The sequence below is a fragment of the Patella vulgata genome, chromosome 2 (assembly GCF_932274485.2).
Source record: "Patella vulgata chromosome 2, xgPatVulg1.2, whole genome shotgun sequence".
In the NCBI taxonomy this organism is placed as follows: domain Eukaryota; kingdom Metazoa; phylum Mollusca; class Gastropoda; family Patellidae; genus Patella; species Patella vulgata.
Genome location: NC_065880.2, coordinates 35,622,792 through 35,682,881, shown reverse-complemented (window position 1 = coordinate 35,682,881; position 60,090 = coordinate 35,622,792). Strand labels below are relative to the sequence as shown.

General features: G+C 36.0%; 1 protein-coding gene and 1 long non-coding RNA gene across 2 annotated transcripts in view; both read right to left on the bottom strand.

Annotated features, from left to right (window-relative positions):
• The window catches only part of LOC126809559 (organic cation transporter protein-like), a 13,935-nt gene extending 13,450 nt beyond the window's left edge, over positions 1 to 485 (bottom strand). Inside the window, exon 1 of the mRNA XM_050534187.1 lies at positions 335 to 485. Coding sequence (XP_050390144.1) covers positions 335 to 477 — 143 coding nt within the window. The 5' untranslated portion in view covers positions 478 to 485. The remainder of the gene's footprint in view (positions 1 to 334) is intronic.
• A 21,076-nt stretch (positions 486 to 21,561) lies between these two features.
• On the bottom strand, positions 21,562 to 59,825 carry LOC126811435 (uncharacterized). The gene is made up of 4 exons (XR_007675597.2): positions 59,416 to 59,825; positions 36,450 to 36,491; positions 27,561 to 27,766; positions 21,562 to 23,144 (listed from the first exon to the last, which is right to left on the bottom strand). It is a non-coding gene; the product is annotated as an uncharacterized LOC126811435 (long non-coding RNA).
• Positions 59,826 to 60,090: the final 265 nt, after the last annotated feature.

Below are 60,090 nucleotides of genomic sequence, written 5' to 3'. Positions count from 1 at the left end.
TAAGAAAATGGTAAAGAATTGGAAAACATACAAAATAACCTTTTCCTAACCAATTACATGTACAAAAGCACCCTTTCCTGAATATGTACAGGAAGGTTACCAAGATAACAAAATACGCAAAATAAAGATTAAGATCTGTTTTGGTCTTTAAAAAATCATCATATTGATAAGGTAAAATATAAATATATTATACATTGTTTAATAGTATTTTAATAAACAATACACTTAAATGCCCCAAGATCAATAATACTGATACGAATAATATATCCAATGATAAATTCACACAATATGCCCACGATGATAACATAAAAAGAAAGTAATAATATATGTATACCTATGTTCGGGAACAAATTGCATGAAAGCTGTTATCATCATTCGAATTCCATGGGTAATTCCAGGAAGACAGACCAAGAAATAGATTCTTTTCTGGTACGGCCCAAATTCGCCGATATGACGTAAAATACTATCAAAACGCATCTTGGCTATTAAAGTGTCTGTCAACGACTGAGTGATATGACTGAAGTATGAAGCTTGTAATTCACTATCTAGGTCATTTTGAGTCAAGCTTATGGTGAAGGCGTCTTTACAATTCCACCACGTTTACCAAGGCCGTATAAGGTCGTATAAAATATGTTAAGTTCATAAAATTTTGATGCACTTTATTTAAGCTAATTTGAGTGACATAATAATGACAAGTGTATAAAATGATGACCAGAGAACATCTCTTAAAGAAGCACTCCAATTGGTCGCGCTTTAAAATATTCATACCTTATCTTGTAAATACATGTAGTTCTCACCATGTACAACTTGCAGTACGAATTATTACGCGTTTAGGTAACGGGGTGTTGGATGGCCGAATGGTTAGCACGGGCGCGCTGTACCATAAGGACTGTCATTGAGTCAGCTGGCGTGGTTTCGATTCCCCGGTTGTACGTGACAAGTAATAGGGTCGCCTGTCCAACCTCGTGGGTTTTCTCCGGGTCTTCCAGTCCCCCCCCCACTGCTAAAGACCCCTACGCGTAAACGAATTATTGAAATAAAATTGAATCATATGTAAGTCCCGAAATGACCTAGTTTGTGTAGAGTTGACGTTAAACCCCATTTTTTTTTCTCTCTCTCTCTCTCTCTCGCGTTTAGGTAACAGGATTGATACTTGACGCCATCATTTAATGCTCAGTTCTATAAGAATACTTTTACGTGTACGCGAACGTGTCCAAAGTTGGGCCGCAGACATTAGTGAGATCTAAACGACCGGACAGCACTTTCCTTTGTTAGTTCCGCAGCACCATTCCTGATAAATCGTAAAGAATAACAAACAGTTATTCACTGATTAGACAGTAAAACACACAATTTCGAGGGGGCGAACAGTTTTTTTTAATTGGACACCAGCTAGTTTTGGACAGAACGGAGGTTTAACGACTACTCAGTACGACTAGCCCAAATTGGAATAACACTTCATTCGTGCGTAGGAGAAATTAAGTAAAGTCCACGGGTTGAGCTCTGTTGTTTTGAATAAAAAAATCTTAAAGGGTTTTTAAGGCAAATTTAATGTCTGTTTCGGGGGACTGAACTAGAATAAAAATTCAATATTGGTCCATTTAAATTAATATTGATGTTTTTAACTTGACGTGAAAATATGGGCTCTTGATATCCAATATAAGACGTAATGAACATTTAGAATCAGTTCCCAACATCGGGTTCTGTATGGTCATTTGTAATAAGAAGACTTGATGAACAAAATCAAAACATATCCCGCAAGTCAATGCGCACGCTATTACATGTAGAAGGCTAAATCTCTTGATATCCAATATAAGACGTAATGAACATTTAGAATCAGTTCCCAACATCGGGTTCTGTATGGTCATTTGTAATAAGAAGACTTGATGAACAAAATCAAAACATATCCCGCAAGTCAATGCGCACGCTATTACATGTAGAAGGCTAAATCTGTTTGTTAAGGCCAACTCAATTTTCGCCAAGGTCGCTGAAATATAAATAAGATTAGGACACATGATTGTTGGCGAGATTGTAGGTTAGGGTTAGAGTAAGCATTGGGGCTAGGTCCAGGGTTAGGGTTGAGATTAGCGCTAACCGGCCTGTTCATATCTCGTGACCATTGACCAAACTTGAAGTTGGCATTATCAAATAGATCTAACCCTATTAGAAACGACAGATCCACAAAGGACAAAAAGAAAAGTAGATACAATAACCCCTGGATTGATCATTCACTTTGGATTGCTAGCGTAATTCTTTGAATATAACTGATTAGAAATTACATTACGATTTTTAAAAATGTAAAAAAAAGTTATATACATTCATGTTACAATAACTATAAGCTTTTCGGCCCATTTTTGTCTATTTTAAGATCCAAAGAATAGAGTTATACGCCCTTTAAGGGTTAATTCGGTTAACGCAAGTAATAAAATTATTTACATATATGTCCTCACTTGTCATCAATGATTCGCCGTGGCTCAGTGAGTAAGACGTTTGCTCACTAACCTGGGAGTCCTTGTCCGATCCTGATGTTGGCCGAGAAAGATCATCTTAATTTTCCGGCATGGTTCCCCTATTTCAGTGGTGAAGGGTGGGCGGTATGGCAAGGGACAACGTATAGTCGTTCGGATGGTTAAAAAAACCGAGGCCCCGTGTACACATTGGCGTGCGCGTAAAAGAACCCGTAACAGTTGAAATTCGAAATAAGAGTAGGCTGAAGTGCCACTGTCCGGGCCAAATTTTTCTCATAGCACACCAGACGGCGTATATCCGTCTTCATTAGGCCACTCGGTGCAGAACGGTAGGACGTCTTATCACTGAGTAGAAGGAAATGTGACAATCTTTGAGGTGTACTGCTTTCACATGTCACATCTTTTATTTGTAGTGGATATGTTTCGTTACCTTATTATATGGGTGTAATTTATGTTTCATTGTCTTACTGACAATATGGTCCCCTTTAATTTATATTTCTTATATATTAGAAACAATTATATATCGGGTGACCCAGAAAATATAAATACCCTATTTAAAGTGGAATAATTCTATAAATATGGTACCTACATCATTAACAATATGGATGCTGGACAAAAATGAAATGAAACTATGTTTAACGTCTTACTTTTCTACACCGACTGTACTAATCTAGGAATTGAATGTTGGACAACTGCACTATTAAGTTATTCATTTTCCTTAAGTTGATTTGTGCATCCTTCATTAATCCTTTCGGAGATTCAGGTCCGGGGAGTGGGGCGGCAACTGTTCTTTATTTTGCACTATTTCCATTCGTTTTAGAAACATGTATCCTGCTCTTAATGGAGGTATTGATAGAGTAAAATAGTATCTTATCTTAAGCAGAAGTGTCCAAATTGTTACACGAGAGTAGGCCTAGTCTTTTTAAAACTTAATTAATTGCAGCGCTCAAACAAAGTTTAAATATCGGTCTAGCTTTTGAAAAGTGGGACAGTGGTGGAAGCCGCCCAGATGCATTCGTCCTGAAACGCTTTTGTATGCACGACTCGTATGTCAATCGTCTTTAACAATATCAATTTCATTTACTTTTAATAATGAAGAATAAGAACATATGCTCTCGTAAAGATTCAAGACGAATAAAGATTAGTTTTCTTTAATGAAATGAAATGGGGTCTAACGTCCTACTGTTCCCCTCCGAACTAGGCTAATGACCTCGGTTTTTCGTCCCATCCGAGCGACTAGACAGCTGACCTTGTCAGGTCTTTCCTCCTGCATCATTGACAAGGGGGGGGGGAGACGACGCCGGAAAATCTGGATGAACTTTATCGGCCAATGCAGGGATCGAACACCCGACCGCCAGGCTAGCGAACTAGCGTCTTACCTACTTAGCCACCGTGATCCCTAGTTTTCTTTAAACTTTTTGTGTTAGTAGAATTTGGGTGTTCGATCCCTGCATTGGCCGAGAAAGTTCATCCAGATTTTCCGGCGTGGTTCTCCCTTGTCAGTGATGCAGGACGTAGGGGCTGACAAGGAAAGCTGTCTAGTCGTTCGGATGGGACGAAAAACCGAGGTCCCGTGTACACATTGGCGTGCACGTAAAAGATCCCTTGGCAGTTGGAATTCGATATAAGAGTAGGCCGTAGTGCCGCTGTCCGGGCAAAATTTCCCTCATAGTACACTGTATGGCGTATGTCCGTCTTCATTAGCCCAGGTTAGGAGCAGAACAGTAGGACGTTAAACTCCATTTCATTTCATTTCGTTAGTAGAATTTGTGGTGAAGGTCGTTGAAGTGCTGCATGTAAAGCTCGGCTTCTTAATATATTCATTGAAAGACAGAACAAACATATTTGTGTGAACAATGTTTATTTTAATATGTTCATTGAAAGACAGAACAAACATTTGTGTGAACAATGTTTATTTTAATATGTTCATTGAAAGACAGAACAAACATATTTGTGTGAACAATGTTTATTTTAATATGTTCATTGAAAGAAAAAAAATCAACATATTTTTATGAATAATGTTTATTTAATACTTGATATCCTACGTGCTCTACATTATTTTTTCCAAAATTCATGACATATATTTCATTTAAAGGGCAAACTCAAACATCTTGGAAGAACAGTCGCTGGACTGAAACAGCTGATAAAGATAGCTTGTCCGTGTCTTCTAACACGTCACAGTTATCGTAACACTAGTTTTTCTGGCCTACTTTACCTAACCTCTGCTTAATTTTAGTGTTTCCTCCTTTTTACAGTAGAGTCGCCAAAAGGTGGCCGGGGGAGGGGGGGCCCATCCTCTGTCAAACAGACTTAAAGTAGCCTGCGTGATATTCCTGTGCACGATGACCGGTTTATGGCCACAAAATCCAGGCGAATGGCCACCCAAGCCCCCAAAGGAACATTATGAAAGCTGTTTTCAAAAGCACTCTTACTTCGAAGATTAAAAAATTGTGATTTAAATGCAATTGAAGTTCATATTTTATTGAATAGTGACAATCACAATTCGCAAAATCCGTTTGTTTACTTCGTTTTTATTTCTCAGAATGATCCAACACTTTTTCACCCCCGCTATGAGTGCCCACACTTTATGTATTCCATGTATAATACATGTAAGTTATTATTAATAATCGAACAATCGCGTAAACAGGTGGTCGCACTACGATGTACACAATGTACATATTATTATTTACATGATAATATACCAAACACGATCATATCAAGTAGTCAAACTGGTCTACTTTTCCATACTAGAGTTCGATTACGGAGAACACTCCTAGACAATAGTTGCAATACTGTAAAAAGAAATGTAACGCAAGCTCTATTATTACTTTTTATATTATAGTTCGATAATCCGGAATTTAAAGGAGCTATATAACTCGTTAATATTTGGGACCTTATTTGGGACCTAAAAATTGACTCAAATGGGTCGCAACGCATATATTAATGTAATATAAATGTATATAAACTGATTTACATTCAATCGTTTCTGTTTTTACTATAATTTCTAATCAGTTATGTTCGCCGAAATACGCCAGAGGTGTCAATCGAATGGCAATCTCTAGCATCTGGTTATTCCAGTCTATATCGATAGTATTTATTGGAAATGCTACCAGGAAAGAATATGGCCTCACCGTTTGACATGATGTCTGGAATATGTCTAGCCTCGTTCTTCGAGTTCCGTGTTACAATTGGCGTTGAAATGCATCATAGTACACGATTCGTGTACCAATGGTTAAATGTTTATTTTGTCTTAAATATTGGATACCAGAAGCCCACCTTTTCCCGGTAAGATCACAACATCAATGTTGATTTAAATTGACAGATAATTCGTGTTTTCAATGATATTGAGTTAGAGACTTAGCTACTTTAAGTGCAATTTCTACTGCCGCGCTGGAAGGAATTATATCGTTCCCACGAGTCATGGTTAAATGATTATTATTGTTATGATATTAGGTACGTGTAATTAGACAAATTCTTATAGGTGTGGTGTGTTCTCAATCTGATTAAAACACAGATCCTATTTCGTTTCGTTTTTATACGTCAAAATTTCGTTTTACTTGACTTAACTACACTAGGATCTGGAAGAGTTCTTATCATTGACGTGTTCTGAATAGTGTTACGTATTAGCCATTGAAACGGTCTGTTACGGCGAGCTTTAGGCGTGTTTTGCACGGAACTCTAGGTAATCCACTAGTAACATCAATGATGATTGGTTGATCAAATGTCTGACGTCATAGGGTTAAAAGCCGCTCGTATGACCTCTGACGTGACCTATCGCAACAACCGGCCAGGTCTTCATGTAGTGTAGGCCATTGAAAATATAAAAAAACGAAACGAAATATAAATCTGTATATTAATCAGATTCTGTGTGTTCTGTTTTTAGAAATGTGAACATTTTCTATGGTTGAGTGCCTTCGAACCATATTAAACACGTCTGAGGTGTTGAGAATACCTATATTTAATATATTCAGCCACGGAAAATTATATGCGAAACTATTAATACCGAGTCACGAACCTCTTGATATTGACAGTCAAGGGGGTATTAAATTGATCGCTACATCAATCGAGAACTGGGTCGTGTATATTGTCCACCTGGCCTACTTACGTATTAGATTATTGAAATTTAACTTCTGTAAACCAACAATATAAACAAAAATGGTTAGAGTAAGGTTTTATACGTCACACCATCGAAATTAACAGCCGAGCATCACTTTTGATTTCTTGTCTCGACACTTTGTAATAAGTTTGTTTTTTAAAACACAAGTAAAACAACATTTTGGAATTATTTGGCTGTGCATAAAGGAGGTCGGGTGTTCGATGCCTGCATTGGCCGAGAAAGTTCATCCAGATTTTCCGGCGTGGTTGCCTCTTGTCAGAGATGCAGGACGGAAAGCTTGACAAGGACCAGATGTCTAGTCGTTCGGATGGGACTAAACACCGAGGTCCCGTGTACACATTGGCGTGCACGTAAAAGATCCCTTGACAATTGGAATTCGATATTAGAGTAGGCCGTACTGTATGGCGTATGCCCGTCTTCATTAGCCCAGGTAGGAGCAGAACAGCGGGACATTAAACTCAACTTCAATTCATTTCATTTCATTTCTGTTCATAAAGTGTGGCGAATTCAAACTCAAGTGTTATAAGATTACCACTGTCCCGATCACTGGAGTCTTGTAAATGATCAGCGATTCCTTAAGATTGTTTCAAAATTGCAGAGATCGCTGGGCCTGTCATCGATTCTTTGTGAAATTATAGTATTGGTATTTCACTTCAGCTGCCTCTTTCGTCTTCCTTATCCAATATTGAAACGTAACATTGTTTACATTGACAACATGCCAGAACGTTATTTACAGCAATTTCAATCTATTAAGGCATTTTTTTTTGTGCTACTTGCAGTCAGAATTTGATTCGAAATTTCACTCTCAGTAAAAACTGCTAAATGTGAAGCCCCCCCCCCCCCAAAAAAAAAAAAAAAAAAAAATACAAACAAAAAAACAGCGGCTGCCAGGCAGGATACGCCCACATTTTGCAAGAGATGGATAGAGAACAAGCTGAAAAGATATACGAGATGCTATACACTATTTGCGTACGAGGGGCGGCCATTTTGTCCGGCAGTTTTGGCCCGATTTTCACAAAATTCAAACTCAATAAACATTACGGTGTAACAGTGATATATTCGAACTTTTTTAAATCGGATAATAATTGTGACCTCTAGAGGGACAACAAGCTAAAAACATGATTTTTGATACAATCAGGGGCCATAATTCAGTAAGTTACAATCCGATATGCCCGAATATTGACAGGAACCAAGATCTTTGGGTTATAAACATGCATTTCAAGTTTTATCAAAATCAGATCAAAATTCTGACCTCTAGAGGGGGCACAACTTTGATATAGAAGATGTTTACACTAATTGTGTACGAGGGGCGGTCATTTTGTCATTCAGTTTGGGTCCGATTTTCACGAAATTCGAACTCAACCCAAATTACGTTGTAACAGTGATATATTCGAACGTTTATTTTTTAAATATATAATTGTGACATCTAGAGGGACCGAACTTAAGCTAAAAACGCGATTTTTCGTACAATCAGGGGCCATAATTCAGGAAATTACTATCCGATATGCGCGAATATCGGAAGGAGCCAAGATCTTTGGGTTATAAACTTACATTTCAAGTTTCATCAAAATCAGAAGAAAATTGTGACCTCTAGAGGTTCCACAGTACTGATATACCATATTTTTACGCTATTTGAGTACGAGGGGCGGCCATTTTGTCTGTCAGTTTTGGTCCGATTTTTACGAAATTCGAACTCAACCTCTCTTAGGGTGTCACGGTGATATATTCAAACGATTTTTTAAATCGCATAAAAATTATGACCGCTATAGGGTCCACATCCTAAAACCGCCATTTTCCGTACAATCACGGGCCATAATTCAGGAAATTACGGTCCGATATGCGCGAATATTGAAAGGAACCGAGATTTTTGGGTTATAAACTTACATTTCAAGTTTCATCAAAATCAGAAGAAAATTGTGACCTCTAGAGGGCCCACAACCTTGATATATAAATAAGAATAAGATGCTTGTAAGCTATAATATTAATGAATGCAGGTCACGGATGGCAACACGTTATAATTATAAGCGGAACTGTTGTACATTAAACAAGTACTGAACTTGTATTACTATTACTATCAATAATTATATAGGCCTATCACTAACAGTGAGTTGTCGATGGAACACACGTCTAGACAATAAATAGTTAAAGTAGTAAAACTATAGTAAACTTATTATAATTATATTAATATGCTAGTTAAATTAATAACAGTAGCAAGTGTCTGAAAATCCAATCCTTGTTAAATTACAACAGGTTTGTTATGGATGCAACAAGTTTGTTATGAATGCAACATGAACATGTTCCGATTACAACATGTTCGCTTTTAAACATTTAGTTATGTTTGCAACATGCACTTTGTAATTGAATAGAACAAGGTTGCTTATGTTGCAGCACGAACTTGTTTAATCACGGTCATAACCGTAAGCAATCCTTACCATATTGAAATGAAAATTGGTTGACAGAGATCCGCAGTGAAAGGCGATCTGTCAAAATAGCCGTCTGATCCCTATTTATAATACCCGCGGAAAACGACTAGCCAATCAGAAGACGGCATGTAGCCGCGCATGCCAAGTGACGTCTCGCGCTTCAGTTCCGCCATGCCGGTTGACAAGCGAACGGAAATAGCTGTGCTGTAGGAAAAATACGAATTACAAAGTTATACAAGCTCGACAACAGCCTATTATGTCGTAGTTTACAAATAAGGTATTCGGGAGTAAATCACATTCAGGACGATCCAAGACAATGCATAGTTTATTGGTTATTTAATGGCGAAGTGTGATTTACGCGAGTGTGAAAATTTGACAAGCGACATGACTATTGCGCACGATAACTGCGCATAGCCCATAATAATAACAAATAGTAAACAATGGAAGCGGAGAAAATACAACTGGATATAATAACGAAATAACATGACAATAATATAGAATGGAGGATGACATAGTGGGCAAATGGTATAATCATTACACTATATTTCAAGTTTCGTCAAAATCGGATAAGAATTGTGACCCGTAGAGTGTCCATAAACAAATTGTGGACGGACGGACAGGGGCGACGACAATATACGTCCACCTGAAAATGTGGACGTATAAAAAATGTTAAAATGGTTTGACCTAGTCATACTTGGCATTGGGCATCAAATGGTGAAAAAAACCTTGAAAATCGAATAATAATTGAAACTTTTACAGTCAAAAGAAACATGAAAATAAAAATGTGAGCGCGAGATTTTGAGCGTCTTTACAGGACACAACCTTTTAGTTATATCGGATTTAAAATAATAATAATAATATTCGCTTTTTAAAAGTGATACCGAACTGTCAAAATTGTAGTTTTTGGTAAAATTTCGCCACTTCCGGTGTTGGCAGGAAACTTTATTGGTAACAAAGAAAAAACCAAAAAGAAAAATGACACTTGGGACCACGGAGCATATGAACTTTGTTTTATACGAATCGAACAATAGATAGTTAATCTAGTACCAAAAAAAACTAAATTAGCCAATGGCGGCTAACACAAATTACTGAGCGAAAATTGTTCACATTTTTGCTCAAGTCGGATGACCCTTTAATCCTGTGTACAATACCATCAAAAAATGTTCATAAATAAAGATGTTTTTTGTAAAAATTTTAATTTTCTAAATTTGGCGCCTAATATCTACGAAGATGTCGCGAAAATCAAAAATCAAAATTAGCGTGGGTATGTGCCTTGTCCCCGGCTATGTCAAATTGTATCGAAAGTTAAAATCCGACGCTTATTGTTAAAATTACGGCAATATTTTTATAATCAACAACTCCGGTGATTTCGGACCTATCGCAGATCTTTCGAAATAGCTTTATTATCTAAGTCACATCCACTTTCCCAGTAAAACCCAAGACATCGTAACGATGCGACATCCAGTTGCTGAGATATAAGCAAAATGGAAAAAGAAAAAATAATAATAAGAAGAAGAATAATCCGAACAAAAACAATAGTGTTTCACACAAGCTATGCAGTGTGAAACCCTAATAATAGTAATGAATATTTATATATTGCGAGCATTCCATCAAAACAGTTTGCTCATGGCGCAGGTTTGTTTAGCTCTTAAGTTTTATAGTTCACTCTATATAATGTTATCCAAACAGATGATATTTTAGTTTTGATTTGAAAGTTCCCAACATTGCAAAGTTTTGAGATTCACAGGTAAAGAGTTCCATAGTTTTGGCACAATGTGGGATAAATCGTCGAAACCAATGGATTTATGTCTATACCTTGGTACTATTAGAAGGTCATGATTTTGTGACCTTAGGGTGCGTTTGGGGAGCATTGAAAAAACAATATATTCTGAGGATGTTCCATTTAAACATTTATGGGCCATACACAGGAGTTTGAAATGGATTCTGTGGGGGATTGGTAGCCAATGCAATTCCTTTAAAATATGTGTAATGTGGCAGTTTTATGTCAGATCTGCAGACGATCCTGGCTTCAGTGTTTTGCACACTTTGAAATTAATTTATCGGGTTCTGGTTTATACTACAGAGTAGACAGACTATTACAGTAGTCGAGTAGTGAAGAAACTAATGATCTTACTATGGTATGAGCGAGCATCCTTTGTAATAAGATGTCGAATTTGTCAGGTAGACCGGAGATGGAAGTAGCAGACTAATTGCCATGGCTCTCCATACTAAGCTCAGAATCAAGATGATCACCAAGATCCTTATCCGAGTTAACAATTTTTATTTGAGAGTCAGCGATTTGGATAGCAGATGGTGATTTATTATAATAACTATGACCTCTGTTTTGTCATCACTGAGTTTCAGCATATTATTGGCCATACATGATTTGATATCGTTTGTAAATAATGTGATTCTAGTAAATGAATCCTGATGATCTGTAGAATTCCAGCTGTCAACAATTTGCATATCATCAGCGTAAGAGTGGTACAGAAGGTGTTGCTTTTAAAGTATATTGGCGACACTGACTGTGCAAAGTACAAATAGCACTTGTCCCAGCATAGAACCTTGGGGTACGCCGTCCGAAATATTAACAGAATCTGAGTTGGTTTTTGTAATCTCAACCGATTGACTACGAGAAAGTAAGATTCAAACCACGCCAGGACACCCTCTGTAAAGTCAAATTCAATACAGTTTTTTTTCTTTACTTTAGAAGCACCAATGGATCGATCGTGTCGAGAGCGTCTGAAAGACCCAACCTTACTGAGGAACAACAGTTACCTCTGTCGACAATATGTCTGATATCATCCACAATCTTAAGAAGAGCTGTCCCGGTTGAATAGCCTTTTCTGTAAGCTGACTGATACTAATGTAACAGCAAGTGCCGAGTCAAATGATTGTTCAATCGCATGTTTGCAGCCTTTTCCAATGTCCTTGAAATGAATGGTAAATTGGATACCGGATGATAGTTCTTAAATATTTCCTTATCCATCTAAGGCTTCTTAAGTAGGCTTTATTTAACCAATGCATATAATTTAAAATTTTCGGGAAAGACAAAGCCTCCCTCCCCCGATTGCAGGATTATCAAAGTTATTGTAGGAAGATGTACGTCTGCAAGTTCAATCTCAAGGTTGATCTGGGATCTGATGAACAAGTGTTTGGCTTAGATGAACGGATAATCATCAAGACATGGTACGATCTTATCAATAGTTCAAATATAGAAGCATCGTGTGTTCAATTTCGAGCTCATTGATCAATATAGCAAAAACAAATATACCTTGCAAAATAGTGACATTTAGGCAACATGATAACCATGGATAAATGGCGCAAAAAGACGCATGAAAAAGAAAAAAATAGATTACACAAAAAAGCGGTAAATAGAAATTTAGACTCTGATTGGCATAACTTCCGGAATATTAGAAATGACTACATAGACCTAATTAGAAAAAGCAAAAACGAATACTTTGACAAAATAGAGAAAAAAATTAGTGACATAGAAAATTTTGGAACAAAAACCAGGTGGAAACTTATTAATTCATATACTAAAACACATGCTGCTTCTACAATTAACAGTTAACGGTAACACTTTGCTTACTCAATCCGAAAAAGCATTAAACTCATTCTTTGTCAAATAATCAAAACTAGATGACACTAATAAATCTCTACCACTGTTTGTTATGAACCCTAACAGCATCGATAAGATTGTACCACATCCAGAGGAAGTTAAAGACACAATAGATAGCCTAGATACCTCAAAAGCCTCAGGGTCGGACAAAATTAATACGCGAATTTTAAAATACATCTCCATAGAAATCTGTCTTCCGCTTTGTCATCTTTTTAAACTACCATTAGATCTACATACGGTACCAAAAATTTGGAATTTTGCTAACGTGGTCGCTATATTCCAAAAAAGGGTCTCCAAACAATTGTAGTAATTATAGATCAATCTCCCTCTTAAGTATAATAGTCAAAATTTTTGAAATAAATCATTCACAAAAATGTCTTTAACTTCCTTAGAGATAACTCCATACTAACACCTGCCCAGAGTGGCTTTCTTCCTGGTGATTCTACCATATACCAACTAATCTACCTAACACACTTTTTCTGTCGAGCCATTGACCAACATCGATACACTAGAATAGTCTTCTGTGATATCAGCAAGGCTTTTGACAGGGTTTGGCATGCCGGACTCTGTCATAAGCTGGATGCTGCGGGGATTCGAGGAGAACTACTAATCTGGTTTGTAGATTATTTAACAAATAGACAACAATGTGTAACCATTAATTACACCTCCTCGGACCCCAGAAGCATTCCTGCTGGTGAATCTCAGGGATCTGTACTAGGGCCTCTTTTATATATTAATGACATTGTAAACAATATAAATTCAAACATCAGATTATTTGCTGACGATACCTCTTTATACTTAACAACTGAAGACCCCGGGGCAGGAGTTGCTACCATCAATGATGACTTAAATCGAATCAAAAATTAGGCCGAGACATGGCTAGCTACTTTTAACCCCCTAAAAACAGAGACACTGATTATTACCACTAAACCCCACATAGTTAAACCACCGTTATTTATGAACCAGGTACAAATCAAAGAAGTAAACGAACATAAACATCTAGGTCTAATCTTTCAAACTAACTTTAAATGGAATAATCATATAGATAGCATTGTAAGGAAAGTATCAAAACTAGTAAATTGCCTTCGTTCTCTAAAATATCGATTAAATAGAAAATCTTTAAAGATAATATACTCTTCTTTTATCCTTCCACACTTTGATTATGTCGATATTATCTGGGATGGGTGCAGCGATTACTTAGCTAACAAACTAGAATCCCTTCAGTTAGATGCCCTACGCACCATCTGTGGGGCAGTTAGAGGTACTACCCATGCCTTACTCTACAAAGAGACTGGTTTTGTTCCACTGTCGGAAAGACGACGACGTCATAAATTAAAATTAATGTATAAAATTATTAACAACCTTGCGCCATCATATCTCTCTGACTTATTAGAACTTTCCTTTAATCCTAGTAATTATTCTCTTAGAAACAAAGATAGATTAAAGAAAATCAGAAACAGAACCGAAATTTTCTCCGAGTCCTTCATCCCTTCAAGTATACGAGAATGGAACAAACTCAACCTTGAAATTAGAAACTCTCGATCCCTTGCTATCTTTGGAAATTCATTAAACAAATTTGATACCACCGTGCCACCATATTACTATCTAGGGAAAAGAAAATTACAAATAATCCACTGTAAACTTAGATTATGTTGCCATAAATTCCTCAGACACGTCGATGATAGCCCTGCTTGCCTCTGTGGTCACATCTTCGAAGATCCCGAACACCATTTCCTCGTATGCCCTTTACATTCAGATGCAAGAAAACAGACAAACGACAACCTTCAACACAACCATAAAACAATCAGTTGTCTGTTGTATGGGTCAACAAAACTTAGTCTAGAGATAAACACACTTATTTTCCAAGAAGTTCAACAATTTATTCTTTTATGAAAAAGATTTAAATCTCCATAAAACAACTCTTAAGTTATTTCCAGCCCTCCACATCGTACACTCGTCTAATATCCTCGCCTCTCTCAACTGGTTTTTGAGATTTGGAGATATTGGAGGATTGTACGATGTACAGGCCTTACCATACCCAACATTACCAAGCAGTACTTTTAAAATAGATTTTCATCAATATTTTCACTAAAATATTTATTATAAAACGAAATAAAAAACAACAAATAAGAGTCTCTATATTATCCATTATCTATCCTATATGTTCTATATTTATGTATGTATGTATATATTTATGTAATTATGTATGTATGTATATATTTTTATAATGTGTACATGTATCTAAATCAGAGAGAGGGGTTACACATAGGCATAGCCTGTTCCCCAATCCAAATTCAGATTTAATGAATAGAAATATTGTTTGGAAAAAAAAAAAAAAAAAAAAATCAAGACATCATCTTCAGAAAGTAACTGAAATTCCCCGAGTGCCCCACCACAAAATTCAACTGGGCTGACAATGTAGTGATAATCAACAAATAACTACCCTAAACACTGAACTGTCTACTCGAGAATGGTAACGGTTAAACTGGGATGCAACGTCTCAATATTAAGGAATTGAAAGGCGACGCGACCCTATCGCTTATTAGCGCTTTACCCTTTACTATGTTCGTATATAGTAGCCACAATGACTTCGTTCGTAATGCCCTGTTCAGCTGGTTAAAATAAAGTTTAGTGCCCTGAATGACAAATTTGAACCGTTTCCGAAAATCACACCATTTTCTCTATCATTAAAGTTTATATTTTACATTTCATAATGAGAAACTTTTGTGCGCGTTCGCTTGAAATAGAGCCACTCAGTGTTAGGATTTTATTTCAAAATAAAGATTAGGTTTTTGTTTGAAGGGTATCATTTTATATTGACATTTATGAAGGCCGTTGAAGCAATATATGTAATACGGGTGTACCGATTAATACCAAAAGTACAAAGACTTTTACGAACTGTTTATTTAGACACTGACACGATGCCCTATATGGGTTGTAGATGGCCGTGACATTTTATGACAAATCATCATTATGACACATATACGCCAGAGACTCAAAATTGTGTGAAATTAAAATGCGGCAGATTGTGGCCATACGTGGTGCCGAGTGGATGCAATGATACAATAAAATCTTATCTTATTTTATCTTATCTTATCATTGAGTACCACCTTTTCAAAAATGTAAATTATATTCCGGCACATGTAAATTTGATAGCTTGAAAAGTGTATTAAAGCTGGGTGACGCTAAATACTATTAAGTTAGTGTGTGTGTGCGTGAAGGGGGGGGGGGGTGTATTTAAAAGTTAAAATACGGGTAATCGTGTAATTAATGCATGACCGGAAGATAGTACTTATTTCCTGGCACATTCATGATTACATGATTTAGAACAGATAAAACACTCTTTCGTCTGAGCAAAAAATATGTCGGTATCAGACAATTACCTAATTTATGAAAATTGACTATTTTCAATTTTTTTTTTTTCGAAGGCCAGGCCCGATTAGCCATGCTACGCATGTAGTTTCACTACAGTTGCGGTCATTGAGCGATTTTTCTTATTGTATATATGCCTGCTCGATTACCCATTATTGTATGGTGACTAAATGTATGCCAGGTTGATTTCCGCTGATGTCGTAATAATGTTCCGGTTCGAAGAATTTCGAGAAATGATTTTGGAGAAATGTTTTTCAAGATTTGTTTTTGGACATTTGTTGTTCGAGATTTGTTTTCGTTGTATGTCCCTGATGAAATGTAAATGGAGGATAATTTTTTTGATTTTCTAGAATATTATCTTTATATAAATAAAATTAAATTAAACCAAAATACAATTTACAATTCGTTTATGACAAATGTCTGATTTGTAAAACAAATATTGATTTTAAGATACAAATGTTAATTTTAGTGTACAAATATTGGAATAGACAACAAATGAAGAAATAAGAATTAAGGACTATGAATTAAGAACTAAGAATTAAAACCCCCGAATAAAGAGCTGTTTGGCCTTCCTTAGGGTTCAACGACTAATTAAAGCCGTTCGCATGCATAACATTTACTCCGGTGCAGGAAGGGGCCGACCTAAGCAATCTTCATCCTTACCACCTCCACGCCCACCCTGGTCCCCATCTTCATAGCTCACCACCATTCTGACAATGATAGCCAATATCGCCATTGTGCAAGATCCAACGCGTCCTCAGTAGTATCTGCGGCGGCATCTGAGGCCATGGCGTCCTCTCAAGCCCTTAACGATAAGCAGGCCTCGACTTCGTCTCAAGCTCCACTTTTCAAACTATCAGTAAGTTCTAAGGACGTCAGAAGTACGTTAGTCGTACGCTGCTCAATTGCCCCGCTGGTAGCCGACGTATATGTCAACTTATGAGTAACTTACATGTAAAGTGCGTGAACGCGTGTATAACTTAAGCCAGGCTGACACTTGCACGACTTTTGGCCACGATTTTGTCGTGGCAAGTCGTGCCATTTTGGGACACGAACTGGGAGGCTCCCGAACTGTTCACGACGAGTTCACGACGAGTTCACGAATGCGTGCCCATCAGTGTCCACGTTGACACGACGAGTTCACGCATAGTTTGCGCATTGTTTACGCACTTCCCGCATTGGTACGACGAGTTTGCGCAATTCGGACGATGTCGTGCCGCAGTAGTCGTGAACTGTTCGTGAACTAGTCGTGAACTATTCGTGGCAGTTCGTGACAGTCGTGGCATGGCGCGCACTGTCACGCATCCTCCCGCATCGTCCCAACGAGTTCACGAACAGTTTGCGCATAGTTCACGACCCGGTCGCTAAATTTTGTCGTGACCAAAATTTTGAACATTTCAAAATTATCGTCCCGACATGGCACGCAGTCATGACGGGTTTACGCACACTTCACGCCAATGCGTGCCACGAAATCGTGCAAGTGTCAGCATTGCTTTACCTGTAGCCTTCGGCCCACCTGTCAGGTTATTGACCAAGGCCCACACAAGTAGTCACGAGCGCGCCAAAGGCGCGAGCGTCCGAGGGAGGTCTGGGGGTTGGGGGTCTCCCCACAGGAAAATTTTGAAAATTTCAGACGAAAGCAGTCTTGTAGCACACTTCTTTTTTTGTGTTGTTTGTCAGTCATGTTTTTTTTCCTATCTTTTCTTTCTCATGTCCTGTGTCCTGTCCTCTCCCTCCTTCTTTCTTTCCCTTTCTTTTTTCTTTTTTTCTTTTTTCTTTTTTTCTTTTTTCTTTCTCTTTTTTCTTTATAGGCTAAGGCCCACTTTTTTTTAATGAGGTTAGGCCCACCTGTCACGGACAGGTGGACAGGTGGGCCCAGTCCGGCACTGCCTGTAGCGTACTTCTAACTTACGCCTAACGTGTAAGCAATACGTCGGCATACGCTGAATATTTTATGCTTGGACAAAATTTTTGGCCGCGTTCGGCGTACAACAACTTATATCATCGTATTTCAGCGTGCTCGTAACTTGCTAAACACGTCGGCATACGCTGATGCTATACGACAATGTGTGACAGCCCCATTAGTATCAAAAGAGAGTTTTTGGTATATTTTGGATTTTTTTCGGTATTTTTTTGATTTTTCCGGTATATAGTACAGTCGGGTGGTAAACATTTACGAAACTACATATTATTTTTGATATTTCCAATGAGAAGATCCCATTCAGAAAACTGCTTCAAGGCAAATGTAATAATCAAAATTTTAAAGGATTTTTGACCCGAATTCTCAGCAAACGCCGATGGAACACAAATGTTACAGTTCCCAGTTCTCTGCCAATAATATGAATCAAATTAAACTGCACCTGCCTTTTTTCCATTATTTTTTTTTATTATGGATTAATCTCCCTTTCATAAGATTTCATATGTCAGTCGACATCCGGTGTAAATGGTTGAACTTAGTTATTTGATTTTATTAAGGAAAGAAAGAGAAATGTCAGCTCTATTTAGTTAAACTGGTAACTTTGTTATTCCAATATCTGTTTTATTGTCGTAATTTGATCACAGTTGCCGCAAGTCATTATTTCCCAGTTGTTTCATTTGTTTTGTAGGTCCCATGCACGATTGCTTTACCGATGAAAAACGACAATTGCATTACGTTGTTTGAAAGCAGATTATTTAGCTAATAAGCACTGTTGTTGAAACAGCCCGATGTCCTTCCAGTTGTTCTATCTGAAATAAAGCCCGATCCTATTGTATTGTATCTTCTGGCTAATCAAGAAATATTTGACAGGTATATCAGAAAATAGACCTATAATTACCTTTGTTACTACAGAAAATATAATATCCCTTGTCAAGCTAGTAACTAATTGCCGTATTATCAATAGACAGTTATAATTATATATTTTTCTCATGCTAATATATAAACCTATGAACATGTAGAACACAACCAACGGTTTCTATTTTGATTTGTGAACATGTTTAAACATGGAGAAAGCATTTAGTATCGATAAAATGATCTATATAATATTTTGAACATAGGAGCAATTTAAATTATTGATACCTTTAGTTTATTTTAAACAATATAATTGAAGTAGAGAAATGCACAATGTTTCACGGTTTAGAAAAAAACCTAATTAAAGTGTCATTTAGATATTTTTATTTTTCACTCTATAATGAACCTACGTAGCTTTCTGTCACCCCTGTGTTCTGTCAGGAAATCTTATTTCAAATATTTATAACACTAATCAGAATCACTCTCATATACACTTGAGTTTTAAATTGATAATTTGTACACCAAAGGAAAGAACTGGCCAGTAAGTTCACCAGCTTCAAAAGATATATTTTCATGGACTTCGACGTAAATTTTGTGAACCTGATAATCGTCTTCTTCTTGGAGTGAATCTCTTCAAAATAAGCCAAACGCACTCGCCATGCATACGATCGACATGAACATTGAATAAGCCCAATGCCCAGCCATACGATCGACATGAACATTGAATAAGCCCAATGCCTGGCTATGTACGATCGACATGAAACTCTAAATAAACCCAATGCCCGCCATATACGACCGCCATGAAACTCTGAATGTCCATGTTCTGTGGACAATTGCGCTTCGATATATGGAGTGTTGATATAAAGATGGTTGCTAATACTCGTGCTTGATCTAGAGTTACCGAATGTAAATTGTGTCAGACAGAGATGCATGATCCAGTAAACTATATACCAAATACACACAAGGAATACATGATTCCTATTTAAAACAACTTGAAACGGGTGTGCTAACGACATTTTCCATTGGCTTAATTTGACTTTATAGCCGCAAACCATATTCTACCGTTTTATGCCTGCCTTTGTTAAGTAGAGTTTCTAAGATACGGTGTAAGATAACTTGGTCTGAATTATACATCAATTATTTGTGTCCTAATGTGATTGGGAAGATATGGTTACTGGTGTGAGCAATATTAGATTTTCATTAGGATGACGTGAAAGGCCCCTGTTAACTGAATTTGTGTTAGTTTGATAGTTCATGCGAGACTGTTTCGAACTGAAAAACAAAATTTGATCTCCCAATAATTTGTCCTTGGACCAAAACTGGTACAGTGTGATACAAGAGTCCAAAATAATAGACCTGGTCAAGAATTTAGATATACTACACCGGATAAATTAGAATATTATTGTATAAACACTACATATTTGGTAGATATGTCAGCCCGTTGTAGAGAAAGGCAAGTGTGGAAACTCCCTTGGTAAATCTTCAATAAAGTACAACACTTTATTCGCTGGAGTGTGCTTAGGGGAAAACGGCGATAACGCACTAGAGTGCGAAAATATTTCTCGTCGTATTGTCGAATAGTGCAATATGAGACGAAACAGACAACAAAATAACAAATTACTAATGTATCTGGTGTTCTCTTGTGGCATTGTCCATATCATATTACGGAAGTTGCCAACAAAACAAGTGGGCTAGTAATTCTTAAACGGCCCACACAATTCTCTGTAATCAAGATATTTCACTTTCTCTATTCGTCTTCTAACTCCAGCTACGTCACGAATTTTCCATCGGCCTATATTAAAGCTCTTGTCTTGTATGTGATTGTGTACTTGATAGGAATACAAAATTGACATTTTTTTTAGTAAATATACATGTATGTCTTCATAATGGCTCCCCAACCCGGATGTGACGCTACGACCGTGCTTATAAATTCTTCTACGTCAGTCTCCCGTTGTTTCAAGATGACCGAATCCCAAACTTCTGCCCATAAGTGACAGTCGAAACGGGAGATATCTTGAAACATATTGCTAGGAACTGAAATGAAATGAAATGGGGTTTAACGTCCTACTGTTCTGCTCCTATACTGGGCTATTGAAGACGGGCATACGCCATACAGTGTGCTATGAGGGAAATTTTGCCCGGGTAGCGGCACTATTGCCTACTCTTATATCGAATTCCCACTGCCAAGGGATCTTTTACATGCATTCCAATGTATACACGGGACCTCGGTTTTTCGTCTCATCGGTTGACTAGACAGCTGTCCTTGTCAGGCCCTCAGTTCTGCACCACTGACAAGGGGAAACCACGTCGGAAAATCCAGATGAACTTTCTCGGCCAATGCAGGGATCGAACACCCGACCTTCAGGCTAGCGAGCCAGCGTCTTAACCACCTAGCCACCGTGGCTCCTGGTAGGAACAGTTATAGTAAATCAGTTGTTGGATTTTCGCTCATTTTACTTAAAAGTAAGGTTAAGGTTAAATTTTAAAATTAAGAACAAATCGCGGCGGCGTAGTACGCCATTTGGAGTATATCCGAGATCAAGGAACACAATTAATCGAGACAACTGCACTTTAGTACTGACACACAAGCTTAGATTTTGCTGTCTTAGGATGAAAACTATATGCATTAGTTTGAATCTTGTCAGTCCGACCGATTTCAGTGAGGGTGAGGGGGCGGGCGCACCACTGTTTATATGCCTGTAGGCTCTTGTGTAAACCCATCAGTAATCGTCCTATGAATGGTTTAACAGCATAGTCCATGGTTCAGAATTTATGAAGTAATAAAATGCAACTATAGTTGATTCATTTTATTGTCCGTATTAAGATTTATTACAATAATCAGAATATAAAAATAATTTGGAAATGGTCTGCAATCTTTTAATATCATTTACTTACAAATTAACCAAAATACATATTGTGCAATTACGCAGATTTTCTGTGAGGGAAGGGTTAACAGTGAACATGTGTTTAAGAACCAACAGATACTTGTAAATGGTAATATATAATAGTTTGAAATACGCCACCATCTTTGTTTCAGTTCAATTTATAGGTCAACTACAAGATCCAACTAAATTTAATTATAATTCAATGATAATGGTTGCGTTCAAATAGACGCTTATGAAAAATGACCAGGACTGCAAATTATCCGTTGATACTAGGTCGCGTACAGCAACCACAAAATCCCTTGCTATTCAGATGAAATGAGACTTGATGATACCAGACTAACATTTGCGCTGGATCACGCAGCCCCTAGCATGATGGTTAAATAGCGGACAGAGGGCAGTTTTCCTTTACACTTTTTCTTTCTGATTTTCAGTTATTGTTGGAAGTTAGCTCCAAAAAAAAAATCTTTACAAACGTAAATTTATTAGAATAAAAAGAGTAAAAGCGTTTCCAGGATTTGATTCGTGGCCCCACTTTCTGTGTGCAGTGTCTTGTATAAGACGTCCCTGACCTGAATAGACCAGTACCATTGAACATGCTTATGGATTCTTTAAGAACAATGTACACACATATATTTTACAAAAATGAGATTAAAAGACAAAAAACAGACGATAAAGCTTTTATCGTGTAAGAACTTAAATCCCAATTTCAATCGACCATTTCTGTAAATTGTGTGGTGCCTTCATGGTGTTAATCATAGTTTCACTAATTGACAACGTTTGTCAGGTCAAGGGGTTCAATAGCTGTTCACTACTAGTCTAATTTGATTTAAGTGCCTTAAGTGTGTCTGTTTGCCCACCTTCTAGCAAGTTAATACAATCTTGATTGAAATTAAATTACATACATGATAAATTAATCTCACCCACAATAATTCCACGAAATCATATACTAATAACACTATTAGCAAACATAGTAACTAACTCTAGTATTTTTCGACAGACACATAAACCCGTTTAAAACAAAATGAGTGTTTCGTATGTGGAAAAATTGATTACACGTCTAATAGCGGTCTCAAATTCAGAAGTTATTGGGTCAACGGTCTTCTCGGTGTAACACGAAAACCCTCTCCGAGCGCATGGTAGAAGTATGAAAGATTCGGAGTAGGTAGTAAGCAACAGGATCATATTTATTTGAACGTCATTATTTATTGATGGCAACATTTTTCGAATGATCCGCGAACCTTTGAGTTGAGTAAAAGCAACACAGAATGTACTTTAAATATGAAAGCTCAACTCTTTAATTATACAATTATGAATTGATGGTAACAATAATTTCTATGTTAGATGTAATAATTTTGGATATAGGCTAGACCTCATATTTGGACTTTTAAAATATTGGAATCAACCATTGCAACTTGTAGGTTTGGCCCTCACTGGCCTGATGTATTTCAGGCCAACATTGATCCTTCTTTTCGTATCTTTTGTTCCATCATCTGAAAATAGAACAGAATAATAATTATGATTGTGTATGGTAGAAGCAGAGCATGGTGTCAGACAAAAATGTGGCCGTAGTGGTTGTGTGGACATAGCAGTGTATGCACAACGGATACATACATGGTTCGTGAAGAAGCCTCCGACTTTTTCAAGGCCCCTTCCAAATAGTCAGAAGTTAAAAACAAGAATACAATTTATTATATCTTTCTCTGAATGAGAATGGTATTGTTCCAATTATTATGTCTGTATTGTGCAATCAACCAACAAAAAAAGTGTACCCACAGGTGAAGTGTAATAAGTAGTTTCAGGAAAAGGACGAATAAATGTCCGAACCCCATTATCTTCACAACATACCAAGATTGAAAATTTCCGTAGAGAAAGTTGAAAATACGGCGAAACATTATTTCTAGATCTATCCTTATTTTGTTGTTACAATTTATGTGATGGGTTAAGTAACAGGAATGAAATGGCATCTGGGTCAGTTTTCTTGATTTGAACGTTCTTGCCGCTTAGTGTTCTAATAGTTCCTGCGGCTTAGTATTCTCATAGTTCTTACTCCTACTATTCTAATGAATCTTACACCACACCATTCTAATATTTCCTGCCGCTTACTATTGCTCATATAGTTCTTCTTACCCCTTACTATTGCTCATAGTCCCTGTCGCTTCCTAATCTAATAGTTCTTAGACCTTACTATTCTAATATTTTTTGCCGCTTACTATTCTAATAGTTGTTCATGTTGCGTACGTTTCTGATAGTTCTTACAGCTTACTACTCTATTAGTATTTAGGCCGGGGGGTTGGATGGCCGAATGGTTAGCACGTGCGTGCTGTATCATAAAGCCTGTCATTGAGTTAACTGGCGTGGTTTCGAATCCCCGGTTGTACGTGACAAGGAGTAGGGTCGCCTGTCCAATCTCGTGGGTTTTCTCCGGGTCCTCCGGTTTCCTCCCACTGCTAAAGATCCCTACGCGCAAGCGAATTATTGAAATAAAATTAAAAACCATATGTTAGTCCCGAAATGACCTAGTTTGTGTCGAGTGGACGTTAAACCCCATTTCTCTCTCTCTCAGTATTTAGGCCTTACTATTCCAATAGTCCATGTCGTGTACGTTTCTAAGAGTTCTTAACCGCTTACTATTCTCATAGTATACATAATTGCCGCTTAGTGGTACTTGCTGCTTACTATTGTTCATGTAGTTCTAACTACGTTCAGAATTTCGTACATTACAGTATGTGCTGATTCCGAAATAACTATAAACTGGGACTTTTTGTTTTGTCGAAGTTTGCTCTGCAGATCTTGACAAAATTGGATTGAGCGTCTCTTTTTTTTTGAATACCCAAGCACAGTACACTCATGGCTCAGATAAATTGCGTCTCATAACGGATGGTTGAAACTACAGGAGTGTTTAACCAAATAAAGGCCACATAGATTTCTTTTTAAAGATTTCTTTTAATTAAATTAAACACTTATGAAAGATTTATATTCATTCAAGTAGAAGGATACATTTTCAATCTGTCTCAATGAAACTCTATCTGGAAATAAATGTTCTTCAGTGTCATTATTTTTAATCTTGGGAACAGTACAATGCAATATAGCCTCGAATTAAATGGAACTTTATTTTAAAACACATTTTTCTCTCTCTGCAGTTTGTCAATGGGGAAAAATCTAAAGGACTTATTAACACATTTTTCTACTTGTCCGGTTCTACTATCCGATAAGTGTTAGTTCTCTGCAGTTTGTAAATGGGAGGAAATTCGTAAGACTTAAACACATTTTTCTAATTGTCTCATTTTACTATCAGATAAGTGTCAGTACTCCCGTCAGTCAAGGAAGGTGAGTAATTTGCACCAAATTACGTAATGCTTTAACCGTAAGATCTTAATCAGTGTGATCTCTTACAAGTCTCACTCTTAATCTAAAACGGCTGTGAGGCGATAAACTGCGCTTTAGAATAGGTTACAATATTGTATTGTTAATGCAATTTATAAGCTTCTTTAATTAATGATTAATTTCATGTTTCAGTGAAAAGGGACAAGGAGGGTTTGATCAACGTTAGATGTGGATCAACTGTTAATATTATTCAGTGACTTAACATCCACAGGTCATTTGATATACAATGGGTTCCATATTTCTACAATTCTTTCATCAACCCCGCCTTTTATTGAAAATCCTAACAACAAGTTTTGTATCTTTCTAATGAATTCAAATCTTTAGTATGAGCAAGTTTCTTGTACCAAATAAACTGGAAATGTGCGTTTGACTTATAACGGTATCTGTTTTAATCTGCTAATACAAGCGTTACTGTAAATTTGTGTCATGCTCAGTGGCTTTATTCTGTGTAATGCATTTAAAACGGGAAAATATAGGCTTACAACGTTTATGTTCGTCTTTTTATAGTAAATAAACAATGATGCCAATGATTAGTGTTTTAATTTAACATTTTATGCATTCTCAATATCAAACTAGATATCAGTTTCCTAAAACAAAAACTATTTACTTAGCAACATAGATCTGTTTGTTTAAAATGAAGATGTATTAAACGATAATTGGCAGTAATTAAGCAATTCAGTGGTTTTAATCACTGCGTCCTAAAAATATCTATAAGTAGTATGTATTTATATCTAAAGAATTCTAAAATCGCTATAATGACTATGAGTCTATTAGGGGTGGTTTTGGTGTTATGTTACGACTAAGTTTCGCTGTATTTCTTTTCTAGTGGCGGGGAGGGGGGCGAATGGTTAGCAGGTGCGCGTTGTATCATAAGGCTTGTCATTTATTCAACTGACGTGGTTTCGAACCTGGTCTGACGGGGTAAAGAACTAGACTTTGTTCAAGTTTGTAATTTATTTGGGACAATTTCTCGCGTTGTGTTTAAGTTTGCCGGCGACCTTGTGCATTTTCTAGTCGCAGCAGCGCAGTAAGGCCGCCACCCGGTCTGACGGGGGCATGATCGAAGCACTTAAACGTTTAATTCGCAAAGATTCGTGATAAACCGTGATAAAGTGTTGAGGCATCATGAACAATCGTGAATGAATTCGAGTATTCGTACCAACGTTGTAAACTCGTAGCGAAACTCTGGCTAAACCGTAGTTATTATAACCATGGACCGTATATAGATGAACAAGCAACGTTCCCGTTGGTTTGATTATCTGCCGCTCGCGCGAGACACGACGAGATCTCAATGTCAACGGCAAATCAAGCGATGTGATTTTTGACATTGCGGGATTTTATACAGATTAATTTCTCGAACTTCTCCTTAGAATTTATGGTATTCTTATACAATGTAGTTACATGCTAAGTTTTCAACCCGATAAGTATTCCTATCCGGTAGTGACGAATTTCTCCAGTTTAGAACTTTGAAATTTCCAAATGCAGCTGTTGAAAATTGTGAAATAATCGATATCAATATTTTCGTAGTTTTTGTAAGCATTTTGGTTTTGCTTAATACTCCAAATTCCCGCATGTATAAAAGATTTTAAAATTATGAAAATAAAGTTCAGGTATAATACTGTCCGGATTGATGATTAATTGTGCAGAAGTAATAATTAAAAGAGTGTTTTAGTAGGCTTGTTTTTAACGAAAACTCGCCTTTTTTTTTTCGGATTCACATGGACGCGTCCGAAGTAAACAAAGACGACGTGTTGATACATTTACACCCCAATCATCAGTTAGTAGTCTATCTATGTGTGGGATGCAAAAAAAAGAGTAGCAAGATTAATAAAAATATTATTAATTGATTTCTGTTTCTTTTCTTTTAAACTTAATACTGGTAATTGCGCGACGGGAGGTAATTTTAGTTTAGTCACTGTTGTCTGGTCTTTTTTTTTGCCGCGGCACAGAATTCTAAAGGCTTCGTGGACGTTGCCTGTCCATCTATACACGGTCCATGTTATAACTCGACAAAAAGGTATCAAGAATAAACAGGTAAAGTACCGGATGACAAGGAATGTCCCACGGCGGCCGTACCAATATGCACGTTTGAGCTACAGATATTCAAGATTTTCCACGGTTTGGGCCAGGAAAGTTTTGGCACTTGACGATTTCACAAGAATACCAAAGGTTGGTCACTGTTTTCTACGGTTCTTTCTAAGAATATTCAAATTTATACCGCGGTGACTCGTACAAAACGTGCCTTCGTTCGGGTTGTGAAACCTTCTTGCGGTTCATCTTAACTCCAATTCGTTTAATATATTGTTGGCATATTGCTTATTAAACTAACAATTTTGGCCGTTAAATACTTTCTGGCTTACTTCTACAGGATGAAACGGGAAGTAAAACTTTAAGAATTATACCACTGATTTGATGTTCGAACATCTACTGCGATTAGTATAATAATGAGCGAAAGGGGAAACATAAGATACAATGATACATATACAAGGACATTACGCCTTCCCTTAAGGAAAGCAACTTACCAATGTTTTCAGTAAAAGTTCCAGTCTGTTAATATCCTGCCTCTGTTCTTCGTTTCTTAATGGTTCATCAAAATTTAATTCTGTGTCCTGATTTAATTCATTTTTATCAAGTAGAAAAGACTGGGGTAAAAGTATCTGTCTCAGGGAATTTTGTCTTCTGCTGTCTAAGTTATCTGCTACACTTGGATCTGATCTTTTACCATTACCTTTAAAAAGATCATCATCATCATTAGAATCATATAAAATTTCAAAACAGACAAAATAATTGAATCTAAATTTAAGAAACAATCAAATATAGATTGTATAATGTCGTGAAGAACGCCACAGATCCAAAATATCTTCCGAATTATATCTTAATAAACATTATTAGTGTAACACAGGCATAAAACTGTAATCTACACTAAATGAATTAAAGGTGACTACAGGGTCAATGGCATAGGTTATATATGTATCTATTCTTATAAGTTGGATTCCACGTAATATTTTGTTAGAGAGAGAGAGAGAGGGAGGGGGAGAGAGAGAGGGAGATGCGGTTTAACGTCCACTCGACACAAACTAGGTCATTTCAGGACTAACACATGGTTCAATTTTCACGTACAAGCGGGTAATCGCATCCACACCACTTGTCTCAATGGCAGATCCTCCCCGCTGACGTAAGAAACAACCAATGTGTACATATGTAAGATTATATAGAATGTAAATATAAGGTATCTAGAAGACGAACATAAGATTCAGTGATTATTCTGATTTTATATAATTAGAAATTAAATATACCACTGATTATCCGTTTTGGATTTGCAAGCTTCTAAATATTGACGTGAATATTGACAAAAGCGCGTTCGATAAATATTGACAAAAGTATTGTAAAAAGTGACCTTCAAGAAAAGATATTTCAATTATCCATAAATTTGTCATCTTTTGTCATATTATTGAAATATTCCGAACACCATGCCGGGCTTATTGGAAGAAATGAAATGGGGTTTAACGTCCTACTCATTTACTGGGCTAATGCAGACGGCATACGCTATGTAGTGATATGAGGGATATTTTGCCCAGACAGTGGCGCTACGGTCTACTCTTATTTCGAATTCCAATTATCAAAGGTGCTTATACGTACACGACAATTTGTACACGGGACCACGATTTTTCGTACCATTAAAAGAAAACAATCTTTATTGTCAGTTAGACAAAATGAAAGACCATGAAAGAACATTGGTGGTTAATACGAGGCAATGGGGTAGCGTTGTTGGTGTATCTAAACATTCGAGATTACAATTTGATTAAATCCTCGTTTATAGTTAAATTATAAATGAGAAAACGATGGGTTGCCAGGCAACGAAACATACGCTAAGTCGTCCGGGAAGTCAACAAGAGTTGTCGCATATTTTTTCTGTTGTCGGTAATGAAAAATTTATAATACACTAAAAGCTGATTAAGAGTAACAACTCATTAAGTAATTATCCGAAAATCTTTAGAAATTGTTTGGCTTTTAGTTCTGCCCCATGCTAACGTTTAGTATACGAAACATTTAATATCATGGATTTAGCTGTTCAATGTGGGCGTATAAAAAGTATTCAAAAAATAATTCACTTACAAATGTAATAAATAGCATTATTTCTAAATCAGTAGAGATCATATAAATATGTTTTCTGTCAAATTCAATATAAAAGGGCACACGAACTCGCCATTTAAAACCAATTATGGGAATACTTATCTTTAAAAGCGTAGGTATATCGGGAATTGCATATATTTATGTCCTTTTTGGCAAACAAAAACATACATTGCCACATAGCGTGATGTATGCTCACTGATAGCTTATCGACAAGGATGATCATGAAACGAATGAGGTTATATATACTACACCCCAGTGTACTCAGAAAGTGCCTGTTAGACTAAAGTCATTTCGTTAAAACCTAGAAGCCCCCCCCCCCCCAATCTGCAGTTTACATTCTTGAGACTGGAGATTCACTAGAAAGTTTGATTTTATTGTTAGTTAGTTAGTTAGAGTAATTGACAAACAAAAACAGAAGTAGAAATACCATCCGAAGTTTAATAGCTCACATGACAGTTTTCAATGGGGACGTGACAATGAAAATATGTCCGAAAAGGCAAAAAATGTGGCCGGGCAAATTCAGATGTCCAAACCTTTGTTGATAATTTCCTTATAATTTATTATGTACGCATGGATAAAAATTACCTCATCCCCACCCCACCCCCATCCCTCTGCCCAGAATCTTACATGCACTTTTCTTTTTATGTTAACTATAGTCTGTGTATAAAATATTGATATTTTAAATATTTAAAACACATAAAGTAGAAACGTCTGAGGATAAAAACATTTGTTAATTACCTTGGTGTGACCAAAGTCGATACTAAAAGCACCTTTCATGCGTTTAACTTTAAACCATTAAATTATATCGAAAGTGAGAAACAATCAATCGAAAATGTTAGGTGAAATTACGCGCATCGCATTTGTAAAGCAAACACCAAACTTTTTCTAAAGACTCTAATGGAACTATGATTTTTTTTCCCTGATGTTATATTTAACCAAAACTTCCAATATGTGGACATTTATATGATGAACAAAAGCCTTTGACTAAGTAATCATTAAATCGATATAGATCAAATCCGTGTTGACATAATGGTCTGGGGGTCGCCGAATACAATTTCTCCTTGTAAGCCCTGGCCTTTAGCAGTGTGGGAGTCACAACTTAAGGTTGATAATAAGGAAAAGGAAATCAAATTCTTTAATGAGTGTTAATCATCAGTTAATTTCACCCTTTAGCTCTTACGAAACTGTAAATTGGTTACAAAATTTCGTGGAACCTTTCTAAGATGTAGAATTGGGCTACTGTTGCTCAATCTAGATAAATGGATTTTTATTTTATTTCTGAAAATTAAATGACATTAGATTATAAGAGAAAAACTAATATAAAATATAAAATCAAATCTGGAAGATATGGCGCCAAACATATGGTGACCATCACGAGCTAAACTTCATAATAATACAAGTATTACAGATTTGTATGTACATTGTAAATAAATCAAACGAGAATAATTAAAAACCTGTTTTGTCAAAAATATACACATTTAAATAATACTTGAAAAACATTTCTTTGTAACAAGTTAAATGCTTCGTCAGATAGTTGAGAAGTGATAAAGGGTAATACAAAATGTTAGCAATGTAATCCCCCAAAGTTCTAGAACTTATCTGGTCTCGTGCACACTTATTGGGAAATGATTTGGCCGAAGTTTTAAATAGACATACCCAACATTCGGATCATCCTAAATTTCATTTTGATCAGTTTGGGTCAAAACTTCATTAAATTGCGGGATGAAATCCACCCCTTTACTCATTTTTTCTTCATATTTAGAACTACATTCATGGGATTGAATCTTAATAATAAATTGCTAGAACGATCTCAAATCTTGCGCACAAATGCACAATTTAAGAGTAATATTCTCTCAAATAAGTCATCTGATAACATATTTTGAGCGTACCTTTCGGTAAAGGTACAGTGTTGTGCAAGGAATCACTGTGCGTGTTATAGATTGTAATACGTATGCACTTTCTACCGAAATGTAAACATGTTTAGAGCGGAGTGTTGCCCGCAACAGTAGGCAGATCCAAAAAAGGATTTATACAGTTGTTTTCGAACAACTGACCTGTCTGAAAGTTAACGGGTTTTTCATTTACGTGCTACAGAATTTCATTGCTCACAATGTCGCGGAAAACCCGCCATCCCACCCCGCGAACATCACTAACTTACTTACATCTATATATCCACTTCTACGTCAGATATCGATACTAGTGTAGAGTTGTGTTATTACTGTGTGATATTTCAGATTATTCGCATTTCATACATAAATAATTGAGTTATGGGAACTACACTGCTGTACGGGGATTCTGTAAAGACAATTCATAATACATCCAACTGTTCAGAACATCGGTTTATTGTGCAATACACCCTATTCTCCCCCTTAATTATACCTGAAGTTGCATGGAAGGATCTATTGAAATATCTCACGAAACACATTATCAATAATCTCAATGGGAAACGGAAATTCTTTCTCGTAACAGGTGATATTTGAGGACCCTCGTATTTTTTGTTAAAGTTTAAACGCTCTATTCATTGGAAAGTTAAATAGACAAAAATTGACGAAGGCACATATTAATGTAATATGATTGTATATAAACCGATTTACATTCAATTCTTTACATTTGTTTTATTGTAATTTCTAATAAGTTATGTTCGGCTAACTACGTGAGCAGTCCAAATTGAATAACAGTCGTTTGCGTCTGGATAGTACACGCTTTAAATTTATCTCATTTTCTTTTTCCTGTTTGTTAATCAGCCATTTGTAATTACTTCCGCAGTAACTTATCAGATGTGTTTTGCGCTGATCACGCCTTTTCATTACAAATGGTACTCGAGGCCACAGCGGACCTGACGTCGCTGATTGATTTTAAAATGTTCATCGTGTCTCAAATTTTGGATATCAGGAGCCCGTTTTTTACTTTAAAATAACAATATCAATATGATTAAATTGGCCAATATTAAACTCTTATTTGTGTGTTTAAATCTACCTTTTGTTCCATGTACATCATTCAAACTGCCATTTAAATGTGCATTTGTTTACAATGTTTCTGTAGAAAGTATTTGTTCTATAAAGATATATTATTTTGACAAAGGTATGTCAATATTTATTCAAGACTATGTCAAAACTAATTGTTATTGTCCCAACTTTATTGTTCAGATATAGTTTAATGCAAGGCCTAACAAGGAGAGCTGTCTAGTCGTTCGGATGGGACAAAAAAAACGAGGTCCCGTGTACACATTGGCGTGCACGTAAAAGATCCCTTGACAGTTGGAAGTCGATATAAGAGTAGGCCGTAGTGCCGCTGTCCGGGCAAAATTTCCCCCATAGCAGACGGTATGGCACACTTCATTAGCCCAGTTTGGAGCAGAACGGTAAGACGTTAAACCCCATTTCATTTCAATTTATTTAATGCAAGGATTAATAAATCGATAGAGCAGTGATAATGTTCCCCCACTTGCTGCTACACATTAAAGCATTTTGTTTTCGGTATCGTTGAATAGATGTTAACACAAAGCTAAATAACGTCTTCGATGAATGATTTTATTTGGGGAGTGGGGGTGGGGGCATTAGAAAATAAAATCATTTTTTCAGTATTTGGGGGGGGGGGGGGACATATGACTTAATTAACCCACATGCAATCTGTTTTCATAATAAATTACAGTTTGTGTTTCGAGATTTGAATACAACAATTTATAACCCATTTAAAATGGCAAAACCCTTTGAAAGCAACATAACAAAATCTTGGTTGATTTCATTTCATTTCACATCAGTGTACTATATTCTTTTCCATTTCTAACTTTAGCCTTGGGCAGGCTAGTCTCCGCTGTTTATTCACGATAAAACAAGATACCATTACTGCATGAATCGGATTTGAAGGACGTTAAACCCCCACTTCATTTCATTTAGAGCCGAATTTAAAGCGAGTTTGACCTTTTAAATACATAAATATTTTTGCTATAGATTAAAACCCCATATATATACCAAATAGATGCCACGACATTTCAGAATTTAGATACTTTTGTATGTTACAAGCCGGATGAAGGATGTTAAAATTATTTTACATTATTTCTATCGAGTCTAAGTATTACAAAATCGCTGTATTGACTTCGCAGCGGGGTCCTCCCAGGTTGCCGCCTCTGTTTTATTTAGTCAAATTGGATTAAATAGAGACGTAGAGCTAATTCGATTAAAGGATTAGTATCACCAACTAGTACACGTTAATGCGTCGATATTTTATAATTATTAATAGTTTATCACTACGTTCATCCCGTATTAATTATCAGGAGCAGTGATGTGTTCTAATTCTAATAGACATTTGAAGAATCTCCATAATTCTACGATATAAATTGAAGGTGTTAATAATGTATATTGGTTGTTAAAATTGTAATAAACAACATCAACAAAACTCTTCACATAACAATACCGACATCGTTGACACGGCTTCTAATTTTCCACATTTAGATTAGACCTCTTGTTAATAAATTGTTGAATTTGTGCCGTGAATAAACCTACCCAGCTACGTCGCCTCTCTCAATCAACTGAACTTATTTATTGACACTGGAGAAAACAAAAACAAGTACGGGCGTACTGCATGAACCAGGTACCGAAAAAATCGAAGTTGTCAGTCGATCGTACTCGAATTTGCGAAATGTTTAATGAAATGCAATAAAGAAGTTTAAGAAGATTATTTTGGGAAATCGTTTCTTTTTAAAACTAAATAATGGATATATTGTTTAGCTCAATGCTACACGTATAAGATACTCTTGTAGTTTATTTAATTGTTAAATGGTTAATTATGGCGTGACTTTTACATCATATTATTGATTGCTGGAGAATTCCAACAATACTAAAATGCTTGAAATTTTTCACTTCAGCACTTTTACACAACTATTAAACGCTAAAACATCGTTTCACTCGACTGACATCTAATTAATATCTCGCATCGCCAATAATGGAACGCGGTATTAAATGCTATAACGATCGAGCTTTGCGGACTATTATCTTTTTATTAAAACATCTTTCAAAATTGATTTCTATTAAGAAGCCTGGACACGGACCGTCGCTTCACATTCTCAAGGTCATGCTTGTATTTATATATAATAAAATAATATCTCTGTATGTTATAAATAATTAATTCAACACAGATTATGAAATAAGATTATTTAACAGGAAAACACAAGATGTGTTGATTGGAAGGAAAGTTGCTCCATTAATAAAAGGCCTTGAATCTGTTTTAAATTCGAAGTTCCTACGGATAATTTGTTTTGGATCCGTGTTCTGGTTATGTGTAAATCACTGATTACATGAAAACACTTAATGTTGAATGTCTACGCGAACGCCATAAAATGATCATAAAAGTAGAATCTTATTCGTGTGGTCCCATGTGAAATATTACCACTGAGAACTTGAACTTTTATTTTTTTTTCTACGAATTTCTACAAGGCACTTTAATTACAAACTACTAATCTTCATGCTTCTAACCATAGGACACGTGTTAATCCATATATATTATTATTGTCCTTAAAGGTTCCAATATTTTCAGATCAATTTTAGTAATGCTAAACCTGCCCCAATAAAATTTGAAAACCGTAAAATGTCAATCCGATAAAAAAATACTTGTCATAAAATGAATATTAGAATAGTCTCCAAGACCTATTTTAATTAAGTGTCTCTGAAACTCGGACGAGATTTTATGAATGATTTTGCTTTATCGCCTTTTCATGGTGAGTGGCAATTCTACATTATGTCGCCTGTTACATTCTACATAAAATAAGTTTGTATACAAGTAACAAGACTTGCCATCTGTGATTCAATAGACAGAAATCATTATCTGCTTTTATTTCCTTGTGCAGTTCAGTCGCTGATAGCAAACAAAGATTAACATTAACATGGGAATAATCAACTGGACTTGCTTAGATAAAACTAAAACACATGTCAATGAATTAAAATGAGCATGTAAGAATTTCTTTAACAAAAGTTCTTCGAAGATGAAGTGAAATTAACAGATCAGATGTTTTGTTTTAGCTATAGTAATAGACTAATATAGGCAAATAACATGTGCTTGTTACTCCAGGGAATACAGTTTTATAACTTACATACTCAAATATTATTTAGCTTCATATCTTACAAGGAATGTTTACAACCGTCGTTGTGTATTAATGTAAATGAAAGAAATCACAGTGCAGATTGAACTAACGTAAAATAGTGATCATTTATTTTTTTAGAAATCAATAATGTGCAGATCTACTCCTGTACTTTAAGAGTGTTTATCCATATCTTATTTTATAATCCGATTTTACCCGAGTGCAAATAGTTTACTAACAAGATCTTAGATTCCGATTACGAACGATTGTTATCAGTTTAAAGGAATTGGGGTGTTAATACATCTCTGTGGGTGTATGGAAGTAAATCCAAACGAATCCGAATCTGGATTCAATCTGAAATTAATGTCTACAATTTAATTTCTAGTCAAATTTTGAAATCCCATTCCCGGTTCTTCACTTTATGTATACAAAAAAGGTGAGAGTAGAACAATCTAGGACATTGAAAAAATTATGGATAATTGAAGTTTTGACAAAATCGGTTCTCATAATGACCGACAAGGGCGATTTTAATCAGTAGCGCCCCAAGGTGTGCATATTCTACAATGCATATCCAATATTTAAATGATTTCATAATAAAAAAATTGGATATTGAGATTTTGACAAAAACGGTCTAACTAATCACTGACATGAGCATTTCTGTTTTGTCAATTTCACTTATACATAATTTTGCCTAATATCGGCACATTAGTGGGTATAACCAGTACTAGCGTACTGTGGATGGGGAATTGTGAACTCATCAAAAATAGAAGTGCACTTAATTACGCGAAATTATCCAAAGAACAAACATACCAAGTTACATGTCGATCGCACATGAATTGGTGGGGCCTTAGACTTTTTTTCTAAGAGCGTTGCCCCCAAGGACAATTACAGCTGCCTGGTCAAAAAGTTACTCTGGAAAATATACTTACCTTAAACATATTGATAAATATATTACAGCTTGGATATTATTTGTTTTGTTAGAAATCTGTATGGAAGATTAACCTTAAGGTGTAATCATTATATAGTGTTAAGGCGAGGATGATGATCTATCGCCCCCTGTTCAAGTGATTTGTTAACTAGCATCATGAAGTTGGTGATTGTATTCAGTAATTGGCCGCTGGCTGTGTGGACTAGACTCTATGTCTCACACAGTGGTTGTACTCTTAATGAGAGTTTTAGCGAAATGATACTTATGTACACTCACCTCCAAAACAAGCATGTATTGCCCATCTACCAGAACATTTACCTGCAATAAAATAAAAAAAAAATGCTTTAAATCAGCTAAAATGAGTATAGACCTTATATGAAAACGTACGTGCAATTCTTGGTCATTATTGATGGAACTGCGCAGTATTTTGGAAATCAACATTTTTACCATTCTGAGCTGCAAATTCTGATACGTCAAGAAATCTGCGTTGTATTTCCTCCTGTATTTTGATTGTAAGCGCAAAAAGAAAAACAATTATGGCGAAGAAACCTACAACTTGCCTTCGTTACCTATTATAATGTCATTGGAGTACGGTGTTTTAAAAAAAAGATGTGATAGGTTTCTTTGTTAAATAACAAGGTTAAAGGGATATAAATACATACAATTTATTTTCATTATTTTGAACACCCCCATTTATTATATTGTAATTGCTATCATTTTATAGGTATATGTTTCATTAATGGGATTGAGAAAACATGAGTTTTCATAGAAAAACAGGAAATATCCAAACCATTAATAGAATGTTGACTACAAAATAAAATACCTCAGACCAATAGTATTGTAATTTATAATAACAATGGCGCAGAAGCACACTTTACTATGGCATAGGAGCACACATACCATTGACATATAGATAATGTATTAATCTGGAAATGTTTTTATCGGGATGGATGATTCCAATAAAGATGCCAAACAACTTCTTGATTAGGTTATTTTTCATTTGGCGTTTCTAACATTTCCCATAAATATTGGTCATTAGACAAGATCAGAAACTACAGTCATCGGTAAGTAAATATTTCAACAATTTATATACAACCTCTTTAGGAATTGATATCCTTACACAAATTCTCGGCCTACACTATAAAATATAACAATTTATACCGAGATAACACCTGAACACGAAAAGTACAAATTGGGGTTATAGTATAAGATTAATGATACGTAGACATATGGCTCCATAACAAACATTTCAGTACTTCTATATGTGTTTTGGCACATAAAATGTGTATTAATTAGTGTCTGAAATCCTCAATTGGGAAGTAAATCCACTAATCCTATGATGCATCCGAAAGTTCCATAAACAGGGGCTAGCGTTTTTGGTTGAAGCTGAGGCAAACATCTATGAAGAGATATACTACAGGACGGGTAAAGGAGATGTTGGGTTAGAAAATTAATTCCTCCAGTTATGTTATCATTGCCAATTAATAAAACGGACCAAGTCCCCGGCTGTTTGATATTTCGGAGAAGACTCGAAATCCACTAATACCCCCATGTACCAAAAAATCCCCTATAATAGAGTCCAGTTTTCCTTGCTGTAGCTCAAGCAAAGATGTGTGAATTTGTTTGCTATATAACGACTAGTAAAGTATTGTCGAAACTTCGTGTGTATATATAATAGTGATTGTTATCCATAGAACTGTGTTATTATATCTGTGAAGAGATCTACGAGGAAACCAGGTAAATTGGGACGTTAATTCGTCACCAGTGCCAATAAGTAAAACATACCCCACGGTTCATTGGGTCAACATAAATATATCGTTTGTGATTTTAGCCTTACAGAAATAACCCAAAAAAAATTAATTGTAATAAAGAGACTATTAGTTAGACTGTAGCATTATATATCGTCAGTGTACTTCAAGACCATTCGATTTACTTGTGGTCAATTCACGAACAGAAATTGCATTATTTGTTAAGAGTAGCATAAATTCTGTCCAGCCATTAGCGTTTAATATTACATCAGTTCTGTAAATACAGAACTTAAATACGTGACTTAAATAATTTCATCAATTTATGAGCTCACATTGCATACCTAAATTCAATGAATGTGACAATTTCTTTGGAAATTCCATTACCATCCAATGAAATTTTCCGCGTTTTGAGTATTTGTACAAGTCATCATACATGTACAGTTCCACTTATGAGATTTTGTTAGTTCTCCTATGTCTCGATATTTAGAACGGCGGCGTGAAATTCGCACATGTCTATCAGATGTGTTGTCTTTTTTATAATTATTTTCAAGCCATCGTTGCGCATATTTTTTAATAGGTCCGCTTCGTTATTACGACGATTCAAACTATGTGAATCCGAATAAAAAAAAAACATTCGTCCAGTCGTACACGAATAAACCCGATTAAATGGGTGGGGGGGGGGGTAATGTCCTGGGCCCTGTTTTACGAAATCTTAACTAAAGATCCAAATTTTAGTCGATACTTCAATTTTGATTGGCTAAGCACTAAAATCAATCTAATATCATTCAATCAAATTACTAAAATTTGGATTTTATCATAGTTAAAATTTCGTGAAACAGGCTCCTGATTTTCTGCACCAACCGTACTAAGAAAGATGAGCATATGCCATGCAGTCAGTGGCTTGTGAGAGAAAATGTGCACGGACATCCGCGTTTCCACCTATATCCAAATGTCCTAGATCCCGTTCGTTGCCCGGCTCCCGCCATGCATTACTGACAAAGGCAAACTCGGCAGGAAAATACCAAGGATCTTTATCGGTTAACATCGTGACCTACTGATTCATGAACCAGGGTCTTACTCACTGAGTCACTTAATCTCCATGAATCATCACCTGGATTTACGCAGCACTTTTGAACTAAACGCTATTCCCTATTAAGAGATTGTGAAAAAAAAAATGTCAGTTATTAAGCCACAATTGACATTTATATCTCATTATTGACTACAAAATCAACAAAAGATTTAATTAGAAATAGTATTGAAAAAAAAAGAAGAAAATGTTTGGAATTCCCCAGGTAATGGGTAAAGATAAAACCATTACCACTAACATCTACAGTTACGACAGGCAATTATAGACTTTAATCTGCAAAAAGCAGGCCTGTTTAAAGGTGAAGGGAGAATCGTGGAATAGCATCCCTAATTAAATCAAAACGAAAACAACAAAGGTCGTTCAGTTTTAATTGGGCAGGTGGCATACCATCATTTTACACAGGACAGTTGATTAAGAAATGCAGTGTCAATGGTAAGAAAGGATCAATTGTGATGTAAAACATAGGAAACGTAATGATTGTAAACAAATCGGCCATGGCAAAGGTTTACTATACTATTATTTTAAAGGGCGTAAAGTTCTAACTCTAAATTATCCGGCGTCTTCCGACATTACAAGCACGAATTTTTGGCCCATTCCGGTCAGTGGTGGTCGATCATATTATCTTAACGTAATGCGGCGCCTTCATGAACGAGACTAAACATCAGTGCGTAATATTCTCGTCAGACCGGGGTGGCGTCCTTACTTCGCTGCTACGGCGACGGAAAATGGTTTTAGAGCGCGTTAAGATCGACATAAGCGCGGTGGAAACGCCAGCTATCGCGCAGTGGTCACCATGGTCGCCAATGATCACCGAGTCACGGCGTTTGTTTTGAGCATGTTCAACACAAACGCCAAGGTTCTGCGATCAACTGGAAAGCTATGAGAACACGACTTTTTTCAAGTTTTTATTTATTTTTGGCACATTTTCGCACGTTGTGTTCACGTTTGCCGGCGACCTTGTGTATTTTCTGGTCGCCGTACGGTCTTAGCAGCGCAGTAAGGACGCCACTCCGGTCTGATGGGGGCATACTCGAGATGTAGAATGCCGGGCGTGAACAACTACCGTTACATTTGATCCATTTCCGTTCATTTTATGTTCAAAATACAGATATTTAGCTCCTTTAAGGTAACAGAACACCACAAAATAGATGAGACTACCAATAGGCTCTTTATTGTGACCATTAAATTATTATTCGGCTGTGGGCAACTCATTAAGACTTAATATACTTACAGATTTTGCAAAAGAAAGCATACATGTATATGTTACCACACACAGGAGCATGATGATAATGAAATGAAATGAGATGAGGTTTAGCACCCTACTTTTCTGCACCAACTGGGATAATAAAGGCGGGCATACGCCATGCAGTGGGCTGTGAGGGAAATTTTGCCTGGACAGCGGCGCCACGGCCTACACTTATAACGAATTCCAACTTTTAAGGGTTCTTTTACTGGGGAACTTTCTCAGCCAACACCGGGAGAGAACCCGAAATCTCCAGGATAGCGAGTCAGCGTCTTACTTATGGAGCCAGCGCAGCTACACGATGACAAAGATACAATATGTTCTTTTAAATAATGTATCTATAATAATTCAATAACTAACCAGCCTTGTGGGTTACTTTTTAATCTTGAGGAATTATTGTCATAAATAGCGAGTTATTTTTAAAAGCCGACACTAGTATAATAGCAGGCCTCATTCCTAATAAACATGTTTTATAGAATTAACATAACAACTGGCCTCATCTCTAATAAACTTTTCCGATCATTAAATATTTAAGAGGTGCGTCCATTCGACACAAACTAGGTCATTTCGGGTCTAGCATATTATGGTACAATTGTATTTCAATAATTCGCTTGCGCGTAGGGGGTATCTTTAGCAGAAGACCCGGAGAAAACTTACGATGTTAAATTTACGTTTGTTGACCCAGAGAGATTGGGAAATCAGAATATATGAAAAGAGATGTTATGTCCATATCGTTTATTTTAGTCATTTACGTCTCAAGACTTTACTGTTTATTATTAAGGAACAACGTGAAAGCGTAGAATCTGTCGTTGTACGTGTTACATCGTGTAAACAGTATTGAACACCAAGTCGTCCACTCTAAGTCACCGAAGTCCGTGTTTTACACAAACAAAAATTAGCAATGATCACATTTTGTTTGACTGGCATCGATCTGGATCGGGTAATCGATAGATCAAGGTTTGGCCATTGTCTACCGTCGAACTTTGAATATGGAGGATTGCAAAATCTTTGTGAGACCGTGTAAAACCAGACTAACTTCAAATATTAAGCAAATAGAACGATAAGTATCTTCAATATCTCATTGTTAGCATTTTACTAGGAAATGTTTCTTTAACCAAAAGAACCCTTTAAGAATCGAATAACAAAAAATGGTATAAATGACGAGTTAATTTAGTTGTAACGATCTCCGCTGTTTTCTGTGCAAACAGGTTGACACAGAACAAAACACTTCTGACGCGTGGGAAACTCTTAAAGGATGAAGTGAACACGTCATGAGATTTATCCACGATACGGCCGTAAAACCCAAGCCTTAACTAATGTTACGATGTTATGATTGTGTTTTACTTCTTCGGATATTATATTCGGTTGCTGTTGCTGGACAACAAGCATAGGGTGCTTTTTTTTCGGTACGTCGTAACACATTGTCTATCACAACTATTGCTAGCTTTGTTTGAATTCAGAAATTAGTTCACGTGAACTATTGTAGATTACAAATGAAGAAGCGATTAAATATCTCCACGCATCTTACTAATAGTGATCAAACACCTTTCTTTTCACAAAAAGGAGAAAGAAATTAACCTATGGAATTAGGTTCCACGCATTATTCCTGCCGTGTATGCAAAACTGCGAAGCAAATACTTTAAAATGTATTTCATTTATGACGAAATCTATGTGAAGAAGTCTGATAATAGAAATAGGCTACAGGCATTGTACACAACTATTACTTTAACACGAGACTGTGTTGGTATTAGAAATATTAGCCGGCATCTTTCAAGTCCTCTGGGAAAAGATGATCTTTATGATAATATACTAGCAATAGCAACTTATGTGACAAAGTACTCTATAACTTTCATCAAACTAAACGATCATTTAGGTGCTTAGAACTTTATGACCTCTGCTGGTTTTTGATCATATATGATTTATTTACACCTGGGGCCTGTTTCACGAAATTTTAACTAAGATAAAATCCAAATTTTAGTAATTTGATTGGATAATATTAGATTGATTTTAGTGCTTAGCCAATCAAAATTGAAGTATCTACTAAAATTTGGATTTTATCTTTAGTTAAAATTTCGTGAAACAGGCCCCAGTTCTATAAAACATCTACATAATTACAACAGGAACTAAACTACATCGGGAACTATAGATACAACAGTAACTAAACTACATCGGGAACTAGACTACGACAGGAACACATCAGGACGGCACAAAACTATATAAAATCCACCATTCCGCCCCCCCCCCCCCCTGCCAAAGGCAGCCGTTGATCTCCGCCAGTCTCTGCGTACGCAATGCAACCTTTTTCCCAAGAATTGATTGAATTCAAGATAAGAGTAGGCCGACAGCACCGCTATTGTTCACTAGCCCAGTCGGAGCAGAACAGTAGGACGTTAAACCCCATTTCATTTCATTTCATTTTCCTACTTTTCTGCGTCAATCGGACTACTGAAGATATGCATACTCTATCGAGAGTGCTATGAAAGATGTTTTCTAGGGACAGTGGTATTTCTCCATCGAATTCCAACTGTGTAAGGTTCATTTATGTGTACGCCAATGTGTTCACTGGGGCTTTTATTTTTGTCCCATCTACACAACTAGACACTGTTCTTTGTAAGGCCTTCGTCCTGCACTACCGAAAGAGAGAGACCACGCTGCAAAATCCCGGGAACTTACTTGACCAACACTAGGATCAGTGTACATATTCAAAATGTATACTGAGAGGAAGATTGCCGACAAAAACCCGACATCAAAACATTTTAACAGGACAATACGAGATTTTGACGCGACATCACGGCATTTTCAAGGTCGTGGTTTCGGGTAAAAATGTCGTTTTGTCGGGTTAAAATGTTCTGATGTCGGGTTGCCAGGTTAAAATGTCATAAGGGGACAACCCGACATCACGACATGATACCAATATATTTATAGTATTTTTTATAGCGGCGGACTATATGGTCACAAATTGGCCTTGTTTGATTGACACTTTTAAAGTTTTATTGAACAGAGTTGAAAAATGACACTCCGTAGAAAAAACAAAAGATAAGAGATCTAAATGGAATCAATAGTAACATGATAATTATATTTGTAAACAACTAAAATAGAGTAATACTATGCTTTAGATAAACTAAAAACCTGTACAAAATAATACTATGGGCTTTGCAACCATATTGTTATCTTTAACTAATTATTGGATTTACACATTGTATAAATTCATATCTCAAGCACTCAAACTAAAATGACTAATAGATTTATATATAAAAAAACAGTGATAATTTTGGGGAAAAAAACATTGGTTATGTCCTTTCTATTGTCAAAATATCCATCAAATATTATCTTGTTATGAAAAGAGTTGGTCGACCGAATAAGGTAATATTCTCCTATCGGTCTTGGGGGTATGTTTATTCTATATTTGCGAAGGAAATTGACGCCAAGGTCAGTCTATGACGTAAAGAAATTAGTGGGTTATCAAAGAGGGTGTTGAGCGAAATTCATTTGTCTGCGATATCACCTCGGTGGAAGCGGACGTAAAATACAACTAACTAACAACGAAATTCATTAGAGCACACCTAGGCTGTCAGAGCAGCCACCAAAAACTATATACACTTTACTGAGAAGCGGTTTTAGTAATAAAGTTGTATAAACTATAAACGACCTTGTAAATATAATTACGATCACGAAGAAAACAAAAGATGTCCAGGTTTTGATTTAGTTGCTAGGATCGACCTTCAAGGGAATCTGGAAGATAAGAAAACCCGTAGGAACCAGTAACCAAAAGATATCTGGTGGAAAAATTTGATGAAAATCTGTTGAATTTTTTATTTATTTATTTTTTTATTTTTTATTGTTTTCTTTTTAGGAAATATTCACAAATGGGTAAAAACATTTTTCTAAAAAACAGGACATGTAAATTTGCTTAAGAGACCAAATAATGTTTAGTAGTGAATTTAAGACTAAAATAAAATGAGTGACGGGTTGACAGATAAAACGATTTATAAAACCATATGATGTAGTGTGTTCCGTCAGTAAACTCGATCTGCAAAATAGGGGTGGAGAAATAGACATGTTAATTTTAACCTAAGCTTGTAACCTATGTATCCAGTGGTTGATATAAAATGCAGGAACGAGCTGATGCATTGTTATTCGTGGTAGATAACAGTCTTAACGGCTGAGATAAAAATATATACACAAGGTGAGTCCTATGTAGCAGAAGAGAGTATGTGTCACACGTTGAATGTGGGCTTTTTTATGTGTCGTAGACTTTCCACAACTAACCAGCGACGCATAGTACTGCATGTCATTACAACAATCAGTTCAAATCGCTGGTCAAAGAAACTGGGTCAGTGACGTCAGGTGATTCGTATTTGGTCGCAGTTCCCCGTATCAAGTAAGAGCCCCTCCCTTGCTGAGCTAATTCTTAAGAAGGAAAATGGGCAGGTAGTTTCCATTGAATTGGCAAATGACCACTTGCCTCGTTAAGATCGAGGGTCAGCCTTTAAAAGGGCCAATTGAAACATCTTTAATCAGTGGATACATTTCCGGTCGTCTGGTCAGACGAGAGAAATTGGATTGAACTATTAGGGTATATATAACCACCCTCACTTAATACCATTTGGACGTATATGATTCATATGTTAATAACACAGCCCGATCACCTAATGATACAATTTTTGATTGTTGAACTTTCCAAATTCCCACCTGAATCCCAAAAGGTCTATGGAATTTGGTAGCTTTAAATCTAGTGTAAATTAAACATAAAACACTCGCAAATATTACTCGACAACATGTTCGGACAACGACAAATGAATGCACCCCAATGGAACTTTAAAAACTACAAAGGTACAACAACAATGCGTAAGGTAAGTTATATCGAGTCTACTAGAAAAAGTAAACATTTCCAAAAATACCGCCCAAAGGCGCAGTCTATTCGCTGCGGTTTTTAAAAATCAAAGCGACTTGGTAAAAGGGATCTCTGGGAAAGGCAGCCACAAGAATATATCGCTCCATTTACCTGTAAGTATGGACGACTGTCGTTTACGGGACAGTGTTTGTTTACTCTTTGCAGACCACGTAATGCCACTTCTCAGTAACAAATTTCATAAGTGAACTTCCCTAAAATTATCGCTATAAGTAGCAACGTAGTACGTGAACGGAGCAGGGTATTATTGTATTTGTAATACACTCGATGTCACTTCCTAACTGACATACTCTGGTCGTACTTTATTTTGGAATACCATATTTTTTACCACGAGTAAACTGGCTATAAAGTGTGCCTCAGTAAATTTCTCGCTAGCATTATAGCTTCCACATAAGGGTTACGTGATCTTGTAAACATTTCAGTTTTAATAGTTTCATGATTTAGATTCTTCAACGCTTTGTCTTTTAGAATTGCTATTTGGGTATTCATAGAATAGATCGAATATTTCAACGTGATATACAAGATTAGACTTGCTAATGACCTACATCTTTTTTCTTATAACTGACCTCTTCAGCTAAAATGTTATCAAGCTTAAAATGGGGTAGAATAATAACTGTTTGGAGTACCACTGATGAATCCAAACGTTTCGTAATGAAACAATTAATGAAAACACCAATGTTATTTAACAATCTCTTTGATAAATACCGACGAAGCCTAATATTCTCACACTTTTTGTATGGCTTGTCCAAGTGTCATTTCAAGTTGATCTGAAAAACACTAACAATTTGTTGCATTGGCCTATGTATTTCCCATATTCCAGTGAGTAAAGAAAATCAAATTATATCCTGTAAAGAAATAAGCACGTTAATGTCACAAACCCTGTGAGAGGTTTCTTGTAAAGATAAGCCCACACTTATTCTGTATGCAGTGCAAGATAAGGCAAAGTTATGAGTTCAACTGCCAAATTAAATAAACAAATAACAATCATTTAATGAAGCAAGTCGCTACTAATTGACGTTAAATCAGTTATGGCAATTTGGAATTATAAAAGTTTTTCCTGAACTTAACATTAAAACGGCATGTTTTGTCAATGTAATTCGTAACCACGCGAATTAATTTCATCAATCAATATAACGTACAGAATCAACCTCAATTTGCTTTTCATGTAAAGAAATCCCAGATCATTTTTGTCAATGTTTTCATATAAAATAGATTTAGATAAAAAAAATCTCAGAAATTCGCACACATAAACATAACATTTGACTTACATAATAATGGAAATTAAGTTACATTTATTGGTAGAATTTTCACTCATACTATGGTACAATCCTTCTTGACGTTGTATTGATGATTGGCATGCCATGTAGGTTTTAAAGAAACCTTGCTTATGATGTACGTTTTAAGATCGACACTATAACCTATAGCAATCTACAATACAAACAACCTTCCACACAACTTGTAGTATTCTGTATGAGATGTACAAAAGCTTAGAAACCAACCAAGTTTTGGCTAACTGTTGATCCGATATAGGAACCAGATAAAAGTTTTTAAAGTAGTTTATTTTCGTAATTGTCATTATTGTTATGGTAAAGAGCAATCTGATTAAAATACAGATCTATATTTCTGACTAGCTATAGAGGGAGTTTGCGTCAGGGGCCAAACGAGCGGTTTTTGGCCTTATGACGTCAGACATTGATTAATCAATCAGCGTTGACGTTTCTAGTGGTTTACTCACAGTTCCGTGCATCAAAGGGCCAAGAAATCGCCGTAACGGACCGTTTCGATGGCTAGTTCCTCACATAACAACTCTTCCAGATCCTAATGTAATAAATACAAGTAAAACGAAATTTTGAACTATAAAAACGAAACGAAATAGGATCTGTGTTTTAATCATATTGGTTAAAGAGTGGACAAACTTGGAATTTTATAACAGAATATTCTCGTTTAAGGTTTGGAAAAGTCTAAACGTATTAAAGCTAGAATATATCAGGCACTTAACCAAGGAAATCATCATCAGCGGTTCAAATATTAATTTTTTATTCTTAATTGGTATAGTTTCTTTTACGTTTTGACTTCTATAACAGTAAAAGAAATATTAACTGATTAGAATTTGTATACATATTATTTTTCTTTAAAAAAATAAATGTACTATGAAAAGAAAATGAAAATCAATATTCAGAAGAAGAGTGTAAAATAAGAGTTAATCGTCAGAATCTGGCCTCTTCATTGAAAGCAGATAATGTTATAATATTAAAAATGACAGTATAGGCTGATAGAGAACAGGCATTATCGATTCCAACCATAATTAAATCAATCTATAGTCTTACACCTTCAATGAATTTAGATGTCAAATCATACAAAGGTTATCACAGTTCGTACAATTCCAATTATATCTAAACTTCCAGGTAAACTATGCTTTCTTATTACCAAAAAACAATACACTTTTAACTAAACAGATTTTAAATAAGGCAAATTATCGCAAATTCCATGACACCCTAAATGTATGACAACGTGTGAATGAGCGCGTTAGCGTGGATGCGGTTACCATAAACAATAAACAGACAGCGGTTGGCAGTGGTTAATGATTAAAGATGCATATGTAAGAACTAGATCTTTTTTCTGGCTTCAAATGTTATATAAATTATTATATAACATGTAATAACATGAAAAGCCCATAATTATCTCTCTGGGCCATAGGTTAGCTCCGCGTTTAAATAGATTAGAACACTGCGGCCATTTACTAGTTTAACGATAATAAACAATTTACGCTACATTTTGTCAAAACTTTAACCACTCATAACATTATACAGAATAAATTAATTTGACTGAAATTTTTCAATATATTCATTTCACATTGTCTATTTTTGAACTATCATACCAATTTGCGTCAAATCAATAATTTAATTTTACTGGTCATTAGAAATATTATACTGTAGATCCAATAAATGACCCAAAACAGCTGGAGAGGTCGAAGCGCGGCACTCTAGACCACTAGGCCATCCCAACCCCCCAATCTGGAATATTGAGTTGTTAAGTTATAACATGTTTTGCAACTATTTAACTTAACAAGTCTGGAATATTGAGTTGTTAAGTTAAATAGTTGCAAAACATCTTATAAACCTATAACGGTAAATCTCTTTGATCTATGGGATATATTCTATGCCTGGAATAACTTGCGGTCTGAACGCCGAAGGCGGCTTTGAATATATACAATGGAATTTGGGGTTATTCTTCTTAAAGTTTTTCTTTAAACCCGCAAGAGGTTATTCTTCGAGGGTAGGTTTTTATTTTTCATAAGAAAACATGAAATAAGGTTTGTCTTACTGGAATTCTGGGATATTCTCATTTTACGTACATATAAACATAGACGGTTTATGAGCAAGGTTAAGTTCTTGACATCGGTTATGCTGGGGAAGAAAGACTTCAGAAAAAAACCCATCAGTCTCGTGCTTTATCCTACACAGAAAAGGAGTATGAACATCATCACTCCGCCGCGATTGACTACATCCACGAAGCCACAATGACTCCTCTTGTGAGAAATAACGTGACACAGTGTCAGACAGGCGTATAACAGATCAACTAAAATGCACTTACCAAAGTTAAATTTGATATTATAATAACGGGATTAGAATAACACACAGGTCTTCAAATCAATGTTTCGGTGATTTATTTAGTTCCGTATTGAATAAATTAACGGTGAGTGTGATAGGTATTTATAATTGTGTATTTGGGGTGGTGTATGGTCTGAGTGTCATTTCATCTTATTCTAGACCATTGTTCTATGCATTTGGTTAGGGTAATGCCGATTTAAAAGGACAGTCTCGGATATATTTTAGGGAATAACCCCACTCTATAAGTGCCTGGAAAATCTTGTCTAGATTGTTACCAAAATTACAGTGGTAATTATCAAGTCACGCATACTCACTCAAACAATGTAATAAAACAACTCTCTGCTTACGTGACCACTTTAAGCAAATCTAACAATCATATTCGAACGGCTGAAATTTTAAAAAATCTCTTAGACAGGCTAAAATAGGATTTTACATCCCATTTAATCTTTGATTTCTACACTTAAGCCCAAACTAATTTACGGTCTCCTAAGAAATCTGCGAATGGCCCTTTTAAGTAGAAAATCATTTCTAAATACCATATAAATTTTATAGTGTTTCCACTTTGACTATAATTGTGACTTTATTTTCCTTCATGAGAGTTTGAAAAGATTTTTAAGTTATCAATTAGTAATGTCAACGAATCGTAGTTAACGTTGATAAAATAAACTAATTATACACGGTATTTCGTTTAATAAAATTATGATACACTAGAAACGTTTTTGAATACTTCAGTAACTGACACTTCCAGCAAAGACCAAGGGACTTTGAGTCATAAGAACTAAAATCTTTTAAAATTCTTACCCTTTCTACAACAAATGACACCACTTCTTATTTGGGGTCTTAATACATAGATCATAGTTATTTTTTAGTATTCTTGTATGTTAAATTCGTTGCCAAATCATGATTTTATTAGAATTCAGATTCCAGGAATAGTTTCCATTGAATTCGAGTTTTATTTCAGGGCAGTGGTTAGAGTTTGATTGCACCGTGGCGTGAACCAACTACTACGCTGTCAACTTTACAGTGCGTGCTGTTGTATTCCATAGCTAAGTCAAACACAACTCCATTTATCACCAACGCTCTGATAAAAGAACAATTGTGTTGTGTCGTTTTTCAGTGCCAAATACTGATACAGAATGTGACAAATAATTAAGTTAATCGATCAGAGTTCAAATTATCCGTGGACTTAAATTAGTTCACACAACTAATGAATTATCAATACAAATTAAAGCCCCGTGTATCTATATGGGTCGGATGAATGCAGTATTATAGTTTGGTGACTAATATAGTACTGTGAGATCTAAGATCTAAATTAACATGTGCTCTAAACCTATATATTTAATCAATCTATTTTCTCTATTGTTATTCACCGTGTTTCTTAGAAAACCTTTATAATTAAGTGATCTATCTCTTCATATTGATTTGGTTATGTAAATTAGTTACCGTTCTTATTCGAATCCGGTTTGTTAACCTACTATGATCTCTTGCAAATGTACATTGACTTTTAGGGCCTACTATAAAAACTGGTAAACCCTTGCCATTATGTTCACCACTGGAAGAGATCAACACAACAGCTCAGCAAATCACTTTCCGAAATTAAAAGCTTAGCGTTCGTCTACTGTACAGTTCGTGTAGAACATTTTACTGTGTTTTTTGCGCAATCTGTGAGCTTAAATATAGTAGAACTCTTATCCCGAGACGCCCTTCCCCTCACACTTATTGAATTCTAGGATTGAAAAACAGGAAACCTATTTAATCCATCTCCACGGAGTATTTTAGATAGAAAGTTGGTTCAAAAGTTAAATGATAGCTGTATTATTCATCAACCTATTATTAACTATAAGTAATTTAGTTGTCAGCTATTATCAAAAGTACGGGATATAAATTGATCATGAATACCTAAATGGTCTGAAAACCTCTAAACACCAACTTTGTGTTGTCTGGAGCAACATCCTCTTATTAGGAAATTGTCCGACTTCTGATTTCTTTAATCGACTTGGGCCCAGAGGAATCCATATCAAAAGTACAAACACACACAGAATCTATTTCAATAGTTGACATATTGTAGACGTTATACTTGTTAATACTGTTCTCCTGTAATCTGGAAAAACCCAGTAAGTCAAATTTTGGTGAAAATTGAGTTAGGCCCATATTTTTACTTAGTATTTAATATAGGAGTTTCGCCTTCACTGAAAAGGCTTCTAATCATCTTCATCTAAAAAGCAAAAATAAAATTTGTTTATATTCAGTAGCTTGCTTAATCCTGAAAAAAAACAATTTTCCTTTCTTTTCTCAAATTTGCATTCAACAGACTTACAAGGTTATTTTCAGATTACAGTAGTGTTTAGTGAATATATCTGTTCACCGAATAAAGCTGTTTCACTAACCAGGGAGTCTGGGGTTTGATCAAGGTGTTAGCCGACGAAGTACCTCTGGATATTTCAGTGCTGTTTCCACTTGGTAGTGGTGCAGGACGGGGGAACAAAGAACAGTGTTTAGTCGTTCGGATGGTATGTAAAACTGACGTTCCGTGTACGTACTGGCATTAGTGCAGTTGGTATAGAAAAATGAGGCGTTAAACCCGAATTCATTTCATTTCGTGTCAATGTTGACGGCTGTAGCGATGGTAGTAAACCGGATGACCCAGAGGGCCAAAACCCACGAGGTTGGACGAACAACCCTACTCCTTGTTACGTACAAGCTGGGAACGGAAACCCCACCAGACCTTATGATAAAAAGTTGAAGAGAGTAAGATTGTTATCCTACAAAACAAATCAACACAAAATACAATGAAATCGACTATTTCTCTTTTGGACCCAGGTCATTTAAGTGTATGGCGACAACGGAAATTTGTGCAAAGTACCCCCTTTAGAAACATATATTTCCTTGCAATAAGGATGTTTCAAACCTACAAGAGTTGTTTTTATTTTGGAGCTTGTGGGTTCTTGAGAATAAATGTGGTTCACGTGGTTGCAGCACTTTGTGGCGTAAGCTACCCACTTTATTACTATCCAGCAATATCTATCGTATTATTTTGATTACCATGACGTCGCTCAACATTCACAATAATGTATGCATCTAAGTGCATGTATTGCAGATTATGAATTATTCATTTATGATTAAGTAAACGATTCGAGTGAGTAAATTAATAAATCGTATTAATGAAATAGGTTTGTGAGAGATAGTCTGTTATTAAAGTAACTGTCCGTGCTTTGCATTTTTCAGAAAACACCAGATTTCTCAATGTTTAATCAGGGGGGGGGGGGGAGAATGGTTAGCACGTGCGCGCTGTATCATAAGGTCTGTCATTGAGTCAACTGTCGGGGTTTCGTTTCCCCGTTTGTATGTGACAAGGAGTAGGGTCGCCTGTCCAACCTCGTGGGTTTTCTCCGGGTCCTCCAGAACCCCCCACTGCTAATGACCCCTATGCGCAAGCGAATTATTGAAATAAAATTGAACCATGTGTTAGTCCCGAAATAACCTAGTTTGTGTCGAGTGGACGTTAAACCCCATTTCTCTCTCTGGATGTTTAATCCTCGCTAATATGTACGCAGGTTGATTATTTAACAGTTAAATAAGAACGCTAGATAATCTCCCAGCTTGGATATAATCGGATTAAAAATAGAACCATCAATGCTCTCGAAACATGGCGGTGTACTATTTAAATAGGCAGCAGCATAGTTCGATGGAATTTCAGTTCATCATATCTTTGTAAATAACGGAATTGTGCCATTTTTGGATTTATATTTATATAAGAGATTCAACTTTTACTTAAAATATTGTAGTTTGCGAAGTGATTCCCGTTTCGGTAAAGTACGCCCAGCAACATTAATATATATATATAAGAATAAACCAAAATTGGCGACAAATTAGATTATCCTTCTAGACACAAGAACGATACACCGATCGTTTTTCTTTCTTTTTAAAAATGAACCAGATCAGCTATTGTTGAGAGTAAATAAATTTGAAGTCCACTTAAAAGATCACTGTGGTGACCTGAAGTCTAAGGCAATTACCCACTGAATGAAATTAACTTCAAATGATATGAAATAAGTCTTCTGAATTTACAACGTGTCGCAATATCTTCTAATTAGATTTGGTTTAACACCTGCCTGTCTGTAGATGATATGTCATTAAACCAACAGACATTAAACCTTTAAATTAAACCCAGTATAGAAATTAGATTTTAATCAAGATACGGCATTTCATGATAATATTTAAGTCATTGCCATCAATATATAGTTTAAATTAATTCATCGATATATCTCTAAAAATGGCCCTTATTGTACTATTGATAAAGCATTGCTGCCGGTCCCAAGGGAAAGAGACGTGGACTAGGCTAAAGCCTTCAGTCTCATCAGTATATTGATGAAGTGTTTTTTTATTAGAACAAGCTACATTTACTGTTTTATCGAGTTTCATCTTGCCAACTGAGTTCCAGACAAAATAGTCTACCGCCAGTGACAAAACAGTGTCTTACTTGGGCATGTTATATAAAATTGACACAACACAGAAATGGAAGGTTTAGATTTATGACAAAATGAGTTGTTTTTATTCTCAAACCATTAATTACAGTAATTAAGCCTAATATTCAGGACTGTTATTGGGTGCACCTTAAACCTTCCTACCTCTCCCTGATTTGAAACAATATACCAGTGGAGAGACGGGAAGCTGAAAAGAACATTGCTAGTGTTCCTAGTAGTGCGGAATATCGAATTTCTAAACTCAAACAATAACTGATCCGTCGTAAAAAAAACCCCTCTAAAATATTTATTTCAAGCACTCAAATTCTTTCATAGACCCTTTTCAGTTTCTGTGTACTTGCAAGCTTGGTCATAGACAACTTACTCATCGTTATGTATGAAGGATGCTGCCTTTGCAATAAATCGCGATAATTTGTTAAATTTGACATTTGGATTTTTATTGGAGGTTTTTATATTTGGTTATGTCTGTACTTTTATCTTGTATTGCCTGACCTCTTTTTGTTTCGTTCAACAGCTTTTAACTACCTCGGCATTCGTTTGCTATTCAGACTATTATCGTAATCAAATGTTTTAAGCCCACCAAGTTAATAGGGCAATAATTGTACCAGTCTAAGTGTTTTGATGTTGCCGGTTGTTATGAATTATAGTTTTCTAGAGAACTATTATCTTTTTTTAATTCCAGAAAAAGGACATGTCAAATTAACTAACAACAATTTGAACTACTCAAATCTCAACCTTTTGATATAGGTACAAAAAGTATCCTGAATATTCATATAATTAAAACAAAAATGAAAAATTATTGGCAAATAAATAACCTTTTTCGGGGAGACATAATAAGCCGATCGTACAAGTTTTTGTTGTGATAATGACTGGATTGCATGATAAGGGCTCTGAATCAGAGTAGTTGGTGAACTCGTTTCCCAGTAGGATTTGTGTTTAATGTAATTTGTGTACGTTTATTAATCCAGTATTAGAGCCTACTGTGCATATAAGTATCTGTCCTGTGAATCTTGATTGATAGTAACACACAGCAAACGCAGTGAAACTCTATTTAAGTGTCCAAATAGACATTTTTTTATAGTTTATCACCTTAGTTGGCGATCTGAAATTTATGAATTGTGGGCGGTTTTTTTTTAAACCAACAATCTGCTGTAGATTATTAAATCATGCTGACATAACATTTTTATCTGAATATTGATGCGAGAAACTATCGGCATTTAAAATGTTGAAGTCACAAATAAAAATTTGACAGCCCGCAGTTGTTCTATTGTATTTTTCCTATTTATCAATAGCAAAGGAATAACAGAGAGTGTTTGTTGTCACGTTAAGTCATGACATTTGCGCTAAATGGGATTTCAAAACAATTATTTAAAAAAACGTTAAGCAAAAGTGATAAGTTTTAACACTAGGCAAAAAATTGATATTAAGAAAGAAAATATTTCCTCCTGTTCAATGAAATTGCTTTTGTAAAAAAATAGATTCTCGAAATTTGAAACAAAGAAGAAATTTATTATAAAGAGTACTGTTGTTGTACGTTTTTTATACATTTCTATTGTTCACAACACCTAATCAAAGATGTGGAGTCCATTAATTGATTAATCATTAAAATAGTACTGATGATAGTTCAATTTAAAGCTAAAGGTTTATATAAATCTATATAAAACTCCAGCTGGACCGTAAATAAAATTGCAATCAATCGTTGTCGTGTAATATGTCAATGAATCAAGAAATCTTGATTACTATGTGTTACTGGTGTACCATGTAAATTACTATGTGTTACTGTGTACTTTACTATGTATTACTCGGTACTTTACTGTGTATTACTTGTGTAATGATCACTCGTTTTCAAATACAAAGGTATATTTCAGCACATGGCCAATCTGAATGTCAACGTGAATGAATGAATGAAATAGGGTTTTATCGCACGTCAGTCCCAACCGGGCTATATTGCGCCAAAGACTTGTCAACGTAATGCTGTGAGTAATGTTGTAACTAACAGCATTGGGAAGAGGTTGACATTTTGTCAGCATCTCAGTTTACCACATAGATAGTTTATTTGGGCTGTAAATTCTTCCCTTGTTTTCAACCAGATTGAAGTGTCAATTGACCACACATTCACTGGTCTAGATAATGACACCTTTACATAAAAAGGATTAAAGTTCGTCCTACTGATCTGCACTAGCTGGGCTAATGAATCCGGACATCTGCCATAAATTGTGCCACGGGGGAAATTTTGCACGGACAGCTGTGCTAAAGACTACTCTTATATCTGTCATTGAAACTTTTACACTAGATGAATTGAGGTTTAGCGTCCTACTGATCTGTACTGACTGGGCTAATGAAGACGGACAAACGCCATATAGTGCACTACGAGAGAAATATTGCTGCGTCATGGACTATTCTTGTATCAGTCAATGAATGTTTACGTGCACATCAATGTGTATGCGGGATCTCGGGTTTTCATCCCATCTGAACGCTGTATCCCCCCAGGCCCCGCACCACCGACAAGGGGAACCACGTCGTAATATCCCGATGAACTTTTTAAAAAGGGAAATAATTATATTATTATATCTCTCAGCATACGTAGTTTGCATCAAAGTTATGTTTTGTCACGACAAAACCCTAATATAACGGTCCATTCTTTTGTGCTGGTGGACAATCAACCAGGCCATTGACGGTATATTTATCATCTTGGTCATATTATGTTCTTACTTAGCTGATATATATAACCCCAAGCCTCGCGTGTCACAGACTAATATATTTTGGTTCTAGTTCTATAAATTGTAATACCTTCCGATTGATTTCATTTAATAATCTTACATAGAACGTACTGTAAACATGAACATGGCAATAGCTTTGCACTGTGCTATGAAAAAGAACATCAGAACTATTTTAAGTTTCCGAAACTGCTCTTGGCAACGTCGTTTAAGTAATATGACCCTTGCTACAGTCACGTTCTCACGTATACGTTTTTCTCTAGTAGAACTTAGTCAAGCAAAATGTAGTCCACAGAACAAACTCATTTGGATAGACCATATAATCTTTAAAATAAGTTTGTTGTAAAGTGGGTATTTTTTCTTGAGTAATGGGCGTTGAACTTCATGTCTACGAAGTGTGCTCGCTATTGGACGTAGACATTTTTTGGACAAATTCAAAGAAACGCATAATAGAAATGAAATGAAATGGGGTTTAACGTCCTACTGTTCTGCTCCTAAACTGGGCTAATGAAGACGGGCATACGCCATGCAGTGTGCTATGAGGGATATTTTGCCCGGGCAGCGGCGCTACGGCCTACTCTTATATCGACTTCCAACTGCCAGGTGAAATTTTTACGTACACTCTAATGTGTACACGGGATCTCGGTTTTTCGTCCCATCCGAACGACTAGGCAGCTGTTCTTGTCAGACCCTCCGTCCTGCATCACTGACAAGCGGAAACCACGCCGGAAAATCGGGATGAACTTTCTCGGCCATTGCAGGGATCGAACACCCGATCCCCAGGCTAGCGAGCCAGCGTCTTACCCACTCAGCCACGTGATCCCCACGCATAATAGACAACGCAGAAGAACCGTTTAACATATTAAGGACGGATCAAATAAGTACCTAGAAATATATCAAATTTTCCAAATGTCATCTGTAACTTAATTCTTTTAAATAGGTTTCTATTTTGAAAATAAATTATAAACAAATTAAATATGCATCATGGGAAGTATTTGTCCATGTTTTGTGAGAAATATTGTGTTAACCTAAGGGACACAGTCTGGCAAATTTAATGAGTATTTGATAAGAATTTTTAATTTTCGACGTCAGCTCACCAGTTATTTAAATTATTTTTATGAATCCTTGATCACCCACATATACCAAATGCGCTTTGGTTTCCAGAAAGAACTAAACACATATCAGTGCCGTCAGTACAAAAGTGGGAAGTCTTTGGTTTCCAAATACATAAGTCAGCAAGGTATCATAAGTGGTTTTATTGCATAGTGTGAAACTCATAAAAATAGTCAGTTTTTAATTAAAGGTGCAACTAAAGCTTTGACCTATCTCTGAGCGTCATTTGAGCGATCGATATTCCCCCACAAACTACATAAAGTGACAGTGTAGTCTCTAAAACGAATATCAGTCCAAAAATGGTTCAATTCTGCTCGGTATGTACACTGATATGATGAACTGAAAATTTGTCAACATTTGGTATTCACTGCAGATGATTGTAGACGATATATAAGATATAGTCAGCCAGCACCATTCCCCCTTAATCTTGTGACGGTCCTCTTTTCAAACTAATTAAATCCACACCTGGAGATTATCTATACCGTTAATATTTTTATTTTATTTTCTTAATTAATTGTTCCATAACACAATAAATCATATTTTAAAGTAGATTTAATGAAATGGAATGTACTGTCCTACTTTTCTGCACCAACCGGGATAATGAAGACGGACATATTATGCGCCAATCGGTGTACTTCGAGAAAAAATTGTACTCCTACAGTGCCGTTTCCGATTTCTCTTAATCGAATTCCAAGTGCGAAATACTGGAACTCGGTGTTCGTCACATCCGAATGACTAAACGCTTTTTCTTGACAGGTCTCCTGATAACGGGAATCCTGCTCCAAAATGCCGAGAAACATTTGGGATTGAACCGGTGATCCGCTAGCTAGTGATCGAGAGCCTTGCGCACTGAGCCACCGTGGACCCGTAAAGTGAAATAAGTTGTGGAAATTTTTTTATTTTCCGAAAAATGCAAACGATGCACAGATGCTTTTAAGTATATGAAGATAATAGCTACAGCCATCTTTTCCCCATGCAGATTAGAAATGTGAAAGGAGCTGTTCAGATTTGCAGAGGGGATAATATTTTGGAAATTTCAAGATCGATTCTCGCTGGTAAGATCATCGGATGAGACAATAGACCGTCACGTGTACAAATTTAAAGAACATTGTAATTATCTCGATATCTATGCAACAGGAGTTTAAAAATAGTTGGCGATTCACAGCTATAGCCATAAAGAATTAATAATAAACATTGACCTATTCGTTTCCGCAAAATGTATAACTTTACATTATTGTTCCATATTTTTATATGTGGTAACCATATATTTTTGATATGATTTGAGCTTATTTCTGGAATTACAAAGGAATGTAATTATCCGAGATTGTCGAAAGATTGAAAACGGAGGTATGTGTTCTGGGGACAGAAAGCATACGCCGTGTCGGAGGTTTGGATGGCCGAATGGTTAGCACGTGCGCGCTGTATCATAAGGTCTGTATCAGCTAGCCTGGTTTCGATTCCCCGGTTGTACGTAACAAGAAGTAGGGTCGCCTTTCCAACCTTGTGGGTTTTCTCCGGGTCCTCCGGTTGCCTCCCACTACTAATGACCCCTATGCGCAAGCGAAGTATTGAAATAAAATTGAACGGTGTGTTAGTCCTGAAATGACCTAGTTTGTGTCGAGTGGACGTTAAACCCCATCTCTCTCTCTCTCTCTCTCTCTCTCTCTCTCTCTCTCTCATACGTCGTCTCGTGTAAGCCAAAGATTAAATGCATCCAAACTTTGTAGACTATTTTGGACTTGCATTTCGTATACGTGCGTTTTTAATGTAACCGTGTGTTTTACGTAAAGGAATATACATGCTAATGATTTCAGATAAAAATAACTTTTGGCAGTTTACCAGCTAAGAATTAAGAGACCTTTAATTAACAGAATTAACTGATATCTTTAAACTTCTAAGATGAAGATTTAAAAAACAATTAGCATCATGTGCTTACATTGCTAAATCTTCCTTCTCAGATTATAGTTCCATTTTTGTTTTTGAGAGTAAAAGATGCTTATGTACCATATACACAAAAGATCCTATAATTATACTAATGGAGAAAGGAAAACATGACCTTAAATCAAATTATCGACAATCCCATTCATCAACTAATTACGGATAGTAATACAACCTAAAATTATTTTTTTCTGTATCCTAAGAAGTTTTAGATCAAAATGGATTTAATATCAGTATTAAAAACGCGTTGTTTATGAGATGACTGATAGTTCCAAGTGTATTACTTTTACGATGTGTGAATATCGACTTTATACAATATACTTACCTCTGACCAGCTTCTTAATTGCAGAGAAAATAAGTTGATAAAATGAAAACATGTTAATACACACCTGAGACCGTGGAAACAGTTAGAATTAGATACAAAATTGATGTGACAGCTATCAGCACTGAACACCGAACTTCCATAGCTTTAAAATAAATTTTGATTTCTGTCTTTCCTTTCAAGAAGAATACTGCACTTCAAAGTTTTCCTTTCCTTCGAATTCCAAGTCCAAGCAGAACAATCACAAGCCGAAATAAGAATTTGCAATCTCCTCTAGGTTGTTTCTTGAGTTTTTCTTTTCTTCAATCCCTACAAGTATGCTGTATGTAAGTGTAGAAGAATGTACGCCAACAACTAAGTTTTACTAACTTGACGCCCCCGTGCCTAGAATATGATCAGTCTTCAATATCGAGCGCCTGGTTATTCACGATAAACACAATCTAACGTAGCCCGATAACGTTCAATAGGTTTTTCTATACACAGGCCCACGTGTTTCTACCTTCGCGCCATTCCCACAATTATTGATTACGTCACGGAAGGGGGTGCTTGTTGCAGCAGTCCAATGAACACAGGTCGAGATGTGATTTGTTTAGGAAACGTCATAATATTCTAAAATTGGTACATACCCATTATTATTAGTTTAATAAATATTTGTAATGCAATTCAGTAACTTATATTATATAGTATCCACTTAAGTCATAAAATATTAATAACGTTAAGGCTATTTGTTCTCGGATTTAAA